Here is a 72,089-nt window from a genome sequence, read left to right on the forward strand (position 1 = left end):
AATTTCAAGAATTTCAGTAGTCTTGTTGCATTGACATCAACTTGGGTAATGTGAAAATTAGTCTAAATAAGCACCCAAGCCATTTCAATAGCATTCAACATCTGGAACCTTCTCAAGGTTCCCTATAAAAAATCATAAATAGTCAATGTACTTGCTTCTCCATTTAATATCGATAGCTACTATAGTGAGAACCATAACCCCTAGTAGAATGTCTAGAACTTGGACCATATCCTCTAGTTGGGGCTGAGTGACCAGCACTTGGACCATAACTTCTAACAGCACCAGAATGACTAGTACTTGGACCATAACCTCCAGTTGGGCTAGAATGCATAGCACTTGGACCATAAACTCTAGTGCCTAGACTTGGAACATAACCTCTAGTGGAATGGCCACCATGCCCAGTATTTTTCCATGGGGAAAGTGTACATGGAGCTTTGACTAGGATAAGAATTATATCCTGTATCAACTATGTTATATGCATCTATAGATGGCCCTGAAGCCTCTGCCATGAAGTTCTGCAACAAGTATTACATAAACATTTTTAGAACTACTTTGTAACCCATATGCAAAAAAAAATTGTACAAATCGTTAACAAATCTAATAACATGTGTAGTACAAGTTAAAAGTCTAATAAATTAAGTTGTATGCATGACTTATTACATCTTTAAAAATTGACAGTTCCAATCCATACATAGATCAATGAGTTTGACTCAAGAACTACACAATTGAATCCTGATAGCAATGTCACAATTTGACTTGTTGAGAAAATATCTTGTACTTATCAACTAATAAGCATAAGGGGCTTTCTAATGATTGGTTTGTAAGGCAAAACACTTGGTGTAGGTTTTGCAAATGAGTTTGCAAGCATAGTGGGTTTAACCATAGAGGAAACTTCGTAGTATGCATGCTCAAGCTAGAGTAGTATTGGGATGGGTGATCTCCCAAGAAATCCCAATGCTCCACCTCTATGAGCATCACCTAGACCCAATGGGTGCTAAGAGTTCCATTCATTCTCATGAGAGATGGGTTAGGTGTGAACTGTGAACCACTGGTCATGAAACATGGGTCAATGAGTTTGAATCAAACTACATAGCTGAATCCTGATAGCAATATAATAATAGTAAATTTCCTAATGGGAGAATATCCAAGGGGATGATGACCCTGTGAGATAAATAAACAAAATCTCTAGAAATATTGCATCTAAGGTATTCATGATGTTCATGTATGATTATTTAGTGGTTTCTCATTTCGATGTGGTTATTGTGCTTATCTTGGACAGGCAATTCACTTACCCAATAAGGCACATATGCATGTTGTAATTGTTGGTGATGTTTTTATGTGGCTCTAATAAAGCTTTTCTGTATGAAAAGTAATACTAGTTTAATGTCCATAATCAGGGGATTGCATTTTGTATATATGAAAAAATGTGACCAAAATAAGACATGCCTATGTCCCTGCATGCTCTTTATTTGAAATGTTGCTTACAAGCAATAAGATCGGGATTATTATCTTGTGTTGTCCATTTTACCTGTCATGGCATCAGGAATTCTACAACTGCACTTTATTGGATTGTCTACAGGAACTGAGATTTTCATTGAATGTATCCATTCAAGATGATTTGTTTCTTAATCAAGTGAAGCCAAATATATGAATAATGAATGATTTTTTGTTGCCAAAGATGTTTATTATGTATTTACAGATCATACTGTCTAAAGATGAACTTTATTGATTCATGATGTAATCTATAGTCTGAATTCCTAGAAGAAAGTTGTAAAATGTGGAAAAGAATAGACTTGTTTTACAGTTGAACATTTTGTACTTCAAAGGCTATCCAAAAGATCGAATCCTAATTAGACTTGGACTTGAACCAATCGTGCAAGTATAATTAAGGTGTTTTTACATAATTATTTTAAATTAAAATTTATTTCATCAACAGTAGATCCTTGCTTTAGGAGTGCATCTGCACCTTTAATGATGTTCATTTTCTTGGTTGCTTCGACTATGCACTCTAGCAAAAATGCCTAATATAAAATAGTTGTGACCGCTATGGAGTTAATAATCTTTGAAATCTCTAGTTAAATCATGAAGATATTGAAGACATGTGGTCAACATTTTTGGTGACTGTTGACCTTGTGACAACATTAAAATATAAGAGGGAAGAAAAATGAAGATGTTCTTTGGAGCTAAAAGTGACTAATTTGATGGAGATAGAAATGATATTTACGCATGACTCCTCATCAATTCACCCACATTACTCATGGTTGCATAATGAAATTGTTGAGAGTGCCTTATGACATAGAGTTGTCGGTGTGGGAAAATTTTATGAGCTACCTATTAAAGTCATAGGCCGTCCAAATGAACTTGACTATTATGAAGTAGGAAAAATTTGCAGTGTGGAAAATTTTTAAGTAGATGATACCAAGGGATTTGTAGTAGTTCTAGTTTGGGAGAATTTGACAAATATATATATATATATATATATATATATATATATATATATATATATATATATAAGAGAGATGAAGACAAAAATAAGAAAGTTGCTTAATTTGAGGCACCTTACTTTTGAAAATAGTTTGTCTAGGGATAAATGTTTATCTGCAAGCACCAGGTTGTCAAGAAGTACATAGGAACTCACTCAATACACTGAAGGGCATTCAATATGTTTATCAAATGAGAATAAACTACCAAATCCTGGTTCCAAGAGGTTTAACAAATTAAAATATTTTTGTAAGATTGGGACAATTGAATTAGGCATAGCATTTGGAAATTAGGACATTTCTATAGCTTTTTATTTTTATCTTTTTTCCCATGGAAGAAGCTCCAGTTATAGCTTGTTTTGCATTGTATGAAATGTTGTAGTTTTGGTCTTTTGTCTGAATATAAAATAGATGAAATTTGGTAGACAACTATGTAAGACTAACATATGATTCTTGAAAACAATATTTATAAGGATCTCAATTATGGATACTAATTAGGTATTTTCCTATTGTAAAATAGAGAATTGCTCTCTTCAGTGTGTCTGGAATGCTAATTGGACCTATTGGAGGGAGTGATAGAGTTTCCAAATGAGGATGATGAGAACCCTTTCCACTTAGCATACCACCTATCTTTTAAACGATTAGTGATTTTATTTTTAATTCTTAAAGCTAATAAAAGTTATGATAAATGTCATAGTGTACTTGACACAAGAATGATGCTAAGTGCCACATGTGAAAGCATATTTTTCTTCTTCACATTTATGATTTCTCTTATGACATCTTTTTCATTAACTTCATCATCTCATATGGGCTCTTTCATTTTAATGATCTCATCATTTGAGACTACTGAACCGGAATTCCCCAAGTTTTCTGTTATGGCTAGTAAATTTTTTTGCTCTGTCTATGCCTTTAATGGATTCAACTAAAAGAGAAGGATTAAAAGAAATATAGATTATACAAACAAACTCAATTATAATAAGTATGGTACAATTCTGAGGTCATATAACACTGCAAAACCATCATATCCATGCAAATGCAGATGGCTACTAGTACACATACCCACATTGACAAAAGTAAAATCATCAGGGATAACAAGGAAACTTCAAGAAAACATAGCTGATATCAATTAGTATCATTTAGTACAAGCCACAAAATTTTGCAATAAAGATATGTTACTTCTAGCATTCTTTGCAAGTCCTAAGCATGTAGATAATAGAATCCATTCCAAAAGAAGTAAACTTTATATCTAGAATTAAAAAATTCATTGTGGATATTATTTTTGGATTGATAAAAATATTCTAGTAAAATTTACATCTGAGAATGTGCAATACTCAAAAATATTGCAAAATGAACATTGAGAAACGTCTAAAAGTGGACATGGATTATAATCTTGGTAGAGCCATAAATGTACTAAAGATGCTAAAGCAAAGATAACACATGGTTCATATCAACAAACATCAAAACATAGAGGTAAAACTAAGAAAAGAATTCTTGCTGTCATAAGAAAAATTTACATTGTTTTTATAGGCCTATCCACTATTAACATAAAAACTTAGTTATTACTACCCTCTGACTACCATCAATTTTATATATATATATATATATATATATATATATACTCGTGCAGTGGAAACCCAATAATGCACTTGAAGAACAACACACATAACCCTGCCTATAGATGGTGTCATGGAAAGACAAAATGCATATTTGTGAGAAAAGGGGTTACATCTCCACCCTAGTTCCTTTGATCCCAATGATATAAAAAAACCTATGGCAAGTGGCTGCCACCTCCAATATGTTGTCCAATTCACCCCGAAACTGCTCCAACTACTCCCTAACATCCAAAAATATGGTCAAGAACATGGATGCAATGCTTATGCTAACCCTATATTTGTGGTCAATTTTCAAGAAAGTTTTTCCCAAAACCCTATATATGTAAAGTGTGGTCCTATATTTGTTTAATGGGGATGTGTTCCTGGTCCTCAAACTAGTGTCCTTGCCTCCATGGCATTTCTAGGATGGTCCTCAAACTAGTGTCTCCCCTTTTCCCCAAAACTTCATATCTCAAAATGACCCCAAAATGGTAAAAAAATGTTAGAAAATGTGTGTGATATGTCAAGCCATTTCCAAGGAGGACAACGAGATATGAGACGTGCCTTGACCAAACTTAGCTGGCAAAGGATTGTTATCTATTATAAAGTATTAGAGGCTCTATAAGCTGACCAAAGAACATGGAAATCTACCAGTAAAATTATTGTTGCTGATGGAACTAAACTCCATGTTTTTTAGGTTTCCTAGAGCTATAGGAATGTGTCTTGTGAGAAAATTGGAGCTCAAATCTAGCTTCTGCAACATTTTCAAACTCCCATTCAATGGAGAAATTGTGCCTCGTAAATTGTTGTAGCTCAGATCAAGGCCCTTCAAGACTCTTAAGCTCCATATCTTCCTTCAAATGGGTCTCCTTAATGAATTATAGTTCATGTCCAAATGTAGAAGAGCACTAAGTTTTCCCAAATACTGTGGAATGATACCCTAAAGACTGTTCTGAGATAGAATGAGAACTTGCAGTTCTTTTAAGTTACCTAATTCAAAGGGGATTAAGTCTCTAAGATTTAGTAACTCAGTATGTAATGTTTAGTCTCTCCCCTTCACTTCTTTTAGAAGTACAAATGCATATTTACAACTGCTTTTTATATTTGGTGGTATATTCCTATGCATGATCACCACAAGGACTCATTACCAACTTGATGGATTTAACATGCTATGGAAGGAGTTTTGCTTAGTAGACAACTTCTCCAGTGATACTTGCTAGTAACAACCATCCTCACCTAAGAGCATAAGGTTTGAAAACAAAACAGACCATTTCCCTACATAAATAGATTGTAATTGCCACTAATAAATCTCTTCCTAAAATAACTGGATATATAGAAGAGATCTACAACTACTTAGAAAATCACAACACATTGTGTCTACAATAACGTTATTATTGCTATTACAAGGTTGGTTGGTACGATTATCATTTACTGGTTATTTTTATTTCCATTATGATAAGTTTTATAAAAGAAGACTATACTTATAGATAACTATGTGAATAATGGCTTAAAACTAATCCACAATACCTTAGTTCAAGAACATGGAAATTTGTTTGGAAACAAATACTAACAAAAGAAATAATTGCTGATTTTCTTCTATAGTCTATAGACACGACATGCCATTGACATTTTTGTATATAACTAGTGACAAAACCTACTCCAGATAATTATCAGAACAATACATGTATCTTTTCAGTGACATTATTCTTCTACTATAGAATTTGACAATCATGAAGCTTTCAACATTCTAAAGTGAATATGTCCTTAAGCTTCATAACTAAGTCCTCCAGTAATGAGAATTGTAGATAGAAAGGTTACTAGATTTAACATTATTATTAAACACAAAAGTTTTAACAGTAAATATTGCACAATTTCTTTCAATATTAATGAAGATTAGCACTCAATACATGATCATAAGGCCCATATGATTTTCAATCGTTGTTCATATTTGATTATGCTCCTTTCCAACATTATTGGAGTTTCCTATACAAACTCAGTGACTCAATCTATTTTTTATTTGCAAGCCCAAGTCTTCTACAGCAAACGACAACCCCACAAATTATCATCTCTCTAACTGGCACCTTGATGACTTCCTAAAAACTCCCACCACTGTCTCATTCATATTTTTACTATATGCTTCAATTAGGGTGCGGTTACCATGGACATTATTTCTTGGTATAGACAATCAAACATTTATCATTACTTTGTTATATCAAAATGATGATTGATAGCTTATCATCTTGCAAGACATTCAACTGGATGATATCCCAACCAAGCTGATTTCTAACATAAAATATGATCTATCTGGTTTCTTAGGTTTCCTAAAACCAGAGATGATGTTGTGCCTTATTATACTCGGTCATTGTTTTTATTTATCAATAATGCTCCTATACTTGTAGTGCCTGCCCCTGGTTCGCATTTTGTTATCGTTGTTGAACTCTTTTAGAGCTAGTTTTATGTTGTTGGTTAGCAGCATTCTTTTGAGATTATCAGATATTGTGCTATGGATTCAGTTTATTATGTGATGAGATTACTTAGATTTTGCATTTCATGTATGCATGATGATTATTTTTAGTGTTTGCAATTATTAACGATGATTAGTAAGATGATTTTATTATCATATGTGTTTTCTTATGGATACTTACCCCATACTTGCATGTGTATGGTGTGCGTGTTTGCTTTGTGTGTTTGCTTTTGTATGGCGTGTCTGATGTGGTTAAGGAAGGGAGTCGTAGTCACCTGCTAGTCGGGATCTACATGATGCACCACTTCCTACCATTGCCTGTTTAGTTTAGTATATATTGTGCTTGTACATGCGTGATTTTTATGCAGGTTGCAGGTATCGGGTATTGACTTCCCTGAATTGCCAGGATGAGCGTACCCTATCACATTATCTCAATGATAAGAGAGGGGAGATAAATTCTCAAGTCGAAATCCCAACCCTTTAAGCCATTTGTCCTAATTGGAAAATTAGGACAAGTATCTAAGTTGAGTACTGTTAGAAATGGAAAAAGAAATCTATAAATAAGCAATACCAGGAAAGAATCTAAGTGAATAAATGCATGAAAAGATATTACCATAAAATAGGAGAGAGAAAGCTACAAGCTCCAACACCATGAGACAAGATATTTGGAAAGGGGAAAGCAAAGAAAACCCCTTGTTATATTATGAATGAGGCATCAAAAGCCTAAGAAGGAGGAGAGAGAGAGATAGAGAGCAATGCTCATACAATAATTGAGAAGAGGAAGAAACCTCATTGTTGTTGAATGAGAGAGGAGGGTCATCTCTTAAATAGAGATGAGAGAGAGGAGTTAGAATGTAACTCCCATGTCTATGAATGCCACCATTCATATGTGTGTGAGGCCAAGTGTGAGATTCCTCTTAAGGAGGAATAATCTAAAATTAGAAATTACAATATATATTTGTCCTCACATATTCCACTAGATGACAAAATAAGATGTAGTGGAAAAAGGACAAAAAAGAAATATATTAGGATACCTTGGCTTATATCCTAATATATTATAATAATGAATAAAGGAGGTCTAACCTTGGTTTATAAACATACCAAGGAAAGATTACAACTTCTAACACCCCCCTTTAATATTTACTTGGGGTAATTACATCAAAGGGTATTAAACCCATAATTTGTACAAAAATTTGCAACTGAATCTTCAATATGAAGTAATTTGATTGTCTTCAAGCCATATGGAACATTTGTAGATCCAAGAGAAGTACATGAGTCCTTTTAATGTGATCAAGTGGAAGCATAGACACATCTTCAAGAAGGTTCCTTGATGGATCACCTGAAAAAAAAGAACAACAAGACAACTATCCACAAGTAGAATGCCATCATATATGCAAATTGTTAGAAATGGAAATTCGAAATCCTTTTGAATAAGGATAATAAAACTCTTAATGAGTAAAACATGTTACCACAAAATAATGGAGATAACCTAATATCAAGATAAATTATATGCTCAAAAATTGTCAACAAGGACAAATTGAGTAAAAAGCTTGATCAATGCTCTCATGAAAAGAATATTATACTAATGCACAAATGACCACAGACAAGGCCAACTAATGATACATGCATCAACATTGCATCAATCATGTGGATATAGACAGTCCACTTAATGAATCATCCCACTGCAAGTTAATGGGTGATCAATCCATAACATGCATGACTCATGATCTAAGCAATAAAGTATGCAGATCATTATCACATTAATATATGAAAATAAATTAAAAGTGAGACATGTTGATCAAATTAGAATTATCATGATTTTTGTTAGGATACTCAAACGAATGGATTATGAGGGTGTAACAACATATAGCCTTCAAATTGGAACAAATCATCTGAATTTGGAGGGAAAACTCCAATAATAGCATCCTCTTCATTGAGGAGCAAAAATGGAACAACATGGAGGGAAACTCCATAAATATCAACCTTTCAAAGTGGAACCAATAGAACCAAATGGAGGGAAACTCCATAAAGATATTATCCTATCAAAGTGGAATAGATAGGATCCAATGGAGGGAAACTCCATATAAAATGAGTGCACACCAATATAGGATGGAGGGATACTCCATGGGCTAGACAAGGAAACTATGTATCAGTTATACTGAGGGGACCTACATAGTTATCCTTGAAAAAATTGGCTACCTATGCAACTCAAAATATTATATTATATAAATTGTGTATATCAATGGTATAAAACGATAAAGTGCCAACATGGGCATGGAACGATGCTATAAAAGCATAAAACTGCAACCATGTGCAGATAGATCAATCAAATCATTAAATAATGAAGGCAATAGTGTAAGATTACTCATAATCCCATTAAGTAAAATGATTAAATATAGATATCAGGTATAAAACTCCATTGAGGGTAAACATGAGTATTAAATTCATTTTGCAAAGGTATATATTAATTTCTGAATCATTATAGTCATAAATTATATATTTATCTGGGCATATATGTGGGCCCCCATATATACTCAAAAAAATATACGAAAATAGATTGGTTAAAGAAAATAATCACCTTTCCATACTTAATATTTTGAAAAGTCACAATTTATAAAAAGTCACAATATTTACCTTGTTTCAAAAATACAACCTCAAGGTAATAAGAACATAAAGTCATGGGGCAAGAAAAGATCTCCCCATTTTTCTCATACTATGCCTTCAAGATTGGAAGAGTGATTCAAAAAGAATTTTTTTGAAATAAAACATTAAGAAAGATTTAACTAAAAAAACTTAGTAATTAATGATAGAGGTCAGATCTAGCAGATAACAATATACTAAAAAGAGTTTAAAAACTTTTCTAAAAAAAGTTTGAATGAAAGCTTGTAATGATAGAATATTGCACTTGTCTGACAATGAATGATTACATGCCAAAAATAGGTTGACAAGAGGCAATAATAAAAGTAAATGATGTTGTTGTCAAGAGCTCAAAAAGGAAAAGAATATTGCATGAACAGAAGAAGGTCTAAATGTGTAATCAATGCAAAAAAAAAGAAGTGAGAAGCAGGGCCACCTTCATCAGAATGCAGGCAAATCCTTGGTCTATGGTTCTCCCATCGCTTGATAGGGTAGGAGCAGGGGCTGAAGTATCCTGAGCATCCATGGCCACAAGAGCAATCATGCTCAAGATCACCGCCATAACAGAGCTAAAGAAACCCCTATTTGAAATTTTTCCAAAACCTAAACGTTGTAAACTACAAATCATTTACAAAGAGAAAAATCTTTAACAAATTCCATCTCCGCTGAAAATGAAGCGATGCTAGGGTTTGATTAGGGGCGGGAAATTTGAATAGAGAATTTAAAATTCAGTGCAGCACTATCTAGCACGCAGACTAAAAATCAGTGTAAACTAAAATCGTTCAAATAGAGGACAAAAAAAAATTCTAAAGCAGGAAATTCATCTGTTTCAATTAGTAACGCCCTCCACAGTAAGGGTAGGTGTGGTGATGGGCAGCTTCTTCTCATCGGATGCACCAGTGAGCTTCTAAACCACTTCTTTGAACGACGATGTGTCCGCATGAATAGAATTAGTCGCCTGCTGCTGCTGCAATGAATGGATCGCCACCGAGCGACGTAATGGGGCTAAGGGCCAGCGAAGGGAAATCGAGCATGGAGGACGACAAGATTTCAGCGAGCTATAGAGAAGGAGGAGAGAGAGAGATAGAGAGCAATGCTCATACAATAATTGCCTTTATAAGGACGGTCGTGTTTCCTAAAGATTCAATTCAGTTTTATATTTACATTTGTGCAGAAGGGATCGAACAACAACAAAAATGTCAAGCGCTACTGCAGGCCAAGTTATTACATGCAAAGCTACCGTGGCATGGGCAGCAGGGGAGCCCCTGAGGATCGAGGAAGTGCAAGTCGCACCTCCGCAGGCAATGGAAGTCAGAATTAAAATCTGTTACACTTCCTTGTGTCACACGGATCTTGTTTTCTGGCAAGCAAAGGGCCAGACTCCTATTTTCCCGCGCATATTTGGACATGAAGCAGCGGGAGTGGTAGAAAGCGTGGGAGAAGGGGTAACTGATATGAAGGAGGGAGACCATGTTCTGCCTGTATTTACAGGAGAATGTGGAGATTGTAGGCACTGCAAATCTGAAGAAAGCAATATGTGTGATCGGCTGAGGATTGACCCACTTCGAAGGCAAGAGAAGGTGCGGGGGCAGGGGTCGGAGGGGCTAAAGCAGGGGTCGATCGCGGAAAGTAACGGGCAGGCATGGTGATGGAAGAACTGTCAATACCCATGCGACCATCCTGTGGAATAGGTTAAAAAAGACGAAACAATTTTTTCACCTGCTCTCTATTCAGATATATAGCCATGAAAAAAAACAAAAAAAACATAGAAGCACGATATATAGTCAGAGAGCCATTTCTTAAACAAAATATTTTAGAAAACAAACTGTGAATGCTTTGGCGGCAAGCCTTCCAAAGGAGTTAGATGAAAAGTAATAGAAAATAAGAAGTAACCTGCACAAATTAGAGCAAAGAGAAGTTAATCGGGTTTGGCGGTAAACCAGCCAAACTCAAAAAAAATTCAATTTCTTCCATCTTAAGAAGATTAAAGAAGAAATTAGTGAAATCTCTCTCAAGAGTCTCCTTCGAATCGTACCTTCATGCAAACACTCAAAACAAAGATTAAACTGCTCTGATACCATGTTAGAAATGGAAAAAGAAATCTATAAATAAGCAATACCAGGAAAGAATCTAAGTGAGTAAATGCATGAAAAGATATTACCATAAAATAGGAGAGAGAAAGCTACAAGCTCCAACACCATTGGACAAGATATTTGGAAAGGGGAAAGCAAAGAAAACCCCTTGTGATATTATGAATGAGGCATCAAAAGCCTAAGAAGGAGGAGAGAGAGAGAGAGAGAGCAATGCTCATACAATAATTGAGAAGAGGAAGAAACCTCATTGTTGTTGAATGAGAGAGGAGGGTCATCTCTTAAATAGAGATGAGAGAGAGGAGTTAGAATGTAACTCCCATGTCTATGAATGCCACCATTCATATGTGTGTGAGGCCAAGTGTGAGATTCCTCTTAAGGAGGAATAATCTAAAATTAGAAATTACAATATATATTTGTCCTCACATATTCCACTAGATGACAAAATAAGATGTAGTGGAAAAAGGACAAAAAAGAAATATATTAGGATACCTTGGCTTATATCCTAATATATTATAGTAATGAATAAAGGAGGTCTAACCTTGGTTTATAAACATACCAAGGAAAGATTAAAACTTCTAACAAGTACCCTCTGAATACGTTGGATAACGTAATTCGTGATATTGACCCTTGGTTTGATTTTGTATGTATTTTGGCTATGATGGATTTTCATATTTTTACCTTGTGAGTCTTTGGTGTATTTTCTATTAATTAAGCCTAATTAAAAAGATTTAATTAATGGTTTAATTTAATAGAAAATTAATATGGTATTTTAATATTTATTTTATTTAAGTAATTAGAAAATTAATTAAATAAAATAATTAAATTTGAAAATAAAAGTTAAAAGTTTAAATTTGGAATGTGACAATATTTATTTTAATAATAATTTGTTTGGAGTTCATTTTTAAATAAATGACTAAATAATATTATTATTAAAGCTAATAAATATTTTAGCAATTAAGTTTTGGAAAATGAAATTTAAAAGTGAAAATGTTTGAACGATGCGCACCTCTACTAGTTATAGGCAGACTTCTTGAATAGTTCATTTCATGGTGTCAGTGGCGTGCCCTCATTCAACGCTCGGTCAGACCGTAGCTTTCAGTCTTGGAATTATTTGGCTTGGCTTTGTGGAAACTTTGTTTTGCGCTGTGGATCTTCACTGTGTTTGAAAAGGCTAAGGCGGCTTTGATTTGGCTCATTTTTGTCGCATGAGGAATCGTTGGAGATGAAGCAGTGTGTGGAGAGGCGGTTGTGTTTTGAGGACGTTGCTTTCAGTTTTTGGTCTTTTTGCAAAACTGTGCATGTTCTTGATTTTGGAAATAGTTAGGGTTTAGAGTCCTAGTGCTTGCAGAGAACGAACGGAAGAGTCGAATAGGAAGGTGATAAGTGGATTTGAACTGCAAATTAATCAGATATCACGATTGAAAACTAGGGTTTTTATTTTGTGCAAAGCTTTCTGATCGGATTTGCTCCTTTTGATCCGCTTTTGATTTTTTATTGGGTCTGCGCCTAGGGCTTTGTCAAGGTGGCAACCTCTGGCAATGCCAATACTGATGGTGTATCCCTTTCTACGTCCGGCATGAAAGTCTTTAATATGACTAAGGTGAATGGTATTGGCAAGACTACCAAGCAAGCATCAGGTATTACATTTTCGACGGCAACTAAATCTGCTCCAGGTAATGGCGTTAGTAACCCAGTCTCCCATAGCAACGATCGACCTAAGTCTTTTTCTGAGGCTGTGGGTCGATCATCGATCATTAATGATAGGGAAAGGTTTGAGTTTGCAAGCGCTGGTAACAATGATATCTCTGACTCTGGTAAGACCCCTTCGGCTTCTCTGTCTCCTTTTGCCATTGTTCCTAATCCTGAAATGTTGGATGAAATTGTTAAGGAAAAAAGTAGATTAAGAGATACTGCGATTTTTTTATCAGCTGTTGAAATTGATAAATGTCCACCAAGGAAATTTATAGATGACTGGTTCCATCATTACTGGAATAACAAACTTGGGTTGCATATTTCTTTCTGTAGGCAAATACAAAAGGGTCTATATGTGATTTTCTTTGTGAATCATGATGCTCAAATAGAAGTTCTTAAAAACCAATATTGGAATGTGGGTTCAACATCTTTTAGGGTATTGCTTGGTCACCAGAGGTCATCCATGAGGAGGTTCTCGCACTTTCAACTCCGAGATGGATTCTGGTTAAAAACATTCCCCCTTTTTTGTGGCATTTTTTGCCGCATTTGCTTGAGCCCATTGGTAAAATTATTCGAATGGATGAAACTACGAGACTTGTCTCGCATATGGACGCTAGAATTCTTATCTCTCTCTTGCCTGGTAAGGACCTTCCTACCGATATTTCAATTAACATCATTAATGATGTGTATATCTGTCCTATAGAGGTTTTGGGGGGATTGAATGCCTATTTTCTCTGCCGCAAAGAAGGCCACCTCCATAAGGAGTATCCGGTCATTAGGAAAAAGCCTAATCCCTCCAATGATTCAGCTAATAATATGGTTAATCCTCTCGTCACCAGTAATCCTCCCCTTGACGATGCTCTTTGTCATTCAACCCCTGCTTCTTCTTCATCCCCATCGCCTCCCACCGTAAACCCTAACCCGTCTAATGTTTCGACTAATGTTGTTCCTAGCATTGTTTGGCCTGAGAATGTTCCAACTAAAATTGTGCCTAACCCTCTCTCTGCTATTACTGTTCAGCCTAAGAATATTTTGTGTGATACCACTCCTACTTCTGGAGGTCTTCAAATGCTCCCCAGTCTTGATTTAGCTATTGATCTTAACACAGATGATGGTTTTACTGTTGTTTCAGATAGGAAAAAAAGAAGGGGAAATAGTGTCTTCATGCCTAAAAATTCTCACCCCAATAACTCTAATGATCATCATGTTAAATTGTTAACTGGTCCTGCTTTGACTAACGCGAATACTATCAGTCAACATGCTGATTTCAATTGTAAGCCCCAAACTAGTGAGCCCTCTCGAAAATTCCCTCAAAAGATCTTCCAAGAGATTGGGGAGGATTATGAATTTGAAATTATTCCGGCTGCCCCCTTTCCCCCGAAGTCTAACAATGGGTAGTGCATGGATGTGGATTCTCTAGCGGATATCGAAGATGATGTTAACACCTACTCTTCTACTATCAGGCGAAGAGGAAGACCACTTGGTTCAAAAAATAAGCCATCTGTGCCTCAACCAGGGGAGTCTTCAAATAATTTTTTGGCCCTTGCTGATCAAGACGGTATTGCGTGCTCCACCTCTAACATTTTGTCTCAATGAATTGCCTATCTTGGAATGTGAGGGGTCTAGAGTCCCCAGATAGAAAATTTGTTATCAAGCGATTGTTAAATTCTCTGCATTCTATAGATTTCTTTATGATGCAGGAAGTTTTAAGTCTATGGGATTCACTTTGGACTCCAATCTCAATTTTATTTGTAAAGATGCTATTAAGTTTTGCACTAACCATGAAAGAGGTAAAGGAGGAATCGCCCTTCTTATTAGTAATAAATGGGAAAAGCGTATTACTAATAATGGGTGTTCTCCCTGTCAGAGAGCAGTATGGGTTACTTTACAGTTTGATGACAAGACCTTCAGGGTTTGTGCTATTTATGCTTCAAATGACCCTAAGGAAAGAATTGAGCTATGGAAATGGCTTATAGATCTCCCAGATTTGCCTTGGCTCTTTGGTGGAGATTTCAACATGATTGAATCCCAAGATGATAAGTCAGCGGGCATTCCCTTTCATTGGAAGGATAATGAAAAAATTTATTGTAATAGATTTTTAAACTCTAACTATCTCTTTGATCCTATTGCTGGTAACAAGGAAACCAACCCTGGACTATGGCACACCTGGTGCAACTTTCAGCACGGCAATGCTAGGGTTTATTCCAGGCTTGACAGATTTTATGCCAATAAGTATTTTTTCTCTTTTCCTCCTGACATCTCTGGATTTATTGTTCGAGTTATTGCCACCACTCTGTCTGACCATCACCCTATTTTGATTAAGGTTAATTTTAACAATAGTCCCCTTCAACTCAAGTCTAGAAGCAGTAAATTCATCTTAAACACCAACCTCCTCATGGATGAGGATGTCCTTGTTGTTATGCAGATTATTAGAGGATTAAATAAAATTATCCTTCAATACCTATCCCATATTGATAGATGGAATACTAACCTCTCCTCCTGGAGGATCTTTTTGCAAACCATTGGGAAGAAATAAGCTAAGGACTATAGGTTCGTTGAAAAACAATTATCTTCTAATCTGCAAGTTGCCGAGGAGAACATTCAAAATGACTCTTCCAATATGGATCTGCTTTCCAAGGTTATGGCTACCAAAGATGCTCTTAGGAAGCATCAACATGTTAGAATTTGGGGAGCCAGGATAAGGTCTAGATCCCACTAGCTCCAATTTGGGGTTAGGGGATCAAAATTGTTTTTCAACCTTCTTAAGCATAAACGTATTAAAGAGTCTATTGATAGACTTTCGATTGATAACCAGGACATCTCTAACCCTGAGTCTATTATTCAGGCCTTTGCTAATTATTATGAGACTTTTTTTGCTTCAGAAGACTCTCCTGAGGCTGAGTCGATTAGAGTTCATTGTAGGAAGCTTATTCCTAAAAAGCTTGATCCTGATGATATTGTTATTCTTGCTAATAATATTTCTGTTGAGGAGATTGAAGGTGTTATTAAGGCCCTTAATAATGATAGAGCGTCGGGGCCTGATGGTCTCCCAGATGAATTCTATAAGTCCAACATCGAATGGATATGTAAGGATCTCTTTGATCTTTATTCTGAAGCCTTGAATAAAGGTATCCTGGGTCAGGATATCAATAGAGGGATTATTAAACTTCTCCCAAAAGAAGGGGATAAAACCTGTATTAAGAAACGGAGGCCTATTACCCTTCTTAATGTTTCCTACAAGATTTTGGCTAAAATTATGGCTCTTAGGCTAGTTAATATTCTTCCTAAACTTGTTAATTCTACCCAAACTGGTTTTATCAAGGGTAGATATATTCTTGAGAATCTCATAACTAGCTGGGAAGCCATGGATTGGTCTAGATACTCTCATCAAAACTCTGCCATGCTCCTTTTGGATTTTGAGAAGGCTTATGACAGGATTGAATGGAGATTTATCCTTATGATGTTGGATGCTTTTGGTTTTTCTCCTTTCTTTTGTAACACTGTGGCTATGCTTCTTAATGATGCTTTTGCTCAGGTTGAGGTCAATGGTATTATTTCTGCTCCTTTTTCTCTTGGGAGATCCATTAGGCAAGGGTGCCTCTGGCACCCGCTCTCTTTGTCATAGCTTCAGAAGCTCTTTATCATATCCTCAGAGATAATTCCTTATCTCCGGAGGTCAGAGGTATTTATCTACCTAATAATGAAGAGCTCATCAATTGTCAATTTGCGGATGATACTGCTTTATTCCTTGAACTTTCAAAAAATAATTTCAGGAACATGCAAGTTAAACTCAATCTTTTTTGTTCTATTTCTAGGGCTAAGATATCTCAAGCTAAATCAATTTGTTTAGGTTGGGATGAGCGGCCCCCGGACTGGTTTCTCCAATACAATTTTAAATGGGGTGGTCCTAATAGGATCATTAGATATCTTGGCATCCCTTTCTCGGTGGAGCCTGACCTCAAAGACATGTGGTCTTGGGTGAAAGAGAAGATTGATAAAAAGCTGAACAAATGGCATAACAGGGCGTTATCTTTAGCAAGAAGAATTCAAGTTTTCCAAAAGATATTGTCCTCATACACCATATATTATTCTTCTACTTGGTGTTTTAATAACTATCAGATTTTTGAAATCCAAAAGTCCATCAGACAATTCCTTTAGTTTGATGGTAAAGGGAATAGAAAGATCCACTCTATTAAGTGGGCTTGGTGCCACACTGACAAGACCCTTGGGGGACTTGGGCTGAAGGATTTAAGAACTCAAGGTATAGCCTTGTCTGCCAAATGGATTTTTCAGTCCATGGAGGGTGATCCTCCTTGGAAAGTGCTAGTTAGGAGCAATATTGAGAGGGGTGTTCCTAGAAAAGCTAAGTCTTGGACTAGCCTCCCCTTTTGTGACCTCATTCTTGGTAATTTTACTGTCATGGTTCAAGGCTCTGTGGTTTTCAGGTCTATTTGGAAGGCTTGGGATCATGTTAGGAAATTCATCACTAACAAGGAGTTTCATTCCAATATTCAACTCCATGGTGAAAGATCCATTTGGTGGAATCTCCACCTAAATGGTAAACCTTTGGCCCTTACCCAAGGGTGTTCTGCCAGGAAGTGGGCTAATAAAGGTATTAAACAATTTATGGATCTCTTTGAGTATGATCAAATTATGCCTTGGGATGTTCTTAAGGATAAATATGCTATCTCAGATTCCCATAGAAGAACTTATAACATGATTGTGCAAGCTTCTGTTGGTCTTCCCACGGTTTGCCACACTGATTCTCTCAGGTTCCTGAAGTGCAAATGGCCTGGTGGTATCATACTACTCTGCTCAAAGCTAAGAATATTTATAAAATCATTGATTGTAATATTGATATTATCAATCATATTAATGTTGTTTGGTACTCTTCTTATGATGCTGATGCTTTGAAAAAGTATTTTGATATCTTTTGGAAGAATCCTGTGGAACCCAAGATTAGATGTTTCAAATGGTTAGTTTTGTTGGACAAGCTACCTATAAAGAGAGATTTTGTTAATTCTGATGTTTGTAACTTGTGTAGAGTTCCTAAAACTGGTAGACATATCCTTCTTGATTGTATTTTTGCTAAAGAAATATGGAAAATGTTTGGCATTGTTTATCCTAATAATGTTAATATTTTTGATATTATTTCTGGTCATATTAATGGTCTTCCTAAAGATACCAATTTATTTTGGAATATATTATCGTCTAATATTCTCTGGTAGATCTGGAAGTGTAGGAACGAGGAAAGGTATCAAGGTAAGCATAGGGATCTTACTGAGTTTTTTTGAAAACTCACTTACTTTAAAATCTTCTTGCAGGTGCAGACTACTATGATGATTGAACGGGACAATATGAGGAGGTTCCTTTGTGATGGGCATGCTGCTCTTTACTACCTTGAGCTTAAGCGTGGGTACCAATGGCGTAGTACTTTGGATGATCTGCATGTTTTTTAGCAAGCTTGCAATAGATTGAACAAAGATATTAGAGAAAAAGGGAATGTCAGAAAAGAAGAGTTATTTATGATGGTGCAGATTCAAGGGCATAAAAGTATAGTTTGGATGGAAGGTCCCTTAGGCTGGACTGCCTAGGTTGACAATCACTATGATCTGCTCAACTAGATAGTTTTGCTTTTCCTCCTTTTGTTGCTTTGTATGTTCAACTAATACTTTCTCTTCTGGTTGAGGCTTGGCCTCCTTGTGTATATTCGTATTGATACTCTGGTGTTTTTTCTAGTTCTGAAACTCTTATTTCTAATATAAAAAAATTTAAAAGTGGAAAATATATTTAAATTAATAAAAGATTCTAAATTTCATGTGACTAAAATATAAATATATTAAGATTGAAAAGTGGAGATATTAAAGTTAGTGCATGAGATTTAATAAATAAATAAATTAAATTGGAAAGAGTAAAGTAAATATTATATTAATTATTGTGCATCATTTTAATATTTGCTCACATAGGAGTTGGCAAATTCTCGGGAGTTGTCATGTAGACAACACAGGGGTTTGTACTCTAAGAATGCACTAGTTGTCTACACTTAGGAGTTAGCATTTTATTTGAGCACATGGTGTCTACAACCTTAAGACTCATCTAGAAGGTTGGAGAAGACCCATGCTTGGTTGTCATGCTTATCTTCTAGTTGTTTCTAGAGACACTCTAGATGCATCTTAGAGGCCTTTAAAATAGAGGCTCTCCTAGTGTGTTTTGGACAAGCTTAATGGAAGCTACAAGCTTCAAGCTAAAATGAAAGCTTCAAAGTCTACATGAATTTGAGAAACTCATATGCTTCTACATGCTCATACATTTTCACATATTCTTATGCTTCTTCTAGCACTTCTAGTCACTTGGAGGTTTTCGGTTGGCTTGGATCTTGAAGGAATTGCGAATGATGGAGAAGGAAGGGATTTTCTATGGAATTCTGAGGCATGGCAAATTAGCATCAGTGTCCAGGTGCACTCGTGATATTCGCATATTCTCTTTGCACTCTTTCTCTTTTTGTCTTCATCATGTCTGATATATGTGTTTGAATACTCCTTGTGATTATTAGATGTTGGAATCTAGATATTTTATTTGGTTGAAAAGAAAACAATACAAAACCCTAGATCCAATTAAGGAAGAAATTAGATCTAAATGGGTTTGGGGTCGAATTAGAATCAAATTGAGAAAGATGATTTCAAATTTATAGTTAATCCTATTGGATGGTTTAATGGATATGTTTAGAAAATAATTATTTAAAAAAAGGAAAAATTCTTGTTTAGAAAAGTCCTTTAAATCTAAGTATATATTCTCTTTTGTATATATATATATATATATTTTAAATGCAGTGATAATTGGTAACAAATTTTGTATATATATATATACACACATATATATACATACATATATGTATATACATTTATATACATATATGTATATATTTGTGTATATTAAAATGAGAAACTTATTTATTAATCTGAAATCGCATTTAAAATGCGAATTGCGAAACGTTATTAAGGAAATGTTATATAAAAAAAATTTATTATCATATGTATGAGAGGCGGGGAGGGACGAATCCCGTACCCCACCCATCTCGCAGTCCTCGAGAGCCGGCAGCTCTGCTACCGAAGGCACTACGACAGTAGTGCTGTCGCAGGCCTGCGTCAGCAGACTGCTACAGCACTGCTGCTCTGTGCATGATGGATGGGTTGTGGGTAGACTGCGACCCCAAGGGAACATTCGGCGATTTATAAATCGCCCAAAACATTAGTCATTTGTTGTATATGTTTTGGGATTGATATAGTTTTTTTAATATTGTTTAAGTTTTCTTTTGAATAATAGTTTTATATATATATATATATATATATGTATGTATGTATGTATGTATGTATGTATGTATGTATGTATGTATGTATGCATATATATATATATATATATATATATATATATATATGTATGTATATGTATGTATATGTATGTATGTATATGTATATATATATATGTATATGTATGTATATATATATATATATATATATATATATATATAATATTTGTTAATATTAAATAAAGTATTAATGAGTTGTTATAAGGGAGGAGAAACGTTATATAATAATTAGCTTAAATTTAAATTAAGGCTAATTAATAAGAAATGGTACAAATTGAAGATTTTTAATCTTGTTATTGGATTCTTGAGAATTGTGAATCGATTTACTCAAAATCCATAAGGGAAATATTTGTTGAAAATTATTTCGATTATTTTGGAGTTCTCAAAATTGTTAAAATGATAAAAGTTTAATAATAATTTGTCAATTACTATTAATAGAGAAAAGATATTAATATAGTTTATGTAGTGAACTTTTAATATTAATTATTTAATACATATTAAATACTATTTAATATATATTAAATAGTTAAGAGGTGGTAATTTATATAGGTGTTTAATGATGATTATTAAGAGACTCAAATTTTAATGATATTGGATTTAGATTTAAATAAGAATTATTATATTGACAAGGAGTCATAGTTACATTATAACCTTGTTATAATATAGCAACGGTCTGAATTATTAATGCATTTGTATTATTAAATAGATTAATGGAGCACCTTAATTGTGCTAGGAATTAGTTAAATATTAACCAATGAAGTTTGTAAGGTTTCTTTAAGATCAATTAATAATAGTTCTTTTGATGAGTTTATTATTTATTAATGTTTGTTGGGTCTAACAAACTATTCATAAATAATGGTGTAAATAGTTATCAACAAATTTGATTAGAGTTAATCTAGTGAAGATTATTTATTGATTGAAGTTTTGTAAAAGATGATAGTTTTTGGAGTTGGATTATAATTGATTTTAATCAATTAATATTCATTGAGTTGTCAATATAATTATGCGATTGGGATTTATCTTGAAATGACTATCATTAATACGAATTAATTAAGGAAACATTAGTATTCATAAAGAATGATGAATGCGATCTATTAATAAGTTTCCCAATATAGCTTGTCATTAAATATTAGCAAGTTATTATTATTGAACTATGAACATGAATATTTGTGTATGGTTGACTTTTAGTTATTAGTCAACTAATATTCATTGGGTTGATGGTTTGGTTGTGAAATTATTAATTAAATCAATTAACTAGAGTTAATTGGATTTAATTAATAATTAAGTTATGTAATGGAGATTTAATTGATATAATTCTTTTAATAAGATTGTAGAAATACTGATATCAAAGTTGATAGGTCTTATTCTTATGACTTGAATAACGACTTAAGATATTTTAATGGTGAAGACTTAGTAATATATAATTGAGAATTATTAGAATGATAAAAGGTCAAGGATTGTGAAATGATGTTAACTGATCATTTTAATAAAGTTATAATCTTCTTATTTGAAGACTAGTAATTGGCTCTCTTATAATATAACGAATAATGATCCTAGAAAAGTTGAAAGGTTAATCAATTAGAATATGGATCATGGTTAAATATAGAGAACAATTTAATTAAAGGTCAATGATGATCAGTTTATTGAATATTTATCCTTAAGTTATTCTTAGAATGTAATTCCTAATAATGGAAGGATAATGCTATCGAGGAACAATTGGGTTGACTTGTAGGTCAAATGGTAAAACCTATACATTTGAAGTATACTTGAAACGAAAATTGAAACTCTACACATTATTAAACTATGTGAATTTAGTAAACCAAAACATGTGTTTGCATTGTGTATTCTATATGCTTCTTGTTTTGGATTTTGGGTTGACTAGTGTTGACCAGTCTTAGGTTGTTACCAGAGGCTCGAGGGTTATAAGATGTGATGGCATGTTGATCTTATTTGGTCTCGATCTTTATAAACCCAACCATGGTAATGTGATCGTATGCTCTATGAAATGTTTGTATTTGTTCATCAGTCTTCATGTGTGAAGCTGAGATGTATGTGTATGAGATACTTGAGCTAATCATTTTTGAGTCATCGATCAGTTATCCTTGGATTACTTTCTAGTCGCCATGATGGGACTGAAATGTTGATTTATTTCTTGATGATGTCATGTTGTGACATGTTTGACTCAACCATTTTGGAGTCTTCGATCATTATGATTTTGAGATATTCTTGGTTGCTTGTTGAGAACCAATGGATATTGTGATTTATATTGGTTATTGAGAACCAATGGATACTTATGATTATCAGTGATGCCTTCAGTTGCCAATAGAGAACTATTGTGGTCATGATTTTCTATGGATGTTTTTTAGATGCTCATGGAGATTTGATGATTTTTATCTTGGAGATTTGATGATTCTTATTATGGATATTTGATGATTTTATTATGGAGATTTGATGATTCTTTTTATGGATTATCTTTTGGATTTTCTTTATAGTCGCTTGTACAGGATTGTGGTGATTAATGATTCCATGAGCTTAGGGTAGGTAATCTACTTGTAGTGTTGGGAAGTGGCTTGCAATGGGGGTCGGGGCCCTAAGTGGCTGCCAAGGTAACTCATTGTAAGTTTGGTTAATAAGTGATAACATTTACACACTAAATGGGTATTAAATGAACCTAAAAAGATAATTGTTTTGATGTTCTTGCCCATGCCTTGAGCGCTTGTACAGGTTAGGATGGTACTAGTGAGAATGCATGGTTGCGACCGTGCATTCCGTAGTATGCCTCGTCAGTATGAGAGGATACTAGTGGCTGCATGAGATCAGTATGGACCCGTGGAGTTTAGCTAACTATCAGGGTAACTTGTACGTGATAAATGCGATGACACTTTCCTGCTTGCAGAGTAGGTTTCCTACATGTCATTTTTGTGCCTCTGGGAATTAGATGTCAGTTTTGTGTGATGGAACCTTTGAGTTAGTATACTTTTAGGATTCCTAGACTTGTAGAGATTTATGCTTTGTGGATTGATAGCCTATTTGGGACTTGAGATTATCTCCTCAGCACGGTGGGAGTGGACCACTTAGGTTCCACGTGGTCGGGTGGTAGTTTTTTTTCCCACTCTTATCATTTGAGATCCGTCCGAGACACCGTAGTTGATGCTTTCTTGATTGCTATTTATCTTCATTATGTTCTTGGATCATTATGATTGATGATATACCTTATGATGGATGTATTTACTAGTATGTTTCTTACATTGATGGTTTGCTTATGTTAGATGATGATATATTATGCTTTATTATACATGTTAGTAGGATGTTTTAGGAGTGACATTCCTACTATGTTAATACCGATGATCTCTTCGGTGCTTTGGAATGTTATGCACGGAGGGATGGCTAGGATTCATGATGGTCTAATGATGCTATTAACGGTTGGGAGGAACCGTGCACTTAGTTATTTATGTTTGTGATTTATGGTTATCTATTATGGTGTTTATATCTTTTGTGATGTTGTATCATGTATGATATGTGGTCTCATTTACTGCATCATGGATTAGTGTTGGATGATGATGTTCTTTATTTAATTAGATGTATGTTCTTTTAAGCCTCTCATACCTTGTGACATGTACAGTGGATAATTGAGCTAAACTAAAATATAATTACAAAAAAGACACTTGTATATGGTTTAAGAATGTTGGATGTATCATTGTTATTTCATAAAGATGTGATGTTAAATGAATGGTAATTTAGATGTGATACAACGTTAAGGGATATTAAAGAATGTAACTTGTTAGCTATGTTATGTTTACTTTCATTTGAATTGTTGCTATTGCTTCTGCAAATATTATGAATGGTTTTACTTTCATGTTTAAAAAAACAATTGTTTGGAAAACTTAGTGAAATTCTTTGGATCCCTTGGTGGGGCATTACAATACTCCTGATGCTATCCATTTCCTGTGGCTTCGATAACTAGTTAGTTTCATATATATTGGCAATGTGGTGGAAATGTTGAAACTATTCATGATCAGCTAAAGACATCAGTAGGCCTATGTTAATATATTCACTTGTCAAACTACAAGGTAGTGTTGATGGTGACATAAGAAGAGAACCAACACACAGAGTTGGATGATAAGATCCTTCATAAAAGTTATAGATCATGCCAATGAGGAGCCCATCACTCTGAATCCTTGCAAGTTCAAGCATATAATTGCAAAAAGAATACTCGATTTTATCATGGTGAGGGCAACCCCTTGAAGCACAAACTTGTCTATATTGACAAATGCTCTCTGGTAATCAAATAAAAATTTTGAAATTATTATGTTCCTTATGTCTATATATATTGTATTGTTGTTAATACACATGATGCTATTCCACTATATATACTTCCTTGGCAAGTTCTTCAAGTATCAATTTTCTGTAGTTACATTATCCATTTATCTCTCATGTGTTTCTCACTACTAATATTTATCATTCTAAATATATTCCTCTACTATAAGAACATTCTTTTTTGCATCTTGGAACTTTTTCATGATATGTTTGATAATAGGCAACTCTGTATAGGGTTGTAGTGCATATATGTACATATGTATTTAAACTAGCTTTCTAATACAATGATGCTACAGAAGGTTTTCATAGTGACTAAAAACTCTTTTTCCCAAGACCACTTTCAACATCATTAGGAAAATGACACAATTAATCTCAAGATTCTTAGTTTGAGAATGCACATGCTTGGGCAAATTTGGCTTTGAAACATCAATCAAAAGATTATCACTTTACACATCATCTTATATTAAAGGAACCAATATATAATGATACTCTTCAAAACACTCACGGAGGCTTTAGATTTTGAAAATAAAAGGTTTCACACTTATATTTCTCTTTATGTTTATAGAGGTCTTTTTTATATCTAATTTTGCTATCAAAATATAAAATTTGATATACTGTTAGTATTGTAAATATCATTATGCACTATATTGTTCAAACTATTAAATCCATCTTCAAACAATATTCATGTTATAGTGTATACAATATAAACATCACCTTTTCCCTATTGATGGGGTAATGGATAAATTTAATATTCAAAAGAATAGTCTATGGTCTTACCCCTACTTCTGGATACTTAAATTTGAATTTCAATGGTTCTTGGAGAGGTATCCAAGCCTTGCGAGAGCAGAACTGGCATAAAAGTTTCTAAGTTTTAATTTTTATCATTGTTCTATGTTGATCATAATGAATTGCAAAGTTTGTTATCAAATTTGTTTGGAACACATATGCTAGTGTGTCTTTATCTAACATGGTTTGTTGATATTTGTAAGTCTCTAAAAAAATTAAAACTATTGATGATGGATAGTAGAATGTGATTAAAATGTAGATATAAAAAATAGCAAGTTCAAAAAATTTGTTAATATAAATTGAAATAAAAACATTCAAATTTATAATCTTCATAGTATTTATATATAGAATATGTTCCAGAATATGTTCAGGCAATTCAATGATTGTAAATGAAGAGATACATTTATACCAATTTGGATAGAAGTGTACTAGTATATAGCTAGTTGCTAAAGCAAGGAAGGTCCAGTATCGTCTGCATTTAGTATTAAAAATGTAACCAGTAAGGAGAGGCATAGGCAAAATAGTACCAATCAAAATGGTGACATAAGTTGAGGCAGAAATAGTGTCTTCATGCAGTTTGGTTGTGAAATAAATTACCATATTAGCCCATATCCCACCATAAGCCAACCTCTCTCAAAACTCATACCTTGTATAATCCAAACATTGACCAAATTTATATCATGAAGAAATACTATTCTTGAGTTAAATAAATACTTACATTGTTAAGAAATAGTAGAGACAAATTGCAATAGCAAAAAATTTAAACAAATATTTGATTCAATCAAATTGAATTATAAAATTTTGTTGATCTTGTGATCGGATCAGCTGATCAGAGAGATTAGAGATTAATAATGGATTACATTTGCCTTAATAAATAGATGTCTTGAACAAATGTAAGTGCAAGAAAACCAACAAGAAATCTCATGTATGTTCATGTAAAATTGAAGATTGACTAATCTATTTGTAACTTCATGGAATTCATCCAAGACTACAAAACTACTTCTCATGTGAAGCTTCATACAAAGTGCATAGATTAATAAATGAATAGATTGAATCCATGCATACCCACTATAAAAGAACATGCTTTCAAACCTCTTCTCTTTCTTCTCAACACTAGTCTCCTTGCAAATCAACAGATCCATCTAATGCCAAGGTGAAAAGTCCACTTACGCCTCTCAGTTGGGATTGCATGTTGTATAGAAGATACCTTGCAGATAAAAAGAGAAGGGAAAGTATAAACTAAGAAACCCTAAACATTTCTAAACTCTACAAAAATTGTAGGAAAATTAATATGTAATGAGGTATAACTTACTGATGTACCAAGATTAATAGTGGTAACTACATGCCATGAGGAACAAGAAAAAATTCTAGACACAACTATTGAACAAGATTGTTGGCAAGGCATAGGGATGTGACTCCACATAGAACTGCTCAACATGATTCCTAATGTAATAGTTTACCCCCACCATGAAAAGCATCCTTGCCACTAATAACTCCATCGATAACTCCATTTTGATAATTTTGTAGCTACAAATACCGCTAGTTTCAATCCTACACATCTCAATGCAGAGTTCCATCGTGAGTTTAGTGCAATGAGATGGGGAAATGAAGTAAAGTTAAGTGTCATGATATGTGGTTTTGAACCTAATAATAAGTTAGAAATAGTGGAATGCAATTTTGAACCTAATAATTGCTGGTTGTTAACAGAAACAAAATAATCAACCAAACATATGAAAGCATAAAAAAGTATGAGGTAAAAAATAGTTTAAGTGCAAAAAGTGCTAGATTCAAAGTCGGATGTGAGAGATGGAGAGTCCAGTATTCCAGATGAGGAATTGACGGCAGGAAAGCAAGCGGTACTAGCATGGGTGGACCCAAGGTTCTGTAGCTCTAGCTCCTTTGCGTGCTCAACAATGAAATCAAAAATGATTTTTCATTATAAAGTTAAGCCCGCGTTGGTCAAAATTTCGACCAACACGATCTTAGATTTTTATTTTTATTTTAAATTTCCTTCTGCAATTCAACCAACCTAAACCTTTTTAATTGATGGTCAAAAATTTTGGTAGAAAAATGAGGTCAAATGTAGTAGTGCTACTTTCCATAGCCTCTTTGTTATCCTTAGTTTGAGGACTCGAGAATTAATTTGTCTTCAATGGGTTTTGGTCTTTACCAAAATTATCAATGGGAGATGAGGCCGAGAGAATTTCTCGAGAAAAGCCATCAAAGATATCATCAATTCCAATAGTTCTACTGGTGGAACTTTTCCTATCATTCATACTAGTAGACTTAGTTGGCATGCCAAATTCTTCAAGAGGATCATGAAATGTAGCTAACGATGCATTTGAGAAAAAAGAATCTACTTCTAAAACTACAACAAAAGGATCAGTTGCAGGCTTCTAGGAAGAATCATTGGGCTGGTGGAGCTTAGTCTTGGATGTGGCCCTACAAAAAAATGCAAGATAATTTTCCTAAAATGACTTCTTCCATCAAAACATACTATGTGTCTCCTACACAGACATAAAACCAACAGGTGTTAAATCCATGATTAGACATTTAAATAATATATAAATAAATAAAAGGAAATCTGTGTCAAAGGAATTGAGGTGTTTGATTAGAGAGCCATGTTAGAAAATTTTGAAATTGAATATGTATTTGTAAAATTCACGTAAGATTTGTAGACGATCAAAAACACAAATCCACTAAAGCTTTTAGTTCAAAGATTTCTGGGAGTTTGAGATTGGTGCTTGTAGTCATCGTGAAGAAGAAAGATCATTGTTTTGGTCAAGAGAATAGTGATCACTATAGTATGATTGTATTGTAGTAGGAGATTTCTGAAAGCTTAGCATTTGGGACATTCATAATATAGGTAATACCATGGATGTAGTGTAGTTGGAAGATTCTTGGGTTTGGTTCAAAAGAAAGTTGAGTTTGGAGTCACAGTTCATGGGTTCAGGAAAGGTTGATCCGTACCAAAATACAATCGAAATTAGAGATCATTGTTAAAGATGTTGATGAAATATGTGGAGAGGCAAAACAAAAAAGAGGTCTCATGCCATTCAAAGCTCAAAAAAATTGAAGCATTTGATGAAGATGAATTTGAAGTTGTCAAAGAATACTGGTGCAAATATTAAAAGAATGACTTTTCTATAAAAATTAGGTTATTTAGTCAGACATTGCAAAAGAGATCAAAGGTGTTACCTTTTAAACACCCACAAGTGTATAAAGATAAATCACAAGTTCTAGAAATTTATTGTATTTGTTTGAAGAGTCTATTCTCATGAAGCTATATATAAATTGAATTAGAATGTCCAATTTTTTCTTGGAAAGTTCTTAATAGTATGAAGGCTATAGAAAATATTTGGAGTCTGAATGAGTATGTATCTAAGTTAAGGGTCATGGAAGGTCTGTGTAGGAGAGTGCATTTCAATTTTGTAGATCAAAAGATAAGGAGAATAGTTGTTTGGAATTGTGAAAAATAAGTGAAATCATCAATTGATAAGGAAGGAATATGGTTGAATACCAAAACATTATTTATGTAAGCATGTTTGAAGCAAGCAGCATCCATTAGAATACCAAAATATCTATAGTGTGATTCCATGGAAGCTCTTGATAAAATAAGAGAATCACACATGAACCAACTATGTACTAGTAACCAAAAGGTGAGAGCTCATGGGTACAACATCTTAATATCAATATGGGTGTCAAATTTCCCAATTAGATTTATTCAAATATGGTCAAATGATAAGTTATGGGCTTTAATTAGAAGAAGCCACAATTGACAGGAAAAAGGGTATGATAGAGAAACTTGACTGAGAAACTCAAACACTCAAAAATAAAATTAAAATCAACAAATATTGACAGAATCAAATCTTAAATCCCTATTAAGCTCAAACAGAAAATTAGAGCTAGCAATAAGAGGAAGATAAAGTATTAGTAGATTCAACTTGTTTAAACTTTGTGTCAGACTTCCAAACAATACACACTTCCACCCACCTGACTGAAATAGATGCCCTAAAATTTATGTTTTCCAATACTGATAATATTGCAACTCCAATGCTAGAAAAATGACAACTTCACTAGGAATTATAAAAGATAAATCAAGGAAGAAAAATATAGGAAACATACCAAGTAAATTTGTGAAATGTGCAATGCTCACCGTAGGATCAAAATTGGGCTTGTTTGAGTATTGAATTTAACAAAGATTGAATTATGCTTCTTATAGCAATCGATCACTACCCCAATGTTACCCACGAAGCCCCAATATCACCTATGAAGACCCAATATCACCTACAAATTTCCATGCCTATGTGGGAATAAAATAACATAAAATTATCATGATATGACTATAAGGCCACGCAAATATACCAATTTTAACATACTTTTCAACCAATATAATTTTAACATATTAAGGTTATGACCCAAGTTGGTCAAATTTTGACCAACTTGGGCAAAACTTAGGACATTTTCGACCAATATGGGGATGGAAACCAAAAAATAAAACAAATCATACCTTTGGTCAAAAAATTTGGTAGAAAAACAAGTGCAAATGTACTAGTGTAGAGATGCAGCATGCCCGCTCTCTAACAAGTCATTGCACCCAAAATAAATTTTCTCGCAAGGTATCACTTGATCAATGCAAACCAATGTTGGCCATTGGGAGCCATCACTTATCATGACAAATCGATAGACCTTGTGTTCATTTTAGTCAATCACCCCACTTGCAAACGCATACAACCATCTACACTCCACATGAGGGAGGGAAATTTTGTAGTGCGATACCCAAGAAGACATGCCCTTGGCTGAGGCCTCGAGTGCAACTTACATTCAAAGACTTGATAATTTATAAGATTCTACAATTCACACTAACTATCACATTTTGCTACATTCTTCATCATGTGAGATCCGAAACATTCATTGTTGAGAGTCATGATTTTGTTATACTTTCTCTTTGTCAACCCAAATGCATAGGGTGCTTGACGCACTTTAATGTTTGGATTTATAAGGTGCATGAAAAACTTGTGTGTTGGGTGTTGACACATCCCCTACTATGGGCACCCAATGGGTACGACAAAGAATAGTGTGATGTGTCCCCTCCTCATCACCTCACAAAGGTGGGAGTCATTGCAAGGAAGAGTCTTGTCATTAAGTGGGGGGCCCTACCATGTAAATCATGCGAGTGTGCCCATATTGAACATAGAATGCTCCATGTGACAAGTTAACACCTAAGCAACACAATGAGGGGTTGCAGCAATCTTGACTTACCATTGTCGAAATGACAGATCCTTGGTGTAGTGTTGTGCATGTAGTCAAGACTTACAACCTCAATGGGGGTAGAGGCTCGAACCTTCTCTTGACTACAATCATGTACAGACCACTCACTCTAATGTAGATGTCATTGGCAGACACCAATTATAACCAAGATGACATCCAAGACTTTTCCCACTGCAAGGAAGCCAAGTATTTGATGATGGCATTCAGTTTTCATTGACCCCAATGGTGCTGGACTTGGATCTTGGTCGTCCAACACATTGCTGCAAAGGCCAAGTGTCTGTACATTGCCAAGCTTTTGGGAGTGGGGAAGAGGCAAGCTTGGTATGTCATGCTCTTCTCCATCCCCTACATGGTTAAGGATCTCGAGCCGAAAATGATCCTATTGTGGGTTATGACTTCTCCTTCCTCTAAATGATAAAGTTTAATGAACTTCACACAATGTCACCAACAAGAATTATCGTCATCACCTTGGTCTGAAGACTTCATCGGAACATTCAATCAGTAGGAGTGACGAGAGGTGTGTACAAAGAGTAGGGGCATTGTCAACATGAGCTAATGACTCACACTTTCTAGGAATTCCTCATTAAAGATCAATAATTGTAATGGTATATCCCCATCACGATGCAATTTGGCAAGATTTCCCAAACTTTTTGGGCCAGGGAAAAAAACTTGTTGGTTGCATCAATGTAGTGTGCATGCATCCCAGAACATCTAAGCACATCACAGACTTGTTATTGCTTCAAACTTGCATGGCGTAAGAGAGTGGTCCCTCTAAGAAGCTAGCTACAAAGGGGAACCTTCGCGTAGCTAGTTAGCAAGTTGGGATCTCATTCATTAACAATATTAACTAGACAAATTGCTCCACCAACTAAGAAAGGTCATGCACCACCACCCATAGAATCATGAAAGAGCTCTTAGTTAGTCAATCCTTATTATGTTTGGACCTGGTAAGTTTCCCTATGTTGAGTCAAATTAAGCTATAGGCTCTACTCCTAGTAGTGCCCTTCCATCAATTCCCTTAAGTTTTAGCCTTGCAACCATACTCCCCTTGGAACCCAAACACTTTGATTTTCAAAAGGTGTTGGTAGAGTCCTTAGAGAAACATCCACTGATCCCTAGTCGACATCATTTATGGTTGAGATGAGGACAATATATGATCATCTTTGAGCCCCCAACTTTTGTTTTTGATTAATAAAAACATCCTTGGAAAATGCTTTCATAGTAGTTTCATAGTCTGAAATAGTTCATACTTAGATATGCATGGCTTAATCTTTGAGACAAGCATATGACTACTAGCAAGATCGAACAAGTAGCTTCTAACAACGAGAGGATCACCCAAGACTTGTTATAGCCAAGGGATGCCCTCAGCAATAGAAAACTGAGATTTGCATGCACTTCATCATGCATCCATGCATAATCCCACACAAGCAACAATCACAATGCTCAAAGATTTCACAAATGGGAAGCATCCCATTGTTGATCGAAGAGGAGCAACAAAGAGCCTCAGTTCACAAGCACCTGAGAAGAATATCTTGTACAGAGCCCTTTACCCTTGATCTCAATGTCTCCCCAACTCAAAAATAAGGCTTAGTTTGTACAAGATGCATTGTGCATGTAGCTACCTCAATTGTAAGGCCACTCAAAGACATCCATTTCCCAAGCATATGCCTCCTATACGCCCATTGTGGCACACTCACATAGATGAAGACCTTCTCAATCACATCAAACATATTCCCATGACAAAAATCTGTATGTCTAAATGCCAACAAAGAACTTTGTGCTAAAAGAGAAAAATTGTGTAAATCAAAACATGGTTGGTTTTGAGGCATACAATTGGTAGGGACCTAGGAAGAACATCACTCAAGGAACCCCTTTCTCAAACATTTCCAACTGAATCACGCTCACAAAATGTCAATCCAAGCAAGCATCATTATGGCACGCAACCACCTCTATTGTAAGGTTGTTGAAGGGCATCATGTATAACACTTCTACACACATTTAAGTGATGAATGCATGCCTGTACACACAGACATGTCTCGTCCTCCAATAATATTTTAAAAATAATACAAATTATTAATAACCATAATCATTACTTAAAAACCTAATAAAAGTTTATTTAAAATTATTAAATAACATCTAATATCAATTTAATTAATTAAATATAATTTAAAACATATTAATTAAATTAATTAACAAAACTATATTTAATAACATTTATTAAATATTTTGAAATTTTGAACTATGCTTAATGTTGTTAAGTTCTAATGAAGTTATATTTAATTGTTCGTATTATGAAAATTTTAAGATTGAATAGTTAATTATCGATATAAACAGTTGTAAATATTGATAATCTTTATTATCAGTGACAATGATGAGCTTTCTTACTAATTCTTTCCTGGTTGAGCTCTTTTTTTAATCAGATTTTATTAAAAAATTGGTATATACAGTGGTTTGTCCACTTTTGCAAAAAAAAAATATTAAAAATAATTTAAAACATATTAATTAAATTAATTAATAAAAAACTATATTTAACAATATTTATTAAATTAATTTTTAAAAAATTTAAAATAAAAATAAAATAAAAAAATAAAACATTAAAATAAGCGAGTGTAAAGGCCTGTCGGCTTGGCCTTAAAGGTTGTCGCGGTAGAGTATTGTTGCTATCACAGTAGTTCTGCTACATGTACAGCTGCAAACTATCATCGGGGGTTAGGAGAGGAGGGGAGGTGGAGTGTGGTGGCCCGCCTCCCACTCACAATTTTTTTTTTTTTTTTGTTTATTAAAACAAACAAAACAAACAAATCCACCCCCCATTAAATTTTGAATATATATATATATATATATATATATATATATATATATATATATATATATATATATATATATATATATATATATATATATATATATATATATATATATATATATATATATATATATATATATATATATATATATATATATATATATATATATATATATATATATATAAATATTATTTTATTTTGATAATATGTGATAAAATTATCACAGTAAAATCATTTATTATGGTGATTTTATTAACAAATTTTTTAAAGGATTTTTCCCATTAAACTAATAGGAGAAATACGAATAATTTAATCCAATCTGTATAAACAATCTTGATATCTTTTCCAAACCCTACTTGTATCAAAATACGATTCTCTAGAATTTTACAAATAATGGTTTCTAATTATCAATTCATATACAGATAATCTCACAATGAAGAATAATGAAATTTACAACAAGGGTATTAACTCAATTTAAAACTTTGAAAACATAATCATCTAGACATGAAGAAAACAAAGAATTCAAAGAACGAAAACTATTGTGCAAAACCCACAAGATTTTACCTAGATCTGATGCTAAAACCACAAACCCATGGAGCTCACAAGCCATTTCCCCTTCTTCAGAAAACCTTCTTCTTGGAAATTGCTCCTCCAAATCTTGATATGGAGAAATGAACTCTAATTTCCTAATAAAGAGTTTTTCCCCAATTCATTAGGGCTTCAATTGTGCAATCATGCGAAACCCCTTTTTCCTTTATTACTTTATTATATTTTAATTTTCATGTGCAACCTTTTTGCAAAGAATTAATTCTCAAGAATTTTTTTGATAAAATATTTATTAACTTATATAATAATAATATTTAGAGTTTATTATAAGAATGAACTGCTAAATATGTATTATTAAATTAAATAAATATGATTACGCCAAAATTAGAACTTTGAGTATATCTTTAAATTTAATTATTTTATCTAATTAATTTTTCAGTTAATTAAATACAATTAAATATTAAATTTTCTTTATAAAATTTCCATTAAATTAAATCATTAAATACTCTTTTAATTTGATTTAATTATAATAGAAAATCATCACAGACCCACAAGACTAAATATGAAAACTCATTATAAAGTACAAAATACTAGATCAAGCTCAAGGGTAAAATCATGAATTTACATCACTTGAGGAATTCCGAAGGGTAGATAACACAGATACTTGTCCTACTTTCTAGGATAATTGGCTTAAGGTTAGGATTTGGACTCAATACTTATCTCCTCTCTTTTACCATTGAGATACTATGATAGGGTACGCTTATCCTAGCAATTTAGGGAAGTCAATACTTGGTACATGCAATCTGCATAAAATTTGAGCATGTACATACACATATAATCTAAACTAAACAGAGAATGATGGGGAGTGGTGCATCGTGTAGATCCCGACTAGTAGGTGACTATGACTACCTCCCTAAACCATATTAGAAACATCATACATAAAGTAAAACATATAGGTACACCATACACATGCAAGTATTGGATACATATCCATAGAAACTGTATATAAATAATCTATCTAACTATCATCATGAGATAACTAAAAACAATGTATACTAGCATCATCATCAAAAAAAAATCATGCATACATGAAATAACTAGTACCAAGGTAACTCATCATATAATCAATTGAGTATAAAATAATATCCAACAATCTAAAAAACAAATGTCACTAACCATCAAGCATAATCATAAAGTTGGCCTAAAAGAGTTCAGCAATAATAACTTAAAAGTAAACTAGGGGTAGGCACTACATATAGTCACAACAATGAGATAAAAATTTGAAGTAAAATGATTATAAGTGAAATTGAGATGTTGAATGTGCACTGAGTTAGTGTTGTGATAGTTTATGAAGTTTAATTTGGTGCTCAATTGTTTTTAACACTTGTGAGATAACTGGATCTAATTGACCCCCCTCCAGTTATCTAACACCTCAAAAGGGAGAAATCTTAATGACAAGATATCTTCCTAAGATGAATGTTTAATTGACATCTCCAAGATGAAGGAAGAAGAACAAGAAACCTATTGAATCTCCCTATGCATACAGATGAAATAGGGATCTTTGGATTAAGAGTGACAATCTCCAAGCAAGGAAAAGTTTACAGACATAGCTTTACTTGATAAAGATGAGGTGATGCTCTTAATACATACACCTCTTGGAAAAGAGAGATCCATAGGCAAGGACACAATTTTTCATAAAGAAAGAACAATGACAGTAATAAATGAGTTTCATAAAAGTCAACAAAAATTAAACCCTTAGAAAAAGAGATCAAGAATATACAAATTTTCTTTCCTCCTAAGTGTGAAAAGATAAAAGGAAGTCTATAGTGAATTATATAACAAGATCTTGAATAATATAAGGATGATTCATAACCAAAAACTTCAATAGTTAATATACAAAATGCAAATGATCGATATTGAACAAGAGAGATAAAATGCTACACCGTAGAGGGGTAAAGAGAGAGAAAACATATTATCAATTCCAAGAAATGTAAGATGTTAGAAATGAGTATCATAGATGAAAGGAATCTATAAAAGATCATTATATGAGAAGCATTAAGATTGAAGATATGAATGATACTTTACTAGGTCAAAAACACACAGTCGTACATTTAACAAAGCCATACATACCTATAGATGAGAATGTTCCATAAAAAATACCAATCTATAGGGAAAATAAAGTGATGAAATGATGTCATTATCACATCTAAAGAACATCTTATAAGCATAAACAACAATGTAAATATATGTAAGCAATAGAGATAATATACACAAAGAAGGAAAGAAGAAGACCACCATACAATAAGAAAATACCATTGAGCCCTAAGAAAGATAAGAAAGAAAGAATAATAACCTTCGTCTGTCACATTAGGTTTTATAAAATATCTTTATAAAAAGAAGAAGAGATTCCTATAAGAAAAGAGAAGAAAGAATCCTTGCCCCATAGTGAAAAGGAATGAGGAAAAAAAGGGACCTATTAGGAGATTTTGAATGCATGCTATATAAGATAATGGGGAATCCAATCCAATAGGTGAGAAGGAAGACTAAGTCATGTTATTTATAAATTGCAATACCTCACGCGTATAAGAAATAATGCCTAGAGAAGTATTTTCCTTAACAGACAAAAAAAATGAATACAATTAGCAATCGAGCTAGAGTCATCATAGTGGAAAGGACATGAAGGTGCTAGAGGAGAGCCTTCAAGAGGAATTCTTATTTTTCAATTCAACAAAAACTATTTGAATATACACCTTGAAGGCCAAATCTCCAACAACTATCTAAAAAATAAACATTAGGAGTAGGTAAGAAAAGATGAAGAGCGGGTTATCTAGGTAATTCTTGCAGTATTTTAGGAGAATAACCAATACTATGTTTTTCTACCTTTTGAGATAAATGAATAAGATTTTTTATACCATGTTCATTAATATTGATTCCTAAGCCATTATAACCTTGCTTAAGAATCATGTAATAACCCTTAGGATATTTTTTTGTCAAATCTTCAACAAGAGGATTTTTTAGTAGACTTGTGAGCAAAGGTAGTATAAGGAATGAAAACAAGAGCAGAACTATAAGGAAATTTATGTTTCTCCTTATTATGAGTAGGAAGGAGAAGGCTTGTCAAGGAATGCACTAACATCCTCATCATGAACTACAGTTTGAGCATGAACATATATGTTTAAGAAATACTGGGAGATGAAGAATGAGAAGGAGGATTAAGAAAAGGATTAGGACCATTATTAATTAAAGCCCTCACATAATCCAAAGAATAAATAAGCCAATCACATAAAGACCTAATAATAAGATTAAGGGAAAAGATGTATCGTTAACCTCATAATAGCATAAGCAAGGAGACCATGAAGATCATTAAAAACTATGAAATGCATAAAACTCTCTTAAACATTAGAAGTACTATAAAATGATGCAATAAAAAGAATATTGAAAAAGGTAGCCATAGACCAAAAGATCTTCATGATACAAGATATAAGCTAGCTCCAAAAAGAAAGAGAGATCCAACTCCAAAAGCATGAAGGGATGTCAAGTTCACTAACGAAGGTGAACACACAATGAAAATGCACTAATCTAAATCCAAAATGAATCAAAGGATGAGAACGTGTGGAGTTCACCAATAATGTATAGGGGGGAAATGGAAGCAACCCATCCTAACACATTATGAAGGGGGAAGACCAAGAGTTACCCCTTGGATTAGGTTTGACTGACACAAAATAGAGTATCAATATAAAACCTGGTGCAAATGGGTAAACAACTTGGGTTTATTTCCCTCTCACCTCCATCTTAAGTCAGTGAAAGCATTATCTACATTGTTGTTCTTTCTAGCATAGACTGGAGGTTCACATTTTCCCACTACTCCATTAAGAATAACAAATACCTTAACATTGTAACACCGACCATTATAATGCACATCTTAATCTTATTTCACATTGCTTGCTTTCAAACATATGTTCACCACCTTTTCTATAACATAGAAGCATACTCACCACTGAAAACATCAATACCAATTCCAATTTCAACAATTGGGCTCACCTTCGAATCATGGATTACAACATATCTCTTAGGCCCCGTTTGGTTATGGGAATATCGGGCGCGGAATAGGGTGTTCAGCACCAAAACAAGGTTATGGAGGAAAATGGTGGCGTTTGGTTCATCAAACGCATAACCCGATTTCAAGTTTCGTCTACCAATTTCGCTCAAAAATTGGAAGAAACTTCTTCAAGGAAATAGGTGGAAGTTGAAATGAAAACTAGGTTTTGGGTTTTTATGAATGCATTTGAATAAATCGTCGGGTCCGCTGAATCCACCTTAGGTTTTTGGAAGAACAAATTGAGTTTTTTGAAAGACGATGGTTGTGTTGTTTTCGTGCTCTGTTGTGCGAAGGTGAGGGTTTCTAGTTTGCTGTGTTTGTTGGGTTGTGGCCGTTTGCTGGGTTTGTGGGTTTTCTGTGGCCATGGCATTTTCTGTGATTTCTCTTCTCCGCTTTGAACAGCGACGGCAGTAAATGGTTCTCTTCTCACACCCACCTTTGCATACTAGATTTTTTTAAGTTTTTTTGGTTCATTCAAATGTAACTGCATGTTGCAGGTCTGCTTAGAAAACTAGTTAAAATGTATGCTCATGAATGAGTCCCAGTATGTTTAACTCTGATTACTTGTATATATCATAGTTAAAGTTTTAATTTTTTGTACTCAGCAATGAAATTTACAAGTATATCAATAGCTTTTATCTATACATAGCTGACCTATACATAGTTTATCATGGTTTTGTTTCTATCTACTATCTGCCTAGCAATTTAGTCAATATATGTGGTAACTGTTTGTTTCAAATCTATTTTTAAAATAGTCAATATGTACTCACTAAAAAATTCGAGTATAGTGTTGTGAGAGATCAATACCAGTGAAATGAAAAATTAAACTTTGTAACAGTTTCTGGCTATTTGTTTTAAATCTGTTTAGCAAAATACTCAATATGTGCTCACTAATAAATTCCACTATAGTGCTGTGCGAGATCAATACCAGTGAAATGAACAACCAAACTTTGTAACAGTTTCTTGCCAGTAATGAGTTCTAGTATGTTGTTGTGAGAGATGGATGCAATACCATTAAATAGAGCCAAGTCATAAACTTGTGCTCACTAATAAATTCCATTATAGTGTTGTGAGAGATCAATACTAGTGAAATGAATAACTAAACTTTATAACTATTTCTTGCCAGTAATGAGTTCTAGTATACTGCTGTGAGAGATGAATGCAATACCATTAAATAGAGTCAAGTCAATAACTATGTATGGATCAACTATGTATAGATCAATGGCAATCATGGCTTTTATCTATACATAATCAATATGTGCTCAATATATGCTTAATAATGAATTTCAGTGTGTGCTCATGTGATTACCTATATATATCATAGTGCCAATCAAGAAAAACATGGCAATCATGGTTTTATCTATACATAGTTGACCTATACGTAGTTTATCATGGTTCAAATCTGTTTAGCAAAACAGTTCAATATATGTTGTAACAGTTTGTTTAGAATCTATTTGACAAAATAGTCAATATATGCTCACTAATGACTTTCAGTATAGTGTTGTGAGAGATCAATACCAGTGAAATGAACAACTAAACTTTGTAACAGTTTCTTGCCAGTAATGAGTTCTAGTATACTGCTGTGAGAGATGAATGCAATACCATTAAATAGAGCCAAGTCATAAACTATGTATGGATCAACTATGTATAGATCAATGGCAATCATGGCTTTTATCTATACATAATCAATATGTACTCAATAATGAATTCCAGTATGTGATCATGTGATTACCTGTATATATTATAGTGCCAATCATAATAGCAAAACATGGCAATCATGCTTTTATCTATACATAGTTGACCTATACATAGTTTATCATGGTTCAAATCTATTTAGCAAAATAGTCCAATGAGTTCCAGTATAGTGATGTCAGAGATCAATGCAATACCATTAATCAAAGTGAATCATGCCAATGAAATGAACAACTAAACTATGGATATATCAAGTATGTATTGATCCATGCAAAATCATTCAACATACTTATGAGGTCATAAACTATGTATAGATAAAAGCCATGATTTCAAACTATGTATAGATCAATGTAGAAAGAAACTCTATTCCCATTACCAACAATGCTACTTTTCATCTTCTAAAAGACGAGCCTCAGTTTCAGCAGACCCGATGATTTATTAAAACACATTCATAAAAGCCCAAATTCATGTTATAGTTTGTACATGTGTATGTGTACATACATACATGTGTCTGTACATTTATACATGTGTGTACATGCATACATACATACATACATACATGTGTGTGTACGTACGTACCCACATACATACATGTGTGTGTACATACATACATGTGTGTGTACATACATACATGTGTGTGTACATACATACATGTGTGTGTACATACATACATACATTCATGTGTGTGTATGTACATACACACATACATTCATGTGTGTGTACGTACGTACATGCATACATACATGTGTGTGTACGTACATACATGCATACATGTGTGTGTGTGTACGTACATGCATACATACATGTGTGTGTGTGTACGTATATACATACATGTGTGTATACATATAGACAAATGGAATCAGTATTATTCTTTCATTGGTATAGATAGATTACATGGAGTATAATGACACATTGTAATTTGTTCTTTATGGGCTTATGATTCTCGGTAGTTGGTACTCCTTGCTGTATTTGAATAAATAATTGACTTCTTAATGAAATGAGGCTAGCAAATAATCATGTTGTATCTCGATAGGTGATAGTTGATATCTCATAACTGATAGTGTTTAAATTGTCTACCTTTCAGGTCACTGATGGATCCTATGGAGAGTATAGAGGTCCAAGGAAGCATAATTAGGAAGACCACATACACCCGCATTCTCACAATTCTTTTTGCTTTTGTTGGCATAGCCAAAGTATTGGTAGCCCTAGAAGGCAGTCAAATGGGTAAACGAATAAGAAAAGGAAATTCCTTTTGTAGAGACATTATTCATTCGAATGAGGTGGATTGTCATGATCAGATTCGGATGAGTAGGGAAGCCTTCTTTTCTCTAGCTCGTATTTTGAGGCTAAAAGGAAGCTTGAGAGATATGATCCACTTGAAGTTAGAGGAACAACTAGTGATGTTCCTCCACACCCTTGGGCACAATCTAAGGAACCGCAAGATTGCCCATAACTTTGGGCACTCAAGAGAGACAGTTAGTCAGTACTTCCACAAGGTTTTGATGGCTATCTTAGCCCTTCACAGAGATTACTTCATACCACCTAGTCCAGGCACTCCTCCTGAAATTAGTGGGAAGGATCATTTTGAACCATTCTTCAAGGTAAATCACACATTGTTACAAGTTTATTGTCTAGAATGTTGTCCTTATCTTATTATTACTTGAGCATACATTTGATCAGTGTATCATATCCCACAGGATTGCATTGGAGCCATCGACGAAACCCATATTCCAGTGCGAGTTGATGTCGACATACAGGGTAAATATCATGATAGAAAAGGGAACCTATCGCAAAATGTTATGGGTGTCTGCTCCTTTGATTGTAAGTTTCAGTATTGCCTTGTTGGTTGGGAAGGCTCTGCTGCAGATAGCCATGTTCTAGCCTCATCTCTATCCAGATTAGATCCACTTGTAGTTCCCCCTGGTAAGCCAAATCACATTTTAATATACTCAAGGTTATGCTAAATGGTTCAAGTATTGACAATATACTTTCTTTATGTAGGAAAATATTATCTCGTGGATGCTGGATATCCAAATGCACCTGGATTTCTCGCTCCTTATCAATGTACACGCTACCACTTGAAAGAGTGGTCAAGAGAAAACCCGATAAAATCTGCACATGAGTTGTTCAACCATCGACATTCCTCTCTTAGAAATGCAGTAAAACGTACATTTGGTATTCTGAAGCATCATTTTCCAATCTTAAGACATGCAACGTCTTATGATATCATGACACAATCCTATATTGTTTTAGAATGTTGCATACTTCACAATTTCATTACGATAGAGGATGGCCTTCCATCGGTAGAAGCTATTGAAGAGGAAGATGATCGTAATGGGATAGAGGTGCCACTGCTTGAGACATATGGGTTGTCTCAGGAGGATAGAAATGAGTGGGCCCAATTTCAAGAAGATATAGCAAATAGGATGTGGGAAGATTATAGATCTCAAGAATAAATGATTTATGAGAAGGCAATGTGCTTTATATGATTAAATTGATGTATGCATATACAATGATGGTGTGTCATTTTTTTATTCTGACATCAATCTTTGCTACATTCTAATTAAATAAAAAGAACATTAACTTTCAATTTGACACCTACATTATGTACAAAAATTGTTGATCATATCTGCAATACACAATTCAACTTGAAATATAGATTACATTATTTTAAATGCAAGAAAGCACAATTATTATACATCTTTGCATTGAGAAAGTACAATAACATGCTTCATAATGGGGCTCATGACTATTTACTTGCCATTGATATCACCATTTTGTCTTACTGGCAGTTTTTTTGATGTTGATGTGTTATCATCAATTATTGCGTAAAATGTGTATCATCTTCAATTAAATACTTTCAAGTTTATTAAATGTTAGCCTCATTGCATTAGGATGTATTAAAAAATGATATTTAAAGTTTATTGTCTTCAATTTTAAATAAAATACAGCAAGGAGTACCAAATGATGAAGATCATAAGCCCACTAGTAAGAAGAGAACAACGAATTCGTTGAAAAGCCTATTTTTTTTATGTTACTGCTTGCTGCATTCCATTTAAATTTAAAGAGCAATAACTTTCAATTTCAGTCGTATGATTACTTTAAATCGTAATACGTTTACCTATTCAATATGTTAGCCTCGTTCCATTATGATGTATTACAAATTGATAGTTAAAGATTTTCACCTTCAAATTTAAATGAAATACAGGAAGGAGTACACAATGGCATATATCGATCTCATGATGAGCATGGACAAATCTGATTATGTGAACCAAATGTGTTCTCCCATTACTTTGAGTGATATAGATGGATCCCTCGCTGTGAGCAACAAATCTTCTTCTTCAAAGAAGAAAATGTGGACAAAATCGATGGAATGCAAGTTTCTAGACTTACTCCTTGAACAAGTCCATCTCGGACGGAAAGGTGAAGGTGGGTTTAAAAAAGAGGCATGGACTGCAATAGAGAGGACATTCAATGCAGCGATGAACTCGAATCTGTCATGAGATCATTTTAAGAATAAGCTGAAAACATGGAAAGTAGGATATAAAGTAATGAAGGACTTGAAAAATACAAGTGGGTTAGCTTGGAATGAAGAAACTCAAACTGTGGCTACTGAGGATTCAATGTGGGATGACCTTTTGAAGGTAGGATGATCTTTGTACTCTTTTCATTGAAGAAATTTTTCCTTCTTATTTTAATAATGAAAAACTTACAACCTAATCCATCTATTAATGCTTATATGTAGAGGAGAGAATTCAAAAATGCTAAAATGTATAAGAGGTCACCTTTCCAATATTGCAATGAGTTGGTTGTAATTGTCAGTAATGACATTGCTGAAGGGTTCGCATCTACAATGCCCCTTGATGCTGAAGAAGGGAACCCTATGAACAATGCATTTAATGTGCTTGATGAGGATGATACCAATTGTGGTACACCTCTTGATAGCCAACCAGATATTGATGAAGATTTATATCATTCCAATCAGTCGAGTGCAAGTGCTAGAGGGACTCCTCCACCATCATCATCAAGGAGGGGAAAGAGGAAGAAGACATCTTTGGCTGCACCATTAGATGTGATATGCGAAACTATCAAGGAACTGAAAGATGGCCTCATTAAGCCTCAGATTGTAAAAGTGGATAATTCTGAAGATGATAATATTTTGATTGTTGCATATACTACTCTCAGAGCTATCCCTGAATTGAGTCGAGCAATTTTCATGAAAGCACATGATACCTTCGTGCTTCAACGTAAAAGAGCCAAAGGGTTCTTGATGATGGATGAGGTGGAGAGAGTGGAGCGGATTGCAATGACATTTGGTACCATTTAGCTATTTTAGCTACTAACTGGATTGCAATGACTTATGCTGCATGATTACTCTATTCAATGGTTTTTCATTAATCTCTAATAGCACTAAACTGAAACTATATTGATCTCACATCACTATATTGGAACTCATTATTGAGCACATTTTGACTATTTAATTAGTGATCTCTCACAGCACTATACTGGAAGTCATTAGTGAGCATATATTTACTATTTTGTTAAATAGATTCTAAACAAACTGTTACAGCATGTATTGGACTGTTTTGCTAAACAGTCAACTATGTATAGATAAAAGCCATGATTGTCATTGATCTTCCATGTATCCATACATAGTTTATGAGTTGGTTGTGTTTAATGGTATTGCATTGATCTATACATAGTTTATGACGTCATAAGTATGTTGAATAATTTTGCATGGATCTATACATACTTGATATATCCATAGTTTAGTTGTTCATTTCATTGGCATGATTCACTTTGATTAATGGTATTGTATTGATCTCTCACAGCACTATACTGGAAGTCATTAGTGAGCATATATTTACTATTTTGTTAAACAAATTCTAAACAAACTGTTACAGCATGTATTGGACTGTTTTGCTAAACAGATTTGAACCATGATAAATTATGTATATGTCAACTATGTATAAATAAAAGCCATGATTGTCATTGATCTTTCATGTATCCATACCTAGTTTGTGAGTTGGCTGCGTTTAATGGTATTACATTGATCTGTACATAGTTTATGACCTCATAAGTATGTTGAATGATTTTGCATGGATCTATACATACTTGATATATCCATAGTTTAGTTGTTCATTTCATTGGCATGATTCACTTTGATTAATGGTATTGCATTGATCTCTCACAACACTATACTGGAAGTTATTAGTGAGCATTTATTTACTATTTTGTTAAATAGATTCTAAACAAACTGTTACAGCATGTATTGGACTGTTTTGCTAAACAGATTTGAACCATGATAAACTATGTATATGTCAACTATGTATAGATAAAAGCCATGATTTTCATTGATCTTCCATGTATCCATACATAGTTTATGAGTTGGTTGCGTTTAATGGTATTGCATTGATCTGTACATAGTTTATGATGGCATAAGTATGTTGAATGATTTTGCATGGATCTATACATACTTGATATATCCATAGTTTAGTTGTTCATTTCATTGGCATGATTCACTTTGATTAATGGTATTGCATTGATCTCTCACAGCACTATACTGGAAGTCATTAGTGAGCATATATTTACTATTTTGTTAAACAGATTTTAAACAAACTGTTACAGCATATATTGGACTGTTTTGCTAAACAGATTTGAACCATGATAAACTATGTATAGGTCAACTATGTATAGATAAAAGCATGATTGTCATGTTTTGCTATTATGATTGGCATTATGATATATATAGGTAATCACATGAGCACATACTAGAATTCATTATTGAGCACATATTGACTATTTTGCTAAAGAGATTTGACACAAACAACCAGACACTGTTACAAAGTTTAGTTGTTCATTTCACTGGTATTGATCTCTCACAGCACCATACTGGAATTTATTAGTGAGCACATATTGACTATTTTGCTAAATAGATTTGAAACAAATAGTTACCACATATATTGACTATGCTAAGCAGATAGCAGATAGAAATAGAACCATGATAAACTATGTATAGGTCAGCTATGTATAGATAAAAGCTAGTGATATACTTGTAAATTTCATTATTGAGCACATATTGAGCACATATTGATTATGTCTAGATAAAAGCCATGATTGCCATTGATCTATACATAGTTTATGACTTGGCTCTATTTATATGGTATTGCATTCATCTCTCACAGCACTATACTAGAACTCATTACTGGCAAGAAACTGTTACAAAGTTTAGTTGTCCATTTCAGTGGTATTGATCTGTCATAGCACTATACTGAAATTCATTAGTGAGCACATATTGACTATTTTGCTAAACAGATTTGAAATAAACAGTATGTATGTACACACATGTATGTATGTATGTATGTATGTACGTATGTATGTATGTGCGTATGTATGTACACACATGTATGTACGCATGTATACATACTTGATCTATGCATTGAATTGATCTCTCACAACACTATACTAGAACTCATTACTGAGCACATTTTTACTATTTTTCTAAGCATGTATGTATGTATATGCATATGTATGTATGTACACACATGTATGTACGTATGCATGTATGTATGTGCATATGTATGTACACACATGTATGTACGTATGTATGTATGTACACACATGTATGTACATATGTATACAAACTTGATCTGTGCATAGTTTAGTCATCCATTTTATTGACATGATTGGCATTAGTCAATATGCAGGATAGTTGTTCATTTCATTGGCATTCACATGATTGACATGTGAAGTCATTCCAGACGGTTAATTGGCTTTGTGTAATGGTATTGCATTGATCTATCACAACACTATATTGGAAATCATTACTGAGCACATTTTTACTATTTTGCTAAGCATGTATGTATGTGTGTGTGTATGTATGTGCATATGTATGTATGTATGTGCGTATGTATGTACACATGTATGTACATGTGTATGTATGTATGTATGTGCGTATGTATGTATGTTTGTGCATATGTATGTTCACGCATGTATGTATATATGTATACATACTTGATCTATGTATAGTTTAGTCATTCATTTCATTGACATGATTGGCATTGGTCAATACATAGTTTAGTTGTTCATTTCATTGGCATTCACACGATTGGCATGTGAAATAATTGCAGAGGGTTAGTTGGCTTTGTTTAATGGTATTGCATTGATCTCTCACAACACGTAGTTTATGATCTCGTAAACGTTTGCTATAGTTGTTCATTGCATTGTTAATTAGAGTTATATTTGAACCATACATACGTGGAATACACAAGGAGTGGCAAATGATGAATGCTCAATTGTAGAACTTGAAAGCATATAGAAATGTGATTTGCTAGATGATTGTATAGTTCATGATTCTATCCTATGTTATATCTATAGTCCTAGTTTGCTTGCATATGTTTTTTTTTTTTTTTGTCTTTTTGTCCCTATTTGAAAACTATGTATGTTCTCGTTGACGAGATTATCAAAAGTATTGAGGATTTCTGGTAGATGATTGTACAGTCATGATTCTGTCCCATGTTATATGTATATTCCTAATTTGCTTGGATATTTTTTTAATTTCTTGTTTTTTTTTCACAATTTGGTTTCCTATGCGTGTGCTTCTTGACAAGATTGTCAACGGTATTGATAAAGTGTCTTTCTCTTGTATTTTTTTATTGCTCTTGATTTGCTGATATTGCAAGACCACACGTGCTGATAAAAAATGAGCTATCTGATGATTGTTTATTGTGTTTGTAAACGATCAATATTTTTGATGCCACTCCTTGGTGTATTCCATTAAGAAAATAATCAGGTTTTAATTTTTCAAGTATGTTTAGTTCATATATGCAGGATTGACCATCTAACAATACAAACATTAATGGGAAGATTGAGCAGCATGAGAGGGTTGCCGTCGAATGTGGGGCATAAGGACATACATCGTGGATTTTTTAGTATTTTCGTATGTAACGGTGTGCCATCGAATGTGGGGCATAAAGGCATACATCGTGGATTTCTCAGTGTTTTCGTATTTAATGGTGTGTTTTCACACCACAATTCAAATCATGGATATTGTTCTATCAAGTTAGCAAGTTTTCATATTGTAGTAACTATGTGAAATTCATTATCAGAATTTCATGATGTTAAAATATGATTTATATGATTAATGATTTTCATGATCTTTTTTTTTAAATTGCATGTAAAATCTATGTTGCCAAAATTCCACATTTTTTAAGAGCAATTATTGACAAAACATCATTTTTCTTGTTAAAGTTTTCATCAAATGTTTAATGTATGTGAATGTAAAATAGTATATTTTTTCCTATATAATATTTCACGTAAAATTTTAGTTGCATATTTTGTTGAATAATTAACTAACTTAATAAATTTATTAAAAGGGAGAGATACATAGAGGGGAAGAGAGTGCAGGATAGGAAGGGGGGATGGAGGGACAGAGGGAGAGAGCGAGAGAGAGAGAGAGAGGAGCTTGTGTGTTCCTGCATCTGTAGAAAGGTGTCTGTTGATGTGTGTTTTATGACTCACCAAATAGTAGAACAAAATACTGAAATATCTTATCCTCTCTTGAATATATATCTGTCTATGACCTCATCAAAATCTTCAAATGTTTCCTCCCCAATTGAAAGTATTTTCCAAGTCGAAGATAGCTAGCAAAATCCTTTTGGTCTTTTCCTCCCCCCACAATATCCTTGTGTGCATAAACTCCATTGAAAATGTTTAGTGTTAGAATCAAGTGAGTAGGCCCTTTCAAGCTTGGACAGATAATACTCTCCCCTAGCTCTTTATCTGTTAGGAACTTAATGGTTTCATTCTCTTGTTCACTTCGTGAAATGGAATCCTCTTTCGCAAAATATGGATCCTTAACCTTCTTATCCTTATCCTGTTCACCCTGATAGTTATCATTCTTCAGTGAACTCTCTTTGCAAGTTAACTCTACTAGGTACTTCACTTTTGTCATAGTTTTTACCCAACAGGTAAGGATGCTTCCTTCTGCAATTTTTTCTACAAGATCTATATCTAGATCATCAGAAAGCTCCTCTTTCAATATTATTCCTATCAAGCTTGATTCCAGATCACAAATTATACGATGATTTTAGACTCTGCGGGGACAATTTTTCCCATTAACAGGGTCTCTTCATTTTCTCCAGTCAGCAAATAAAATTTCTCATCCTGGGATGGCTCTTTATATGGCGATCTCAAATCCTGAAATCCATGTAACAATTCACTCTTTATGTCAGCAAGGGTTTCCTGCTTTTTATTGGATGTCTGTTGCTCCACACTTCTAGCATATTCATCAATATCAAGGGCATTTAACAGATCAGGATATTTTTTGACATGCTTAATAGCCATTTCTTGCGTTTTCTCATCCATATCATCTATATCATGTCCAGCTTCTTCACAATATATGTCCTTAGCCATTTTCTTGGCAAATTCATATGATTTTGGATGAATTCTAGTATCATCCAATGGATCCATAACATGGTTTTCGGATGTTGCTTGTCCATTCCCTCTAACCCTTTAAAAAACCAATAGAATTTATAAAGACAAGTCGCTTCATAGCCTCTACAGTTGGTTGTTGTAACTATTACTTGCTCAACAGCTTCATACTTTTCATCTGGAGTAAGGAAATGTTCCAGTGAATGAAGCTTCAATGATAATATTTCTTTGCCAAGACTATATAATATTGCAACCATGGCCAATGGATTCTGAAGATACAGACCAAGAGCCACAACACGCCTCACAATCCCTCTCTGTGTCGGCAACTAGTCCTAAGAAATGCAAGAATTCTCATATAGTGTAGGCAATAATTCATCTGCATAAACAACATTTATTGTGTCCAATCCTTTTGCCAAATCACGTGGATGAACACAAACACAGGGAGGGATAGAGGGAGGACACAAACACACATATTTAGCAGCTAAGTCATAAGGTTCAAGTTTCAGTTCAAATTTGACAATTATGAAGTTCGGAGGAACTTGACAATAAATTCAATTCGATGATAAATTTGTCTTACATAATTTTTCAAAAATATATAATATATATGATCACAATTTCCAACAATGGGACAAAAAATAACTTTGTACAAATGATTGCAAGTATGATTATTTTTTACTTTTCTTTGCTAATAAATAGAATTAAAATAAAAAATAATAATCATTTTATTTATTCTTGACTAACAAAATAAAATTGTGAATATTCAAGAATAAAAAATAATAATAATGTAGTCTAATTATAAATAAATTAAATCATAAATATTAATACTTTACTCATTATAATCCTTGTGTTTCACTAATTAAATAAGATTAAAAAAATTTACATCAAATTCCAATTCCAATTCGAAAATAAACAACCAAACGCAAGAAAAAGATATTCCCAGTCATATTCTATTCCAATTCCAATTTCTAAATTGGCAACCAAACACAGAATATGGATTTGAAAATTCATCTTCCGTGACAACCAAACGGTCCAACTATCTTCCTAAAATACATAACCAGGTTTTCGAAAACCTGATTATCAGATAACCTAGTCTTCTCCAACCAAATGAGGCCTTACTACCGAGCTCCTTTCTTAGCTTTATCGAGTTCCTTCTTCATTGACTAATCGGGTTGCACACCCGAGCCTTTCTCTGCATACCTTTCTCAAAGCTCTTGGCTTGTTGCATGACCCGAGCCTCTCTCCATTCTGAGAATAGTCACCTCGAGCCATGATGCCCATACAGGCGTGCTCATATATGTTACCACTCCCCACACAAACAAACTGCGATTAGCACCAACAGGAAATGATCGGGTTCCTCCCTCATTTTATCGATTCAAAATACCACTATTCAGATTCTTTTCATGCAAGATCACAACACTCAACCTCGTGTCTACAATCCACCATTAGTTAGAAATGGTTCTTGAAAACCATTAACTTATTAACCCATGTAAGAAACAACACACGGCTAGTTCTCAGATCATTGAATAGACTGTCATAATCTTGGAACCTCAAAAATAGAATGCATAAGGAAAATAACAAAACCGATAAGGATATAACTTAACAAAAAACTGAAACTCTATTTAATGCTAAGCGATAACTCCATTAACATATTGTCTGCAATTACAACTGAATGGCTCTATGACTGCCGCCAGAGATCCATTTTGAAATTCTATCTATTCACTCTTTTTTTCCAAACTATTCTCTCCCTATCAACTCGTCTCTTCAATCGATTACATTCATTTCTATTTAACACCAAACCTTTGATGGTTACAAACTGTTCAACTACCTAGGATCGTTCATATTCCTATATTCAGGATTTTGGTTACAATTGACATAGAATGTCTTTTATGAATTATTACAATGCAATTTACAATTTATCTTCCCTAGCCATAATCCCATGACTTAGTAAATAACCCATAACTTAAATAATGTGAAATTTGAGGGGTAGATGGTGTTGTGCACCAGTTTAAGCAAGATGATATCAAATATAGAGATGATATATATTAAGATATGATAAAATGATGAAGTATATAGAAGTGAAGGAAGGGAAAATGAAATAATTTGTAAAATACAAACTTAAAAATATATTGTCAAATGATGTCAAAAACTATTGTAACCTGAAATATGGGCTGCAAATTATGCAATAGACAAATCATAGAAATTATTCAGAGATATGTCAGGGGCGAACTAGATGATCAAGGGTGGTCCAGTCATTGTTGATGCACAAGGGCAACCCAATTGACCTTGATAGAATGAGTGCCACATAAATTTTGATTTTGCACTTATGAAGAGAGCCAAAAAGTGAGCCCAAATTTGCAACCTATTCACCAATCTAAGATCTAAAACCTACAAAATGAAAGATTTATTTGTTTTTTGTTAGAGAGTGTTTTCTTTAGTCAAACCCCAATTTAGGAATTAACCTTGAATTGAAATAGTAATAGAATTCTAGCAAGTAGTATTGATAGATCTAACATGAAGCAATGTAAATCTATGAATATGATATTGAATTTAGAATGTAATCAAGTGTTTAGAAGCAATAGCCTTTACTCAACTTCAAAAACCCTAGAAAGGAAATCAAAGTGAAACCAAAACCATCATGAGTGAATGTGCTTAAAGTCCACCTTATGAGTGAATGTAGATGGAAGTAGATCTTGAGAGGATCAATGTATAAGATGCAACAAAGGATCTTGAATGTATAAAGGGAGACTTTGAATGTTGAAAATACAATAGAGGATCTAGCACAAACTTCATCAATTGTTTGATTGCATAAATCCTTGATCTTAATTAAAAAGATTACATGAATTGCTTGAGAACTTGAGAGCTTGAGCCTAAGAATGATTGAACACTTGATGATGGGATATCGTGATGATGAAATGGAGAAAATGGAAGAGTTTATATAGATATCAGAATTGCTTAACTCCCATGGGCCAACGTGCCTAGGAATTAACACTCCGAAGGTATCTGGACACGAGACCCAAATAGAGGTCCAAAATAGGTCTCAATTAGGAGCACACTGTGTCCCTAACAACCAAGGCCTAGAACCTCTAGGATCCCTTCAAGATCCCAAAACAAGTCATGGATTCCAAAAATCAGGCACACAATTCAACATTAGCCATTTCGATGCAGAGAGCATATTCCAAGTAGTTAAATGAAAGAAGGGAGGACCTAGGAGGATAGCGAGCTTAACACTATGAAAATATGAGCTTTAAATAGGATTTATTAGGTTTTACCTCAATTACACCTACAAGCATAAAAGGGAAGAAAGAAGCAAAGATGTGAATGAATAATGATCTCACATTAAATGGGTGCTAAATCATCACTAAATTAGAGTACTTCCAATTTAAGATTGTACAATAACCAATTAATTGTTAGTTTTAATTTTATGGAGTAAAATTTCCTCATTAAAAAATAATATTTTATTTATTTGAACCATGAGTTAAATAAGCTCCTCCATTTTGGGCTAAGTTGGTGTCAATTGAATAAAATAATCATATGTGAGCCATAAAATAATAGCAAGTGGTACAACAATCGAAGATAAGTTGTGGCGTGTTTACTATATATATATATATATATATAATTTGCATGATAATAAAAAGGTAGACTTTGTGTTGAAAATAATTGATTTATAAAATAACATTTTGCATGATCAAACATAGAAAAGAAAACTTTTCCCATCCCTTGATTTATTGAGGAGATACAACCCACTTCTTGGGATGTCCAATGACTTGAACCCAAGACCTCCCAAATGTGAGGTTCATACTTTACCATTGTGTTATTGGTTCTTGCCCACTCTTGTAACAATTGTTGTTATTGTAATAGTTCATGTTATTGTTACACACTGATTTTATTATTGTCAAAGATGGTTAATATTCCCATAACAATTCCTATAAGTACTTTTACAATTGATTGTTGTTAATATCATGCACTGTTACTATTTGTGTACTAGATTATGCTATTGCCCCATACTATTAATGTTTCTATTGTAAATTGTTATAATTCCTTTCGTAGTTCCTATCACAATAACAAAAAATAAAAATAAAACTTCATTTCACTCAAATAGTTTTATTTAATGTTTTAGTTGCATTTATCAACACTCATTTCCCTACCTTTAGTCCTTGCACACATAGCAACGATACTAGTTGCAAGTTTATGTCCGTAGGGTAACACTTAAACCAAACTACATTTTGTTATCAAATACGTTGTATTGTATATTAGAACGGTCTATGTATAGCCAAAAGCCCCCTTGGTCTGAGCACAAGGAAGAAAGAAATAATTTCTTTGGAGGATGAAGCATACAAGCTTACACATTATGGGTAAATTTTCTTTTAAAATTTAATGGAGGGTTGATTGATCCCAAGAATACACAGGGAGAAGTCTTAGAATTGAACTTGTTCTAATTACAAAAGTGATCCTACAAACTCCCTACTCATAACAAATGAGATTTGAATAACATAAAAACATTATGAAAACATTATGCACAATTGGTATAATCTACATCCTTTATATATATCATGCTGGAGGGGAGCCATTATACCCAATATTTTTAGATTTATGATTAATAAAAGCAATAAATATTTAGCAAGATGTTATATGTTGAATTGATCTAAGAAAATAAAAATTTAAATCTAAACTCAAACCAAACCTCAAGATGAAAATTTTATGCAAGAATATGTTTTACATAGTATTGAACATATGCTTGTATGCATAGTCTATTTAGTTCCTTACATAAAGAACCTCTATCCACATATTGAGTTTTTTTATGTAATATTTCCTCAAGAATCTTTTGTTACCTCAAATCCACCTTTTTTTGACTTCATAAATTCCTATATTGTGCCATGAATGTTATATAACATGCTAAACAACATTCTTCTTGACCATCAAAGTCTAAAGGTTTCTATGTTCCCTTTGAGGGATTTTCCCCTAATATGCACCAATGTCTAACTATCATAAATATCAACAAAAACCAACAAGAAGTCGTGTTTTGATAAAATCATCGACGTGTAGTTATAATATAAGTTATTTTTTTAGCCCTGATTTTGTTCCTAGGACCTATAGGTTTGTAAGCCTCCTAGCTCCACTTACACAATTTGTGGTTAGCATTATATGCCCCTATTTACATATTGTATATGAAGATGGTTATCAAACGATTCATGCATATGCATTATGAATCAAGGGGAAACCCTCACCAAGATTGGATAGGTATAGTAAGTACAACCAAATCTGTAATGGTACAAACACAAGATCTAAACCTTATAGAATCAAATTTTCCTTTTGTGTGAGTGTAAATGATTCCTAAATGTAATGTAGAGAGAGACATAGATATATATATATTTGGTCTTTGAAAGTATATGCAAGAGACTGATAAGGAATTGTGCCCTAAGAATGATAGAGGAAGAATGAGTTGAAGGAATAATTTCTCATCGTTAAAACCTCTAAATGATTTACTTTATGAATCAAGCAACCGACAAGATAAGCACATGGAATTTGTATTTTTCTATTATATCCCAACAATAGGAAAATGGATTTAGAAAGATCTAAGACTACTCTTTTCAATTTTTGTAATTGGTTCTACAATTTTGCACTATTGGGTATAGTTTGAACTTACAACTTAGCCCCAATATTGTTGGGATCCAAAACATAAAAGAAATTTTGGAATGACCTTCCAAATGGGTATCCAAATCTATATTTAAAATTATGATTCTAGAACCTATAAATCTAGAAAAGTGTGTGTGGGTGGCTATGTAGGGGTTTTGCTTGGTCAACCCCCCATTTTACTTGATAGAAAATGTAAAGTGTGTGATAGTGCTCATATATCTAGGTTATATGTCTAGAATACAAAGGAGATTGGTCAATGTAAGAAGTTGGGTCTCACTTTTGGGCAAAAAGTGGAAGTGCTTTTCCTGTTTTTAGAATTTATTGTCAAATGATTTCAGAATTTTAGGCAATTATTGTTTGAATATTAGAAAACTTCAGTAATAGAAATTGTAGTGCTCAAAGTCTACTTTTTGAAAATGTAATTTACTTAAATACTTATTTGACAATTTTTTTGTATGGATATTTAAAATCCACTTTTTCAAAATGTCTATTTCACGACCATACCACACTCCTGTATGAACACCATAATTTGAGAAAAATCAATGAAATTTTGTTAATCCTTTTACAGGAAGTTACTCGACACACCAAATATTGATGAGAATATTTTTTCATAATTTTTTATTGAATATATTTTTTAATTAATTTTATTTGACGATTAAGTTAATTTTAAAAACATCTCATGTACAATACCATAATTTGATCAAACTTTCACTTTTTCCAAAAAAAATTAACTTCAAAAGAATTGTGGTGGATTGATGACATGCAAATTAATTTTTAAACTATCAAAAATTTAAAAAATTATTAAATTTTTAGTGAACCTCACTATATTACATTTAGGAGACAATTTTGATTAGTAAATAATGTAAAAATGAAAAATATAATCATAACACAATAAAATTTATATTTTTGAAATCAGGACACTAAGAGCTATCATGGGTTTTCATTTTGTCAAAATATTCGATGAGGATGACCCTCTAAAAATTCTAGCTATGTCTAAAATTGTCAAATAATTGCCTTAGACAAATTATGATAGATCAAGGCATGGGCTTGGTCCCCCCAAGCCTATACCATGCCTTTCCCCAAGGAAAAATCTGATGCCAAATGAAAATTCCTACCCATGGCTTTAGAATCAAGCACCCGATTTATAAATTTATAAATCGAGTGCCTGATTCCAATTTAGTTGTTGGATGAATTGAGTGCCCAATTGTTTAAATAATCAGGTGCCTGATTTAAAAATTGTTCACCCAATTCATAAATAATCATGAGGGCCCAAAAATAGTCCCACAATAATTCTGCAACATTATTTGGTTTCCTTGTGATCTTTTGCATTTAACAAGATCTGATTGATTTAATTCAAAATTGTTGCAAAAATGGGATCAAAAAAATGAAGAAAGAAGAAAATGAAAGTTCTAATATATGAGGAGATTGCAACAAATAAAGAGAAAGAAGCACAACGTCAATGAGAGAGAAGACAAAATTAGAGAATTGAGTAATGTTGGGACTTCAACTTAAAATGTTTTTTCAAAAGAGAACATTGAGGACACCATGATGGATGAAGAGGTCAAAGAAGAGAACCCAATACAAGGAGATTTAGGTGCACATTCTAATCAAACATTCAATACAGGTGTGTCTCCTCAACCTCGAGTTCATCTCATAATGAAATTGGTGATTTTTTAGAAGCAAGTTATGATTTAAATAATTTACATTTTCTTTATGAGAATAGATTGACAAATGATCATGCACAACAAACTCCAATCAAAATTGAAGCCACAAAAGTAATACAAAGAAAAAATGAAAATGAGATCCAAATTTTAATTAACATTGAAAATCAAACAACAATATGAATGTAGACATGGAACACCAAGTAGTGAAGAAACATGTTTGAATGATATTGATGTACGTAAACATTGTCATTTTTCTAATGATGTGCTAGATCATCTTTGTGGATTGGTTTCACGAAGATAGATTAGGACACATGCTAATATATTATATAGACATTTTTTCTATATTATAAAATTTGGCTTTTAATTTCAAGAATAAAAATGAGTCTTAAAACAAGTTGTATCCACTGTTGCTAATGCCTTTAAAGTTATTAGAAAGAGAAGTTGCTCTATACATAAGAATGCAACATGGCAAGCAACTTTTGACAAAAGAATGATTGGTAACATAAGTGGATATCTTGATGTGAGTTGTAAAACTTTAGCAATAGTTGTAAAGATAAGGTTTAACTTTGAATGCAATCCAGCAAATGGTCTGTGGACTTCTAGTGGTAGACTCTTGAGACCTAATATGAAACTTACTAGTGAAGTCAAAAGTTCAGTTGAAAATTTTTGGCATGACAATACAAGAGTATCGCCTAATTCAAGAGATGTTCTTAAATTAAGATTTGGCTCAAAAATTCACAATCCACATCCTAAATACCTTTTGGACATGACTCAAACTAAATTGTTCAAAAGAAAGAAAGATGATAAGGTGTTAACTATTAGCATTAGTCAAAGATCTTTTGAAAAGTGTAAGCCATGGTATGTAAGGATTAACAAGGAAAAAGTCACATGTAAAAACTCATGTCCAATTTCATTACCATTACAATGTATTTTGATCTATGCATGATACCATGCATAATAATGAAATGTTGCAAGAATGTGGTACTATAAAAATTCCACCTCAAACTATAAAGGATTTCATATCAAATTAGTTGGTGTAAACAAATTCATAACTATTGAACATCCATTGAAGGATGGGAAGGTTGGAAGAAGGTGTAAGCTAGTTATAGAAAAAGTTAGTTGTCATGTATTCATGAATGAGTTTAATAGTTTGGTCATACCAAAATATGTTAAACACTCTCAATATGCTAGATGGCTTGATGAGATATTTCACATATGTAAGAATAAGTTTCCAATTGGTAGTAACTTGATGGGATATTTCACGTATGTAAGAATAAGCTTACAGTTGGTAGTATACTTCCAGTCATCAACTTTGTAGAGAACTACACACTTGCACCCCAAGATGAGGTACAATCACAATATTACAATTTAGTGCAAGTAGCAATTTTTGTTCATATAGTTTATAGGCACGCACTTGATAGTATAAAAGAGGATCAAAAAATATTGAGAGAGTACCATTTCTATATGAGTGATAATAAGCTACATCCATCTAAGTTTGTCCACTATTGCTTCAAGGTCTTTTATGAAAACTAAAGATAGAGACAAATTCAAATGACACAACATCTAATATGGTCAAGAATGCTAGAATGTGTATTGGTTGAGTAGGACACATAGGCAAACTAATATCCAACATATGTGAATTTTTTTTGAGGTCAAATAGGGTAAAAGAGAACATGATAGTGTCGGTGCATGGGTGAAGAGAACCTTTTGTAGAGAGCAATTTAAATTTGAGGAAAGAGTCAAATTCACAAATACACATGAAATTGTGGAATGGTGTAACAAATATTTATACATAGGATCAAATCAAAAGTCTACAATTAGATGTGTCTTATGGCTAGTTTAAGAGAAGAATATCCTTTCAAGATTTGATTATGGTACAAGTAGTGGCTCAGCTAAATGGCATTCATTTAGGAGTTCTTATTCTAACACTTGGACTATATGGACTACAAAGCTTGTGTGCTTTTGTCAATTTTGTCTTGCAGATGAATGGGAAGAATGAAAGAATGCAGAATGGGTTGAAGAATGAAAACAAAATCATTAGCACCTACCAACACACACATTGAAGATGATACAATAAATGAAGGACCAAATGTTACATTTGCATGAGAGGAATATAGTCATGTTTCAAACCTCATACACAACCTGGTATGTACAATTTTATTCAATTTGTTGTGATTATGCTTCAATTTATATTATTTATTTATGTATGGCATAAACATATAATTCAAGTACATGCATGTGTACTTTATTTTATCTTGTAGGACATGTTTATGTTGTTATTGCACCTAATGATAATGATGAATAGACTAAGTATGAGCTAGCTAGATGTGTGAAACCTAACAAAAAAATGATATGTCATCAAGTAGATGATGATCTTTTTGAGTATCCAATTGGGCCTGTCATCGTAGTTGGCTCATGGCTATGCAAATACCTAACAAGAAGAAAAGGTTTACCAACATTAGAAGACTACCAATCAGAAAAGAAGATTTTGCACTATTCTCATTTGGTGGCGGCAACAAATATCAAATTAGAAAGATACAAAAGGGGACCCGCCAATAAGGTACTATGGACAATTTCAATGGAAGGGCATGAGGCAATCATAGATGCATTGCAAAAGAGAGAGGATATAGGTGGTACACTAGGTTGACTACAAAATACACACGTAAAAAAAACTTATTGTGCTCTTTTTATATGTACTTGTACAATAAATGTATGTACATGTTGTCAATAGTGTTAATGTATATACTTCTTATTCAAGTCCTCAAGTCAGGTAATGCAAATTTTGATGATATCATGCAACCAACATCAACATCTTGTGAAATTACACATGGTCAGTGTACATGAAACATATTTACATTATATGCATAAGACTTATAAAATTATGCTTTTACTAACATTTCAACAAATTCATTTTTTTATTTTATGGCACCTTATTTGAAGAAATGTGTTCATCCAATTTTGTATTTGAATCAAAATATGTTGTAAACATTTAAAAACATGAGTTTACATCTATTTATGTCCTTCATAGTGTTTTAAATATATAAGTTTAGTTGTTTTAAGTATATGAGCTCACTTATTTTTTAAATATAGAGTTCAAATGTTTTAAATATACAAGTTCACTTTTATCTAAAAGTTATTGGTGTGCAGTTAATATCAAATTCTTTGTCAAATTTTAATGACATCCTATATGTTATTAATTTTACATTCAAACATGTATAAATTATTGATCCTACATTTAATTAAATATAAGTGTACGTTAGATATGCTTGTACAAATATGTCAATTTTAAAAATGATTACAAAATGTATGAAATCTACATGTTCATCATACTATTTATTAAATGTGTTCTACAAACATAATATGGCATAGTCTAATGTATGATAACATTCAATCTAAGATAAGATAATAACATAAGAACATACCATAAAATGTGTCATAATAAATAAAATGTTTCATACTAACATGATAGTACATAAGAAGATACCATATACTAGCATAATTGTTGGAAATATTCAGGATATGACAGGTTACTGAGAGGGGAAAGGTGAATTAGTAACCTTAAATTTTTTTATTAATTTACCATACATCCATTTATGCTACTGCATGCATTAGTTTTGAAACTTAAAACAATCATTACACAAAAGAACACAATATTTTGGTGACCCAGAAACCTTCCAAATAGAGAGTAAAACTGGGGTGGGGATGATACCCACAAAACTTTAATACTACAGTATAATGTTGGCCTGTTAAGGCTTACATTGACCACTTCTAGTGATCTACCCTGTTAGGAGCACAAAGGACTACTAGGTCCACCTTGTTAGAGGATTTGCAAACATACAATGAAGTATGCACTCTATTAGAAGATTTGTACAAAGATTGTTAAGTCTACCTTGTTAGAGGATTTAGAAAAACTGATGCACCTATTAGGATGAAGCAGTGGATCTGCTTACAATTGATTATTGATAAGATCCTTTATGCACTGATCACTTCATGTGATGGATAAAACTTTTCAGTATCTAAATTGACCTTGATGTGTTCCTTGAACTGTTGCTGATAATCTTTCGCATATATTTCACATTACTTCGCTATTTCTTCATCTCATTTCATCATTGATGATTGATATCTTACAATACATCTTACATATATACCTTTCAAACTTACAAAATTACAAGGTCGGCCAAAACACAAGTAAACAAATACATTACAAAGTCAGCCCAATAGTAAATAACTCGGGTTCACTAAACTGATTCGGTGACCTTTTGATACACGGCATCCACTGCATTACTTGACATCATCATGCACTTGGTAGAAGTGAAGGCTCAGTCCATACTAATCACTCAATGCAGTTCTGAACTCGGTAACCACTGGTGACTCGATAGATGTAGTGTCACTCGGTAGATGTTGCACACTAAGTTTACCTTGCTTCACTCGGTAAACACTAAATCTTTCAACGCTCAGTTTACACTGAATCTTTCAACACTCAGTTTACACTAAATCTTCTTGACACAAACTATCTTCTTGGTAGACACTGTGAAGCATGGTAGATACTAAGAGACTTGGTAGACACTGTTGGACTTCACATTGCCTGTATTTGCTTGGTAGCCACTGTCTACTCGGTGTAAACTGCATAACTACTAATCTTACAAGGTAACCACTAGATGCTCGATAAGCATCCAGAATTGAGTAAGTGTTGTCACTAATGACAAAATAATCATGATGCCAACAATCTCCCCCTTTGGCATTAGTGACAAAAACACTTATGAACCAAAACTTATGTTAGCTGATATTCTGATTTACTCTACTATTTACATAACTTACATATCTCCCCCATACATATGGCATGCATAGCTTTTATCTGTACAATGTCTCTCTTTACTTCTTATGCTTTCTTTTCCTATACAACTCATACTCCCAATGCCAACAATCTTCTCTCCCCCTTTTTGACAATAATGCCAAAGAATATATAGAATAAATTTAAATAGAGACACCAAAATGTGAGAGAAATTCAGAGTGTACCTTGAGAATAAGAGATAATGTCTTATCCCAATTATCTTGCAAAATTTTGCAGGTGGAGAGAGCCACTTGAACTTCTGTAGAAAGTTCATCATATGATCAGCTATAGAAAAATTGTTGTCATGAATCAATGTTTTTGAATAGGCAATATGTTTCTGCATTTGATCCATGACTGGAAGAATCATATTCTAAATGTCAATTAGTGTAGACCTTATTTTGGCTTCTTCTCTAAGTAACTCTGCTTGCATTTCGGACAAAAATTTCACCTTCATGTGATGAGATGAGCTTGAACTATGGTCAAGCTGCAACTTTTGAGCACTATCCTTCATTTCCACATTAACAAGTCATAAAAATATAACATGGTCTAATGTATGATAACATGATATCAAGTCATAGAATATAATATAGATAAGTGTCCTAATACAAAGTGTATCATAATCTAATCTAATACAAAGTGACCTAATAAAAAGTATACCTAATCTATCTGATCTGTAGTCCTCTTCACTCCACATGAAGAGGACTCGGATGGATCATCCTATGTAACATCACATGTGCCATCATGTGGGGCATCCTACATGACATCCTATGTGGTACCATCAAAAGACAACATGTACATGCTTAATTAAAATAATTTTCATAATCTAGTTCACAAATAAAATAAAATAATGAACTTTATTTCAAATTTACCACATGATCACAATGTCCCTCTATGATAGGATAATGTACCCTCTCATAGCCACTAAATGTGGTAGTGGTCAAGTCCTACAAGAGAATACATTAAAATAGTAAACAAATACATAAAAATTTGATAAAGATCATATTGGCCTACATAAATAACAATAATGACCTCAAAGGACGATGTGTGTACCTCCATATGGTTCAATCCTAAACTCCCACCAACAGTCATGGAGACGTCCTCCTAAAATCATGAATTGAGTCAAAATTATAAGGTACATAATATCATACCTCAATAATGGTTAGTGTCATTGATGGGTCTACTAATATGCTTGTGCCATGATGATCATGTACAACCTATAATTGCAATATACGAAGATGAATCAAAGTTCTAGATATAAAATAGTAAGCATGTATGTACACATATACACAGTTAAAAAAAACTTGAAAAAGTAGATATAGTAGGTATTTGAGGCTGAGCCTCACTAGTGGATGCATTGACACGTGCAAAATTGCCAAAAGGTGAAGGTATCAAAAATAGACTATATCGAGGCCTAGATGTAGTAGCATCCATCCCCTGTTCTTAAAATCAATGGTATATTATCCATGAATCAAAGTTGATAATAACCATGTACCTAAAAATAGTAAAATGTAATTTTCTTGAATTCAGCTCATACCGTAGGTATTTGAGGGCGTGTCTCACTAGTAGATGAATCCTGATCTATATAAGTATCTACATGTGTAACAAATGACAATCGGTACAAAATAATACAAAAATAATGTATTATCACATGTTATTAAATTTGAGTTCCAATGTATGTATTATTTTAAGTGTAATTGAAAGTGCATAAAATAAATTATAATTAAATTTGTACCTATTGCTCCTGATTATCTTTCTCCACACAAAGAATGTTAACATATGATGACACATCAAATAATCATCACCAGCACCATAAGCAGCATACACCTCATCATCAAAATCATCATCTTGGGCATCCTATGTTGCATCTGGCTTGCTCTAGGGGCCTCTACATATATCCCTACAACTAGTACAAATGTGTCCAATGCTAAGAATAGCCCTTGCCTGTGTCCATTGTTGTACTAAATTGCCTAGAAGGGACTCAATGAACTAAGAGCATATGACACTGATCTATGAATAGGTGTAGGAACCACTAGTACAAGAAGAGAAATAAGTGGTTGAGGACATCAACAATTTTTGATATTATCACCAAGCTTTTCCCTAGGCCTATCCTGAGGCATCCCTCCACCGACCCCTTGAAATGGTTTCATATCAAAATAATTGGGTTTTAAACCCAATTTGAACTTTGCCCATAATTTCCTAAGAAAGTACATGGACACCTCATGATTAGCGTGTGGTGGATGGTCAAATATGACCACCACTCCCAAAAATTCTTTGATATCTTGGGGTGTGTACACCATCTAATAAAAATATGAGGTTTCTTGTCACATATCTCATCACTCATCTTCAGGTTCTTAAAATATCTTTTTAAATTATTTTTTGATATTTTCAAGTCATGTACCTATTTATCAGACATGCCATCAGAATAAAATGCATGCATGGATTCCCTCCATGATCAAAAGCCTCATGCTCGCCCTCAACTCGTTAGGGGTAGGTGGTAAGGGAGGAGGTGGGGGTGGGGGTGAGGGCAGGGATGGAGGGGTGGTGGTTTGTCCTCACCAAAGATGTCATCCATGATATCTAATATACATATATACATTTTTATGTTGTATATATATATACACACAACATAAAAATTCATAAAATTACTATTTAATTAAAAAATCTAAAACAAAGATCTAATTACATGTCTTTAAAACTATTTAAACATATTAATGCATATAAGGTTTGAAATTTAAGTTATTATATAGTTAGGGTGGTTTGGGATTATGTATTAGTTAGGTTCAAACTTAGGGTAAGGGTTTTGGATTATGTATTTTTAGGGTTCAAATTAGAATAAAGTTATATTTAATTAGGATTTAGGATTGTGTATTAGTTAGGGTTCAAACTAGTAATTTGACTCTAGTAAGGATTGGATCATGGTTAGGGTTCAAACTAGGATAAAGTTATATTTAATTAGGGTGCAAACTAGGATAACGTTATATTTAATTAGGGTTCAAACTAGGATAATGTTATATATTTAATTAGGGTTTGGGATTATATATTGGTTAGGGTTTAAACTAGTAATGTGACTCTAGTTAGGATTGAATTATGTTTAGGGTTCAAAGTAGGATAAAGTTATATTTATTAGGGTTCAAGCTATGATAAAACTATATTTAATTAGGGTTTGTGATTATGTATTTGTTAGGGTTCAAACTAGCAACGTGGCTCTAGTTAGGATTAGATTCTAGTTAGGGTTCAAACTAGGATAAAGTTATATTTAATGAGGGTTCAAACCATGATAAAATTATGTTTAATTAGGGTTCTTGATTATGTATTTATTAGGGTTCAAACCAATAATGTGGCTCTAAATAGGAATAGATTATGATTAGGGCTCAAACTAGGATAAAGTTAATGGTTAGAGTTTAAGATGGGATAAAGTTTTATTTTATTAGGGTTCAAACTAGGAAAAACTTATATTTAATTAGGATTTTTATTATGTATTAGTTACCTGGTTCAAACTGGTAATGTGACTCTAGTTAGGAATGGATTATAATTATGGTTCAAACTAGGATAACGTTATATTTAATTCATCTTTAAATCTAAAACATAAACATAATTACATTTTTTAAACCATCTAAACATCTAATACATCTTTAATTAGAGTTTGTGATTATGTTTTCCTTAGGGTTGAAACTCGTAACGTGACTATAGTTAGGAGTGAATTATGGTTAGGGTTCAAACTAGGATAAAATTATATTTAATCAGGGTTCAAGATAGGATAAAATTATATTTAATTAAGATTTATGATTATGTATTAGTTAGGATTCAAATTAGGATAAAGTTATATTTAGTTTATCCTTAAATCTAAAACATAAATATAATTACATCTTTAAAACCATCTAATACATCTTTTAAATACAAATATATATCAAAAAGGGGAGAACAGAGACTGAACTATAATTAGCTATAATTAATTGAACATCTGCAAAATAAAAAATTTAATGCACATGACCAAATATCAAAAAATGGAGGAGAAATATAGGAGAGAGAAAGCCGGGAGGAGAGAGAAAGATAATGGTAGGAGAGAGAAATAAAAAAGAGAAAGACAATTGTAAATTAGAGAGAACGAAGAAGGAAGGATGTAGAGCATATAATGGTATGCATCATCACCAAACTCAGGAGCAATAACATATTGTTCTATACTCCATAGTTTATGTAATTATACAACTTTGACTTAGTTAACTTACAAAGTTCTATATGTCAATCCTATATGCTTATTGATATATCATTTAAAGAAACATTAATATATTGTTTAATTTAAAAGCTAAGGGATTGTAAGATAAATTTATCTTAATGAATGGTTATGACAAGTTAATTTATTTATTTCTATATCCTTATATGAGAGTTCATCACTTATATAAGTCCTAGGGAGGAGAGAGAAAGAGAGAGGGAGGGAGAAAAAGAGAGGGAGGAGAGAGCGAAATGAGAGGGTGTGAGAGAAAAGGAAGAGCTCAAGGACAATAGGATATGAATGTGAATTTTTACTTTTTTTGGTTTTCTAAGTTTAGAATTTTCAAATTTTAGTTTTTTTTTGCATGTTGAAGTTTTTTTCCTATTGTTTTACCTAATGTTAATGTGTTTTATTTTTATTGTCTTACCTAACTCTGATGTTTATGTTTTCTTTTTATGTTATTGAATTGAAATTGAGCCTATAGTTTATGTTTTTAGTATCAAATGAACTATGATTTATGTTTTTGTTTATAGTTTACCTATTCTATGTTTCCTAAATTTGTTTAAAAAAATAAATTTTAAAGTAAATACAATGAAAATCTAAATACTGATATTAAAGCAATAATTATGGAAAAATAAAAAATAGACCTAATTTTTAAGAAAACATTTGAAAATAATGAAATAAAATAATAGAAAACAAATAACATACCTCTAATAATAATAATAATAATTTGGGGGTGTGGGGGGCAGGGGGTGGCGGCAGTCAGTAGGGCTGTCAAAATTGGACTCTTGTCTCTCACAAATCACTATCCTAGAATAGAAACAGTGAAAATAACCCAAAAAATGCTCACATTTTTGTTTATAAGATTTTACAAATTGGGCACACAATTAGCTTTGATAGCCCAATCCGTATAAAAAATCAAACACCCAATTTTTGAAAATGGATAAGGCTACATAAACTAATTGGGTGCCTAATTCTGAAGAAGTCTCAATCGACAAAATACACTTTTGTGGAATTGAGACTCGTCTTCATGCTCTTACCCAGTTAGTAAATGTAAATATAAAATGAAGAGCTAATCCTAAGACTAAAACCTTAACATCTATGTGAAATCAAGATGTGTAGATATGAAGTGGCAATGCATAAATATCAAAATAACAAGGAAATCATACCATGCCTGAAGGGAAAAAGTACACCTAGTCATCTTCACAATTTGTTTCTTGCTCCATGATTTATATGTGATGTCTTGAATGCTTTATTAAGAATGCTTGATTGTGATGATCAAGCCTTGCTTCACATGGATCACATTAAAACTTGGGCTTCCACCTTGCAATCGCTTGTCAAATTTTAATGTTCACCTTGGTTAATCATGTGCTTCTCTCTAGATGTCCTCTCAAAATGGAGCAACTGAGTTGCTTTTATAATGGTTAGAGCTTTAATTTTGTAAAGGATGACTCTACTAGATGGGAAAAGATAAAAATGTCTTGCATTAGGTAAGGTTATTGTTAGCCATCTAGGTCGACCTACACCTGGAAGACATCAATTTTGAGAAAAGGGTGTGAGGATTAAGATACGTCAAGTGGTTTAAGGTGAATCAAAAAGATGAGTGAGAAAATTGAATAAAAAGGCATTTGAATCTCAAATTTTGCAATTGGAAGAAAAAATAAAGGAGGATGTATAGAAATCAGATCCCACCTCAATTTTTGCACAAGTTAGAGAGAGAAAAGTAAAGGAGGATGCATTGAGATTAAATCCTACCTCAACTTTTACACCAATGAGGGTAGAAATTGAATTAGGTGTAAATTAAATGTTAACTAAAATGCAGATGCATAATACAAATATATTGAGGAGGGTGTTCAACAAATGTTAATTATAAAGTACATAGATGCTTACAATTTAAAATGATACAATTAACTCCAATTTTTTTTTTGAATAATATTCAAATAGATCTTTATTTTAATCATCCCATGTCAAATAAACATACTATCGTACCACATTAAGTTGAAATCAATATTTCCTAGTTGGTCAATGCCCAAATATGGCACACATAGAAAGAGACATGGTTCACTTACAAATAAAGTACAACCTTCCTAAGCAATATTATAATTTTTTCAATGTATCTTTCATTCCATTAATTGTGCTTTTGGAAAGTTAGAAAAATAATTATATTAGCAACTATATTAGTCAAATTGGTAACTATGAAAATCAGTTTAATTTATGTTACGAAGAATTGCAATATTCCCCTCAACAATAACTTAAATAAATGTGCCAAAGTTGGTGATAACAAGTTTTTTTGATAGGATATAACTATGACTATTGGCTTAGAGTACATACTATTTCCAAAACACCTCCCTATCTCTCTATCACTCTGTCTCACCATCTATACATCCATCTATCTCTTCCTCTTCCTCTTTGTCTCTCCTTCTCCACACCCCTATTTTTCTATCTTTATCTGTCCATATAATTCTCACTATCTCTAATGATGTCCACATCTCTTTTCCTCTCTAATCTTAACTCTACACATTTTTTTCATCCATTCCTATATCTTTATCTAATTATACATCTCTCTGCTACTATATACATCTCTCACTTTCTATATATATCATTTTTTTTATCTCTATGTTTCTCTCTCCCCCTTTCTCTATTATTTTCCCTTCCATCTCTAGTCATCCCTTTCTCCTCTTTTTATCTCTCCATATCTCTCATCTATCTTCCTTTCTTCTTTTCTATCTACATTGATTCTTTTTTTTTCCAATTATGATTCTTTTTTTTCAATTATTATAAATTATTTTAGATAAATGCATAACTAATTAGAAATTAGTGCTACTCCATTGAAACTTAAACATCATCATGATAGTCAAGTGATCTCATAAACTACACAAATTTATACAAAATGTCATTCCACACCAAGTGCAATTATTGGGTAAATATTAAAAAGGGTGTAAATGCCAATGTTCTTGCCTTAAGTGATATGAGTTTTGCAGTTTGGTCAAGAAATTTTATGATATTAGGATATGAAGATGAATATCTCGATGATTTTTTATGTCAGCATAAATTTTTTTTTTTTGAATATAGATAAATCTTTTTTTATGGTATTCATGTTGTGTTGACATAAGAGAGTGATATAAACATGATTGGCAGATGGAGATTTGGATTAATATTAGACTAGAAGTTGAACAAATTCCCTTTACACTTTGGTTTCTATAATATATATAATTTTAATACAAGGAGCAAAGTTTTTCACTCTATCATAAATTTAATGATCAGTTGCATTGGAACACTCAACATGTTTAACAAGCAAAAAAAAATTCAATAATAATGAAGTGGTGGCATATTTATTCTTTGTAGAAGATTATGCAGCAACATGAGAATACAAAAAGATGATCTTTCTTGCAAAATGACAGCCCAAACACATCTCCAAATCCAATCTTCATTACAACCACATAAGGAATTTTGATATGGATGGAATGAATGCATAGGCATAATCTTATTCTTATGGAAGATAATAAAAGATAAATATTCATATCTTCTAATGAATATTCATATCTTGTATGGTTTCTAAATATCAAGATAGAAGTTTATTTGTAAATATAAATATGATATGAGAGGAAACCAAAAATGTTATTGCTTGCAGAATAGAATCTAAATACTTTGCAAATATATTCAAAATTTGTAATTTGCAATGTTCATTATTTTTTGAAACTCCCTATTTACATGAATTTAAATAATCAATTTTTTTTGTCTCATATACAAATATGTACTACCCAACAAGCTTTGCTTACACAAAAAACTCAATTTCTTTACAATCAATGTGAACTTCCACGATAAATTAGAATAGGTAAAATGTTCCTTTACTAAGCTTGCAGTAAACAAAGGATTAGAACACTTACTTCAGTAGTAAATTGAAATTCTAGATGCTTAGTGAACAAAACACATTATTTATAATCATGACTAAATTAACATAGAGAAGAGAACCATAATATTATTTTGATTTTGAAAGTGTGAAAGTTATCATGTAAGTAAAATGTTACACAATACAAAGATAAAAGGAAAACAAGTGTTCATTTGTAATTCGCATATTAATGTAAAAATATGGACTATATATCTTTTATTAAATGATCAAATAAATATAAAAAAGAATAAGACAATGTACATGTGTTTTTTGTAAATGTTGAAAGGAAATCTACAATGGTTGTCAATAGATTGGTGCATTTTTACCCATATGAGGAAATGGTCATGTTCATTTCCTCAATTTTAGAATTTAGTTACAGAGAAGTAGTCTACAACATTTCCAAAAAGAGAGTTGTCTAATAATATTGATTTTTTAAGCGAATTTATCTTATGTCTATAGTATTGAGAACATGTTATTAGGTCTTTTTTAATTGATCTGTATGTCTCAATTTGAATTTTGTTATTGACATTTTGTTGTGTTGATGAATGGTAAGAGTTATGAAGGTCTTAAAGTGTGCTCTTGAGGGGTGACTGATTTTGTTCAACACTAGTGAATGTGAGGAAGAAGGTTAGTGACCCTAAGTGTCAAATCATTGCAAATACATTTTTTTTCAATTGTTGTGTGTAGTCTGGAGATATTCGTATTTTTTTGAAGTCAACATAGCCAATATGAGATTTCAGTATTTTCTCCAAATTTGGTTTGTGTTTGACATCTTTTGCTAATAACTTTCTTCATTTTAATTGTGTTTGACATCTTTATTATTTATATGTAAAACTCCTATGTGAATTTTGTAATTCACATTGCTCAATTTTTTGGTTTCTATAGTTTTTCAAAATATATTCATCGTGTGGTTTGCCTAAGAAAAGTGTTGGAAAATTCATTTCTTCTGCGTATTTGTCTTTAAATATTCTAATAGGATATTGGTTCTACACAAAGTACAATCTTTATTAGTTTGTCTTGCATGTTGTGAATGTTGATTGATTCAGTGGATCCATGGACTAAAGTCTCACATGGTTCTTGTTCAATGTCACTTTCTGAGTCAATTTCACTTGTGACAAATTATAGTGTTTTGTTCAATGTCATTATTGCTTTCAATATCTTTTTTCCAATTTTTATTCAGATATACATCTTGTATTTTGTACAACATTGTAGTTGTTGATTATTGAAGTGCTTGTATGAGCAAAGTTGAACATTTTGTGGAAAGCATTTCTATATTCTAAACATCTTTTGAGGGAGAGAATAATTGTTGTTGTATTACTAGTAGATAGAGATAGATCTTTGTGGACAATATTTTTTTCTACTAGAACATTAATAATTGAACCTGTTAAGCCCACTTGAGATATCTTGTATCTAAGCTCCCATATTTGTGTGAATGCAATTCATAGTGAAACAAGGTGATCTTCTAACAATGTTAACTAATAGTGCATATCGTAATGCATTGTTCATTCTAGTTTTATGTGGTGTCGCATATTTGGGAAGAGTGAAATTCTTTAATGCAACATGGCAATTTTGGCAAATTGAATTTGTTAGTAGATTGTCAAATGATTCTATTAGATTTTGATACATTTGTTGGTGTTTACTTTTGAATGCTGTAATGTCTTTCTTGAAACACAGTAGTTGGAAAATACTACAAATATGTTTTGGTGTGTCTTGAATTGTTCCTTCAAACACCTATTTTGACGATAATATTTTCCTACACTTTCTAGCTAAACATTGTGTATGTTTTAAGTTGGAAGAGGGTTTCATATGGTTTGATAGGTCATTTTATTATTTTTTCATTAGAGTTTGGCATATGGTGTTAGTGAAATTGCGTTCATAATTGCCTCTTAATTTTTTCCTTTAGGTTGCAAAGTGATGTATGTTGATGTGGTTTTCTTTTTTGGGCCATGGTAAATTTAGTTTAATTTTTGTCACTTTGTGAATTTTCTTAAGTTGTTAGTGTTGCATCTTGTGCATTCTCTTTAAGATCTATTTTTTCGTTAAGCTCTTGGGGTGTTCGATGGTGTTTTTATCTTGCAACGTTCGTTGTGAATTCTATGAGAGGTTCAAAATATCCAGATAGTGGATTGACACCATGGGATAGTAATGAGAATAATTTTGTACTCAATTTTTTGTTGAAATTCAAGTACTTCTTCACTTTTGTTAATGACCAAATAGATATTTGTATGTTCAACCACTTTGATAACTGATGAATATAGAAAACATCTCCCCAAAGTCTAATTTTTGTATTTGTTGTTGTTGGTTTTGTAGACAATTGCATTCTTGATTAATACTTTTCAACATCATTGACTTTATGCAACTCGTATAGAGTTTGTGGATCTAATTTATGGTTGTACAAATCAATGGCCTCTATTTCATTTTTTCGTAGGCAGGTCAAGAAAGAGTGAATAATGCCTTTGTCAATTCAATCAATGTATATGTATTGTTTAGCAAGAATTCTAATGAGTAAAGTAGGAAATTTCCAACATTATATTTAAATCTATTTAATATAAATTCCTTTTTCCTTAAGTATATTATCAATGTTACA

The 72,089-nt window shown here is 32.9% G+C and overlaps 2 pseudogenes; both read right to left on the minus strand.

Moving 5' to 3' along the window:
* Positions 1-30,200: 30,200 nt before the first annotated feature.
* On the minus strand, positions 30,201-30,353 carry LOC149567649 (5.8S ribosomal RNA; annotated as a pseudogene).
* A 716-nt stretch (positions 30,354-31,069) lies between these two features.
* On the minus strand, positions 31,070-32,010 carry LOC149567650 (18S ribosomal RNA; annotated as a pseudogene; the record flags this gene model as incomplete).
* Between the last annotated feature and the right edge of the window lie 40,079 nt (positions 32,011-72,089).

Source organism: Cupressus sempervirens, chromosome 3 (assembly GCF_028749045.1).
Source record: "Cupressus sempervirens isolate cs-2001-9-10 chromosome 3, ASM2874904v1, whole genome shotgun sequence".
Classification (NCBI taxonomy): Eukaryota; Viridiplantae; Streptophyta; class Pinopsida; order Cupressales; family Cupressaceae; genus Cupressus; species Cupressus sempervirens.